The sequence below is a fragment of the Spea bombifrons genome, chromosome 6 (genome assembly GCF_027358695.1).
Source record: "Spea bombifrons isolate aSpeBom1 chromosome 6, aSpeBom1.2.pri, whole genome shotgun sequence".
Taxonomy (NCBI): Eukaryota; Metazoa; Chordata; class Amphibia; order Anura; family Pelobatidae; genus Spea; species Spea bombifrons.
In genome coordinates this window covers 33497800-33569888 of record NC_071092.1, presented here as the reverse complement: position 1 = coordinate 33569888, position 72089 = coordinate 33497800, and the positions used below count along the sequence as shown (strand labels likewise).

General features: G+C 38.2%; 2 protein-coding genes across 4 annotated transcripts; both read right to left on the bottom strand.

The window, feature by feature from the left end:
• Positions 1-26983: 26983 nt before the first annotated feature.
• Positions 26984-34783, bottom strand: ZNF326 (zinc finger protein 326). Of its 2 annotated transcripts, none has more exons than XM_053469987.1 (10): positions 34639-34783; positions 33700-33778; positions 31586-31991; positions 30561-30750; positions 30004-30112; positions 29349-29496; positions 28995-29091; positions 28350-28480; positions 28098-28193; positions 26984-27704 (listed from the first exon to the last, which is right to left on the bottom strand). In XM_053469987.1, exons 2-10 carry the CDS (start codon positions 33774-33776, stop codon positions 27567-27569), a joined length of 1392 nt encoding a protein of 463 aa, XP_053325962.1. In that variant the 5' UTR covers positions 33777-33778; positions 34639-34783; the 3' UTR covers positions 26984-27566. The 2 variants fall into 2 exon arrangements, with proteins under 2 accessions (XP_053325962.1, XP_053325963.1); XM_053469988.1 differs by having other exon boundaries at positions 30010-30112.
• Positions 34784-41043: 6260 nt separating this feature from the next.
• LRRC8D (leucine rich repeat containing 8 VRAC subunit D) lies at positions 41044-63228 on the bottom strand. 2 transcript variants are annotated; one of them, XM_053469982.1, is made up of 2 exons: positions 63081-63228; positions 41044-43856 (listed from the first exon to the last, which is right to left on the bottom strand). In XM_053469982.1, the coding sequence occupies exon 2, from the start codon at positions 43852-43854 to the stop codon at positions 41290-41292; it is 2565 nt and encodes an 854-aa protein (XP_053325957.1). In that variant the 5' UTR covers positions 43855-43856; positions 63081-63228; the 3' UTR covers positions 41044-41289. The 2 variants fall into 2 exon arrangements, with proteins under 2 accessions (XP_053325957.1, XP_053325958.1); XM_053469983.1 differs by lacking the exon at positions 63081-63228 and adding an exon at positions 56315-56952.
• Positions 63229-72089: the final 8861 nt, after the last annotated feature.

Genomic DNA, 72089 nt, shown 5'->3' with positions numbered 1-72089 from the left:
AGTAGTCTAGCAATATATACAACAGATTTAGATGTTACAATGAGTCCATGAGTGGTACTGTGTGATTTTGCAATTCTCAAAAGAAACCCCAAAAACGAATTTCAGTTAGATATTTTCATCTTGAATATGACTTTTCTTTGAATAGTTTGCTTTTTCTATATTCATGTTCACGGTAGCTGTCGTTTCTACTTAGGTTTAAGAAGAGATTGATGGATGACATATCTTCCAATAATTTCTGTTTTTATTTTATCCTCTGGTTCTAACAACCACCAACATAAAATGTCTTAATTTCTCGAAGGGCCTGCGGTTTTGTGTACACTTTTTATGAAAGGAGGAAATGTTCAGTTGGTTTTGTTATGTTGCCAAGATCACAATTGCAAATAAGGAAACAATGAAGGGTACTGAGGAGATCAGGAGCATGTGGGGCCTCGGGGCAACTGTTTGCCAAGAGCCCCACAGCAAAAGCTGAGGGACAATAATATTACATATTCCCAAAAAGCTGCATGACGTTTATTAACAGCTTACTGAATATCCAAATATAATCAAGATCATAGTCAATGTTTGAATATGACATGAAAGGAGGAATCCTCTTTCCTTTTGCTGGTATGCTGATATACATAGACTAGAGTGGTTCCCAGCTCAGTCCCCAAGGCACACTAACAGGGCAGGATTTAGAAATGATAAGGAACATTAGTGTGCCTTACGGACAGGGTTGGGAACTACCGACACAGACACATAAAAGCACACACACACACATACAGTGGAGGCAAAAACTCTCCGGTAAAGGAGTGACCCCATGCACCAAGTAAGCTACCAGAAAACCCTGCGCTTCAAGCACTGTGTTCCTTCTGTGTAGTGTAGATGAGTATTTAAAGGACACAGCAGCATTTGAGGGTCCATGCTACCAAAGGCCCTGGGCCTTTTTCCCTTTTAATCTACCCTGACCAAAAATATATAGATACTTTTAGTTGTCCATTCAGTCATAGAAAGACACTCCTTGTTAAGCATACAATGTGTGCAAATAGCAAAGTGAAGAAGCATGTCAAAGGAAGGCAGATTGTCAAAATACATGTAACTCTGTGCAGCAGGAAAAAATCACACATTTTAGATCCTCAGAGTTCCATGTGTATGTAGATGTAATATCTGTAATTTAATATTTGTGTTAAATATGGATCTTTAACTCCTGGGCCTTTAACTGCTGATGACAGAACGTGGACTGGAGAGGCTCCAGGAGCTGCCTTCATTGGTTGATGGCGGAGGAGCCCTTAGGAGGCGACCAATAGAGTTGCTCTTACGAAACCTTTAGCTCCTGGCGCGATCCTACGGATTCCAGTTGCCGTTAACCCCTGCAATGCTAAGTAGACAAGGTAGGCAGGGACTTGTACAGGGGACAGGGACCAGGGGGATAGTAACGAAGACGAACACAAAGATTCTTTGTGTCGTGCTTCTTCGTGTACGTTTACCCACCACCATATTAGTTTATTCGGTATTCGGTTTAAACTACAAAACGCAACATTTGTGTTCGTTTTTATGTTCTCCTAAATACGAATGCACAAGTCACACAAAGGTTTCTGGTGACAGCCTTTTTATCTTTCTATAGACAATGCAGACTTTTTAAAGAAAGAACTCCTAGATTTCCTATGTAGAGTAGAATGATGTATGTTATTCCTTACAAAGAATGCTTGCTGGATGAAAATGCCGTTTTGGTGGTGTAGTCTAACTAAAATGGTGTTATTATTTGACCAACAGACATAAACACCACAGTGTATGCAACAGCAGGTTGAAGTTCAAATTCAGAAGGTGCAATCAGAAGGTGTTTACCATTTGGTTTCCATGGCAATTGCTCCTCAACTAGAATGTGTGTGAATCACAGCTGGGGAAAGGCTGCTGGCACAATTTCATTAGCTAGTAAAATGTTATAATGTATATTGTTATTATTTATATTTATATAAATTTAGTATAATACCACTATTTCATTGAATCTTAATATACACTCTTTGGATTTAAGGATAATATGGCGCATTATGGAAGTCCTGTGATGTAAAGAATGTTATTCTGGAGAACGTCCAAAACAAACAGCAAAATGGGAAGGGGGAATCTTCGTATTCCACGAATATTCATGTACATTGTTAGAGTTCGTTTTTTTCTTCGTTTTTTGTAGAAGGGGTTAATACGGGATTAACGTGGTACGCACTACGCAGCAGCTTTGGCGCCAGGATGTCCGTACAAGCAGCACCTGCAGGGGCCTCCTCTGCCATCAACCGATGAAGTGCACCTGCTGGCGACCAATAGAGTCGCTCGTACAGACTTTTAAAATCCTGGTGCCGCAACTTGGCCAGGAGAGAGCACTGGAGTCGTTTGTACGCACCTTTAACTCTTGGAGTGGGGAGACCATGGCCAAGTTGCGCCATCAGGAGTTAAAGGGCCGTGCGAGTGAGTCTATCGGTCGCCTGCAGGTGACCATTAGAGTCGTTCCCACGGCCCTTTAACTCCTGACGGTGAACCTACAGATTTCTGCTCCCATTAACCCCTGCGATGCTGCATAGATAAGGTAGGCTAGATGGGTAAGGGACCAGGGAGATTAGTAAACGAACACGAAGATTCTTTGTGTTGTGTGTCTTCGTCTTCGTGTATGTTTTGCTGCCGCCATGTTCGTATATGTTTAGTATTCGGGCTGAACAACGAAAACGCACCGTTCATTTTCATGTCCGCCCGTATACGAATGCACAAGTCTAATGGAAATAATGTATTAAAGAACAGTGAGTCAGTGTATATGGCATTGGCAATCATGACTATTAGTATTCATAAGGTACAGATTATCACTAGTACCCACATGCATGATTTCTTCTCCATTTGTTATTAGAGCAGAACAAAAAAAAAAAGAATTTAAAGTAACCAGGAAATTTGAAAGCAAAAGCAGCACTGGCACAATCGTCACAAATCAAAAATATTAAACTTTAATTGCAAAGGGAAAAGTGTGAATTACAGTATCATGAGTTGAGTACTCCCAGTTTACCTTTTTTAAAGTTCCAAGGATCCCCCTCTTTTGGATTCACTTTGATGCTAAAATGTTTGCAATGCAAATTAGGGGTGTCTGTGACAGTAGAAGTTAAGCAACCTAGTGTCATATACCAGTTAAACTCCTAATAAGTTCCCTTTTTTAATTCTGGTCACATCTGATTTGGTAATATGAGGCCCTTTGAACAGCTTTAGTATTATTTGGGTCTCTTTTGATCAAAACATGCGTCTGATTTGTTCAGTCAAAAGTGTCGCTTTTGTGCTATATATGTTTGTTTGTTTCCGTCTTCCCCTTTGCTTTCTTACAAGATCCTTAACAATTAAATGCACATCATATTTTTTCTTTCTTAAATGGTAACAACAATAGAGAGAATTGGGATAAAAAGACCCAGGCTCTTTTGAAGACAGCTTTTTAATGATGACCTTTGGCATGCTCAACCACATGGGAGTAACTGTGAAAGAGGCTGATGAAAATTAGTCTATTCTTATTTCAAACAGAATTTTGCTGGAGTCCTGATCAGAGAATCAGCATGGAGTCCATAGAGACAACACATACTACTTGATTCAGTCTGCAGCTCTCCTCTCCTGGTAATTGTTCCATGAACACGCAGTGACGAGTGTAGAATATGAGGGGTCTCGCTGGATGTACTTAGGCTGTTATTCTCTGTTTAAAGATTTAAACCATCAGGGTATGGTACGGCTGTTTGATGTGCAATGAACATGGATCTCGGGTGCAGAGGAAGGGGAAAGGACTTCACCGGAAGGCATAGATCTTTCAGAGTCACAGTAAGACAGGGACAGGTGGAGGGGAAAAAAAAGATATTCTCAGATTCAGTGTCGACTTTAAGGGGAAAGCAGATTAAAGCCAGGGTGACAAAGAGGACAGGTCTTGCTGTGAGGCAGAACTTGTACTTTGGGGCAAAGAAAAGCTTTAACATTTATTTAAATACACAGCTTTTATTAAATCATCAGCATGGGATGCATTTTCATATATTGTTAATGTTGATTATTATATGGCACTAAGTTTAAACTCAGCCTATGGCTCATTTCTCAGATGAATACTTTTGAATAATTAAACAAATATTTTTAAAATCAGATAGTTGTCATTTTCTATATATGCCTTACAATGCAATATGCATATCCAATGTAACTTGTGTGCAAGTTAATTTTGTTGTATAAGCCTATGATTTTTGCTCCATCTTTATTTTTTACATTGTGATACAACATAAAGAAATATCCATCAAAGGTTCCTCTTTTATTAACAGTTTACCTCATACACAAAATCTAGTTATTATATATAGTAGTCAATCATAATCAGTGGCTATTCTAAATCCTTATCTATGGTCACTTCCCCACATTGTGAAAGGACAGGGCTAGCCACACATAGGGCGCAAATAACTGCATGTAGGGGCAATGCTAGTCTCAGGCAACTTCTGGTGGCTGGGGGGTGGCACGGAAGTGGGCATGAATGTTTTTCACTTTTGAATAACCTTTCTGGCTGTAGAATGATGGACTTTAAAATTGTTTAGAAATCACCTTATACTTTCCCAGAAGTAACAGTTGCTTCTCTAAGATCATTGCTGGTCTATTTTCTCCTTGGCATTGTGTTAACACACACCTGAATGCTTCAGATCAGCAAACTGCTAAAACTTCAACTCTTATAGAGGTGGCCACACTTGCTGATGATAAATTAATCGAGAAAATTTGATTAGCAGCAACTGTCTGATACTTGGCATCTTAATTCCTATGGAAGCAGTAATGGTATACTTACTTTACTGTTTTTTACACATGGCTTCTTCATATTGGCTTTATTTTTGTTGAATAAATCATGGCACAGTGAAATATGTCATGTGTTGTTTATCTGATTTACCTTCTTTTTAGACCTGCTAAAGAAAACCATGTAAAACCATTGTATTTAATGAGGGTGTACTTTCTTTTTCACATGACTGTATATTACATAATGCTTCACCCAGAGAGATCCCGAGTATGTATATACTGTATCCATGCTATAATATGTATTGTACATACAACTGGGGGTAAGGCCAGGAAGAGAGTCAATTGGAATGGGGTAATAGTGTAGTCTCACCCCCATCATGGAGGGTGCCTCAAAAAATCTTCCACCCAGACATCTGTGACCCTAGGCCCACCCCTGCTTCCTGTACAATCTGCATGATTATTACTACCCACTAAGTTACCGCTCCTATATTATTAATTTGTTGATTATCATTGATTGGTTCAGGCTGCCTTGATATCGGGTGTTACTTTTGTATTGAATTATATAATAAACTGAGGATATCTAATTATTGTAATTAATATAACAATATACCACAATACATAAGTATAAAAAAGGGGACTGAAATAAACCAAAAATGTTCAAGCTCAAGCTGAATGAAATATAACAACCAAAGATAGTTTTGTTCAATGATTGTTATTTTGGGAAGTTTGTGTTGTTGTTTTTTTACTGGTTTACATCACGTATATACCAAACATACGTGAGTAGAAGCAGCCTCACATGAATTGTAAGTTGTTTTCCACATTACCTGTTTGTTCACCTGCATCTTCGTATGTCCTCGGACACTGTCTCCACCAGTATCCCAGACATAAAACTCAAACTGCAAATATATGTAATTAAAATGAACTTCAAAGGTTTTCTTTTGGACAGGGTTTTCCTCTGAGTCTTCTATTTTTAGTCATGCTGTTATGGCAATGACCTCTCATGGGAATGTCCATATTCTACACATATATCTTCCAAATTTTTTCTCTTCCCTTAAGTGAAAAGGACATATAGTAACCAGGTGCAATGCAATGAGAAATGAGGAAGAAATGCAATAAATGGAGACCCAGGAGACTAGAGGTATCACAGCTGTGGGGAGGCCACCAAGATCCATACACTGGCAAACTTAGTATACACTAACACAACCTGATGGCAGAAGACAATGTAGTTTGCATTCTATGATAATCTATTTGAGCACTGACATGTGTCCAAATGTACATCTTTTTGATGAATGTCAAGAGACACTTATAAAATAATCATTAAAATAACCCTTTATTATTTAAAGATACGGTAAGATTGACAGGAAGACATGCAGAAGATCCCACCACGAGGAGCCATTGTAGAAAGCATCATAAAAAATTGATACATTTGCCATATAACTTAGAATTTAAAAGAAATACAGATATCTTACGACCCTGCTCTCAATCACCCTATTGCGATTCCCTTAATCTTGTTTGTTTGTTTTTCAACCGGTATGTACTTGTTTTAGTGTTACTGTTATTAATGTTTTATGTTATTTCTGTATATTTATATTTGAAAATGTATTAAAATAAATATTCTAAAAAAAGAATTATACATTTGCATGTAATTCTTTTGTTTTTTATTTGAATCACATTTTGAATGTTTTCATAACCAATAAACACTGTCCTGTCTTTTTCATTGTTTGATTTTGAAATAACGTACATATGAACCGTGTTACATATCGTTTGCACTAATGTTAATATACACTATACTTATGACACTGTATATGTACCGTATTTGCTCGATTATAAAACAAGGTTTTTTCCAGAGCAAATGCTCTGGATCTGAGACTAAGATCCAGATCCCCGCAGTGCTGCAGGGGACCTGGATCCTCCTGTCTTATGCCCCCTCCCCCTCAACTTACCGGTGCTTCTGAGTCCCTGGTGTGTGGCCGGAGCAGCGTGTAGACGTTAGCCTCATGTCTAACTTTTATCACCTTTACGTTTGTTAACAACTGGAAATAAAAGACATGATTTTGGAGGCAAAGTTAATGAGTAATTATTTTATTGGGATTGATGAAGATGCTTTGATGTCCATCAAGAGAATTGTCTACTCAGCATAAACGTTGTAATAATTCCTTCCTCCTAAATCAGCAAGGAGACTGTTCCAAAAGAGCCTTTTATGGGTAGATTTTCATGTTTTTTTCCCCAGTCTCAGGGTCTCGGAGTAAAAGGGCAGAGTCTTAGGATTTTTAATGCCACCCTCATGGGCTCTGCTAGACCTTCTGGCATTTTGTCCAAGCACCTAGCGTTACCTGAGAACAACAAGGAATCTGTTATACTGATTTTGGCCATCTAAAGCAAAACAGATAATAAATATGCCATTTTAGAGGGGGTCGCTAACATTAGATTTTTGCAAAACTTGCACACTGGGGGGGGATATAGCATCTTAGTGAATAGATTCGTCAAATTTCAAAGAATGTAGTCATTGACATGATTAGTGTTTTATGAGAAATAAAACCCTGGTGTTGTAACTATTGAATTTAACACTGTTTGCTAAAACATGTTATATTTACAGTTTTATATCAGAGACACCAAAGATGAGAGTGCATCCATCAGGCGTTGTTAGAAATGATTAGGAATTAGAGAATGCGGTTGATTGTAGATACTTGGAAACATACACCAACCTTGTTATAATATATACAGCAGGCCTACATAATGGGGCCATTGGTTTTAATAAAAGATCACAAACTAAACAGCTAGCTGAATAACCACTGTAATTTAATAATTATTTCGTGTCTTTTTGCAAAGTCTAAAAAAAAAGACGTTTTCAGTCCTGACCCAACAAGATCTGAATATGAAATAAAGGATTTAGTCTTGATCTCCACATGATGTGAAAATAAATGCTCCGGTAAATGTTAACTTAATGCTTTGAATAACTCAGTAAAAGATGGGTTTAGGCTGTAATAGGTTTAAATGTCAATTTATTTAATAATCATTGTGTGTTGTACAAATATGATTTGCAGAGAAGGATTTGTTTAGCACGTTTTTTAAATAAATCAATGCATTCTTTGAATTCATAAGTAATTCTTTGTCCAGAAGCAATTTTCTGAAAGGATAAAACTAAAATGCAAACTGCAACAGTGTATCTTGTTCCCATATTATTTTATGACCTGTGTGTTAAATATACCAACCGGGAACCAAAGTATATTATTTCACACAGCCTAGGTTTCATTGTCTTCTCATATTCTGTCAGTCTTCTTATAGAGACATAATTGCTTATCACATTAAAGTTAAATGTTCCTTGGTTGGGATTGATAAAATATTATCTCTTCTTAAGGTCTAGAACTACATATAAATAGATAATTATCTTTTTTATTCACAATGAATTAGAGTATTAGTTACTCTTCCTCTGCTATACAATTATACATTGTTTGTACAGGGTCTTGGCAGGATGGTCTACCTTGGGCTGCCACCGATCTTGAAAAAAAAATATATTTTCTAAAAAAGTCAAGGCTAGCGCCCCTCAGCCTTTGAATATATGACTACTACAAAGTCCCAAAGTCCAGATTCTAACTTCTCTTCGTACAGAATGAGCCCATATCTCCTAGGTAGTCCTACTACACTTCCATATCAGTCTTCCAAAAAATCACATGTCTGGAGTGTCACACAGGTACACATTGTTTTCTATATCTCCCCAGACCTTATCAATCCTTACAAACCATATTTCTTCTGTGGTCTCCATCATCTTTCCGGTTTTGTTAAGCCATTCCCTGCGAAACTCAACGCTGAAATATCAGTAGGTTTTGTCTGCCCATCCTAAATGTTCTATCTTACTAATCAGTGGCACTGGTGGGATGAAGATGGAGCTGGGTAGCCTTTAGAGCCTGTGTATTCTTCATATTTGTAACCACAATCACCATTGCTTCATTTAGCATATCCTACTTGAATATATACCTATACACAAGTACCACTTCTCGGAATGCCTCCTTTTTGTGTAGTTTTGAACAATTTACTTTTATACTTGTATACTTGTATACAATTATAACATAATGTATTCAGATAGGGCGAGTATGAATTAAAGGAAATATACTTACAAAAGTCATGGGCTGAATGCCTATTCTTCAGTATGATAATCCCTGATAATGACCGAATTGGTGAATACACAATACATTGTTTTTGACCAAACGTGTACCTCCTTTATTTTTCTCCATTAGAGTTTTACCCATGCGATCACCTTGAAACAGACATGAGTGCCCCTTTCACAAATAATTATTCTTCAACACACTGGCCAGGAATTAATTTTAATTTCCCCTAGGTTTAAAGAGGCCAAGTAATTGAAAATGTATCCTTTTTAAATATTAAAACAGGATTAGTGGCCAGACATTTTTTCCTGTGGTATAGTCTTCCCAAAGGGTATTCTAATGTGTTTTTTTTTTGCCAGGATCTTTTTCTAATATTGCAATAAGCAGCATTGTACCTTGCAATAAACTTTTGTAGAGCCTTCATTGCAAAGGGTATCAATATAATCCTGAATATATCTAATAAAGCAATAAACATATTGAAATATACTCTTCTGTATTCGTATTACCTTTCTGTTATTCCATTATATATATATATATATATATATATATATATATATATATATATATATATATATATATATATATAATGTTTTGTATATGAGCTTTGTCAGGTTGAATTTCTTAAAATACTCTGATCCACAAAATATAAAATTTTATTAAAATTAATAGATAAATTAATGTGTCCTTAAAACATTAAATAATCTATTTCATAAGGAGTTATTTGAAAATATATAGTTCTTTAATATAATTAACACATGTATGTGTATATAATTTATACAAATAAAAATATGTTCCCACTATCCCTTGAGCTATAACACATATAGGAAAATCTTTGCGCGTTGCTTTAATAAACGCTTGTCAATTTTCCCTGAAGGTGATATACTGATGGATCAGGAAAATTAACATGAACAATGTATTTTCTACAGAACGATGGTGGCTAGAGGACATGTTATGAAGGAGAGATTGGGGTAACATTATAAAATACAGAAGAGCTGGAAATCTCAAGAAGAGCTTTGGTTATAGGCTCTCTAACTATGGGGCAATTGAGTTTTCACTTTAATTGAGACATGGACCCCAGGTTAATGTTTTCTTTTTTTTACAGAAAAAAAATGAATTAGTAGGCGTCATGCGATAATTATTCCTTATCATTTGTCTTGTATGTAGTGTAACTAAATGGAAGTTCTTCTCTTGGTGTAAGATCCTCTACCCTCAGTAAATTTCCAGAGGGATGGATTTGGGATAATCCTCCTAATACTGAGAGATGAAATCATTTCTTTAAGAGTGTGGCTATTTGCATAGATATTGATATTCATGGGGCTGCAAAAGACACAGTCAAAGTGGACTTCATGTGAAAGAATAAATTCATAATGAATTTAAACGTACTGCCAATTGGATATCTAGTGTGCTCATGAAAAGGAGAGTGATCTATATGCAAGCAATGATTTGAAAGGAATCCTATAATTGAACATGTTAGAATTATTTTAACATTTGCAAAATGTTGATGCTGTGTAGTAGATCTTGTATTTATTTCAGCAGTCACACTGCTTTTCAAAGATTTTTCTGAACGTCTTGATTTGTTTTATTTTACCAGCCTGCTTCCACTAATTCTTATCCTGCATTCTGCCGGAAAACGTTCAGTAGATATGGCAGAAATATAGTATAGAGTGTTGACAAGATGCTTGCAGTTGGCTTTCCATTATCCTCACAGATGTGTAAGTTGATATGGAATACCCCTATACAATAGTTATTTTTTTATTTTTGAGCATCTGCATAATCAATTATTCATTTGCATTTAATTATGTGTGCATTACAATGCAATCAGATAACAATGTTGGCGATTTAATGTGTAGAACAATAATAGGAGACAAAAACAGCTATTTTAACCATAAAAGAATGGTTCCATTTGGAAAAAGTACAGTATGTATCCTTTACATCGATAGTAATAAACTGTGTTAAGATACAACCTGAAATGTATTTTATGTCATTTGCACTTCTTAGAAACTGTCATTGTCTAATAGTAATTTCCCATTCCACAAGGTAGAAACATGATCTATGTTACCATAACATGTCTATGGAATGTAAGTGCATCATATTTTAAAAGCAATATATGTCTTGTGCATAACTTATTATGCCCTTTTAGACCCAATCACTCCAATATATATGTGTCATTTTGGATGGGACTATGAATGTATCTTGGCTATGACTATAGCTTCAAAATGCACACTGGAACTTTGTATACTATGACCTAACTTTCTTGAGAGACCTTACAATATGTTGTGATCTATAACACTACACTGTCCTATTCCTGACTTATCCAGAACAAATAAGTTATAATTGATAATTCTCATTAACTGGTAGGTTGAATAAAGGTCAACCTTTAAGTAAATAAGGTAAACCTTACCAAGGGGAGAGGTGTCAAAGAAGCAAATCAGGTAGCTATTTTCACATATCTAAAGACTGTAGAAGTTATTGGAAGAGATGGGAAACCATCCCAAGGACTGAATCAATCCTAGTAAAGCTTGGACTGAGGTCTCGGACAATCTATAATATGTGAGCTTCATTTCACCACTCCGGCATGCATTCTCTTTCAAGTTGAATGGAACAAGTAGGAGAGTTTATTTTACTCCTTTTCTCTGTGGTAGACCAACAGAAATAGATAAAACCCAACCACGAAGAACAATGATACATGGGGGAATTACCAAATAATGCACAATACGTACATTTGTACGTTGAGATAAAGAATACATTTTTCACCTATTCATTTCATATATCATTGGAACCACAGATATCTGTGCTAATTAACAATAAACTGAATTATCCTTTGACTGACTTGTTACATTTTTTTTTGTTGAAAAAAAATCCATGCTCCTATCTCTGTCAGAAAGTGACAAAATAGTTCCTAGTAACATATGTGATATATAAATACTATCTATAAGATGCTCTTTCTTCTCATTTAGTAGACATTCATCTCCACGTGTAGCTCCCAGGCACATTAATCAACACCAGTTTTCTATAATGGTATGCCCTCTGAGGTCAGGCGCCTGTGCTTTTTTGGCTGTTATATTAATGGTTAGTAAATCATCATTGACAATGAGATCTGTTTATTACTTTTTTTCCATCGTCTATTACAGATATATACTTTATTATTGTTTTTTTTACATGATTCCATTTGTCTGTGATGATTTATGAAGAATTATGATTTGACTTTAGCTTGGTGACAATGAAGGATAAGGAACCCAATTAAAAAAAAAACTAGTAAATGTTTTTAATTTTTTTATTCTTCCGCACAAATATCTAAAGTAGAAATATTTTGAGTTTTCTTTTTTTTTTTTTCAATACTGGCAATTTTTTATTAATACATTTTATCTAAATGTTCAGTCTGCAAGGCCTGCTAATCATTAAGGAAACTAGGCATAAGACGTAAAAAGGATTCAAGACCATTGATCTTACGTGAATAAATATTTTAAGCGCTCTTCTGTTGTTATGTTATATATCATCTATTTTCTAAGATAAGAAAAATATATGACCAGATCACTAAGTGTCATTAACTAATAATTAATTATGTACTGCTTTTGAAATTGAGCAACCATTCTCAGTAGTGACAAGGAAAGTCCACCCAAATTATTTTCCCTTTTTTTTATCATATAGCATACATCATTAAAAGTGTTCACACACTCAGTAAAAACAGGCCAGTGCCCCATGACATATATCATAGTGTCACCTACTAGTAGTTACATAGGATAAGAATGTATTCATAACAGCAATTAAGGGTCTTATTAAACTTTTGGTGTCCGTTATCTGGCAGCTCTGTAGTTATTTGTGGCTACTTTGTGGATTGTTCTGGAGACCTTAACAATAGGAATCATTAAATATTATTGTTTCTTCAAAAAAATGACTTCTGCCAACGACAGTGAGATTGTGACACAACCTTTTAATGGGACTCAAGCTAAGTATCAAAAATGTCATGAACGGTGGATAAAACTGAAGCCAGTTCTCTTACACTAATTACCCACTGTAGCTACGACGCTTGCTGACAGCAGTATTGATTGTATGTTATCTCAGGCTTCCCGTTGAGCTATTTCAGGCCTTGTATAATAAACATACCTTACAAGATGTAAGTTTCACTTTTCAGCCAATCATACATGCATACTAACAGGATGAAAATGATAGATTTTTAGCTTAAACATTGATTCCTGTCTACAACATTTTTTTAAATGCCTTGATCATGGCTACATTAAGGCACATTTCTGGAGGGTCATACACCATATTGACTATACAACCCAAATTTCCGTATCAGTTGTATTTCTTTATGTACAACATCATGCCCCAATATATTGGAATACGTTATAATATGTTATGCTATAGCCAAGCAGGCAAACTCCCGCCTTACCAAACATGAGTGGAAGAGTTTGAGTTGGAATCCAGCTGGCACAAACTTCTCCCCTTTCTATGTTTTTGGCTCACACCAGCATCTCTACACTCTTTCCTTATGTTGCGGTGGATTCGGGCAGGCACACAGCTCAACTGGGTGAACCTGAGGTCTGGCTTGGGTTTAGCTCACGCATATCATGCAATACTATATTATACATTAACAAATACACAAAAACTCAAATAATTAGATGCAGTAAAAGCAGTGTACAATAACAATTCCAGACATGGCATATATGGTTAGCACATTCGTGGAAACAGCCAGGGGAAAACAGGTAGCGGAGGCTGAGGTGGGTTGGTGGATCCGTGGTTGAGAGGAATGGGGCTAGGCCTCAGCCTCTACACTGTCCATAAGAGTGTGAATAAGACTGCGGCAGTCATGGAGTGTGACCCACATGTTTACATAGGCAGTAACCTTCATATGAAAAGTATCCTTAAACTAAAGCAGTCCTTGAAGAGAACTCTTCGCGGCCTGTTGAGAAATCGGCCAGGACAGACGGCAGTACACAAATGTCACCATTAGGAACCCACCAACTGTAATGTGGTCACAATTACGTGTTCTTCGTTACTTTCACCATACTGTTTCACTCTTTCTCTGCCCCGGTATATATGTGCATTTATTTGGATTTCATATATTCTACACCACCATAATCAATCAAAGAGGTATTTTTCATTGTGTGTGATATAAATACGGTACACACAGCATAACACTTCAAATATGTTTTATTATGCCTTTTTTTTGTAACCGAACAGTGCTTTGTGTGCTGACATTTTAACAAGTTTCGCGAAAAACCCTTAAATTCATAGTTACAGAGAAAATGGCCCCCACACTTGTTTATATCAGCATTTAAGAAGTCTCCGAAATCTATTATTTATTTGCAAACAACTTAATGACTGCTCTGGCAGCTGTTTGTAGAAAGTCTGTGATCTAATTTTAACACGATGACACTTCCTGTTCCTCAGGGGCAATTTGGGGAATCCTTTTTTTTTTCTTCTTGACTATTAGTCTTATTGATAAAAGAGGAGCGAATTGTTACTTAGCATGGATGACTTACGTATAATCAGTTTGCCTCTGAATTTTAAGCTCTACGTTCCTGCCATCTCTCTTTTTGTGCTGTCTTATAATTAGGGACGCATACTGACGGATTTAAACAGATCATTCGAAGATCAAAAGTGTCATTTAACGACTGCATTACATTTTCATGCTTTAAGGGCTTTCATAATGTTATCTTAAAATGTACACAGCGGCTTGAAATATAATTTGCAACGTTTCATACTGTGCACAGTAAACAGGGGGGGGGGGGAATCCACTTTATTGTTCCGTAAACTGACAATAAAAAAAATACAAATGAAAAGGATACATTTTAAGCATTGTAAAAGAAGGTACGGTGGAACAAAAAAAAACGGCAATCGCTGCAAACAAAACTGGTATACTTGTTATTTCATTACTCTTGTTTAAAAAGTAAGCTGTAAAAACTGGAAGACAAAATCCCTAAAGCCTTGCTTGACTAAATTTCCTTACTCTTCTTTGAACAAGCTACACAGATTTTGTTGACTAATTGAGATCAATCCCAGCTGTAAATCGCCAAGCAACTTTACAGCTTTAATTAAGCTACCAAAGGGAGCTGTTTATCAATTAACACTTGTTACTAATTATTAGTAATTATATGGACTCGGTGTATATGTCAGCACGGAAAAATAAAACGGATGTATATCAGGTCCTTCTTAATGGTACTATTTGAAATATTCATAAGTTACTTGTAATGAAGAAATAACAAGGAATCATTTGCATAGAAGTGCATATGACAGGGGCGTCCAACGTGCGGCCCTCCAGCTGCTGCAGGACTACATCTCCCATACTCCTCAGCCAGCCCCTTAGCTGAAAGAGCATTATGGGAGATGTAGTCCTGCAGCAGCTGGAGGGCCGCAAGTTGGACGCCCCTGGCATATGATGTATTTGTACAGTCGTAAGTGTCGTAAGGCCAAATTGATTTTTTTCACTATACATTATAAAAAGGCCAACCACGGTGAGCTTAGCGAGGGCTAAGTTGTCTCTGCGTAACGTATAGATACTGTGGGAGAGTTCTTAAAACAGATCTTAGATTTAGTTATGCTATATACAGGGGCAGCTAAGCCTTCTTCCAGGAGAAGCTTACCAGAACTCGCCCTTGATATCAGGGAGTTGAAATGTTTTACTTTCTTGTACACTCCATCTCTGTGAATAGACCCTTCTGTTGAGTTAGAATTATATTTTCAGTTATAATCCTTGGCCTGTGGTTTGGTGGTATCTGAATCCAATTACACATGTGGACAATTATAGCTGAGTTGGTGGAGCTCTTAGTGAAATAGCATATATTATAGTATATAATATACAGTAATCGCATATAATTGGTTGGCAGTTGTGACCCCTATGCAGTGTTTAAGGGAAAGCTTGAATCATAACAATGCATATAATTATTTCTATGTTTAAAAGAGCAGTCTATGTATGCGTTATGAAGGACCAGTACTGATGATTCACCCAAGGTGATCTGAGATGTCCCTCTATAATGGGTACCTAAATGACTCCTTTTACCAGCTGAGTCATTCACCATGTCTAGCACATAATTAAGCCAGATAAATATTTCAACTCACCTGCAAAAGCATGGTTTAGTGAATAACATATTGTGTCATAGAGTAGCCAACAAGTAGCTCTCTAGCTGCTGTGGATCTACAACTCATGATACTCGATCAGCGTCCTAACAGAAGAGATAAAACCTGTCAAGGATCGCATCAGTTCCAATTCCACAACAGGTGGCTTTGCTGAGACCCTCGACAATATAAAGGATTGCTTACACTATCTGAGATAAATGACAGGCTCTTATAGCGTTAATCGGCTCTATTTCAATATATAGTAAAAATGAAATAAACTTGGCCCTTAATTAGCTCTAACCCTCAAACGTATGCCACTATCACACTTTTAACACAAAAGCAATTTTGTTCATGATAGTTAGACCAGGTGAAAGTGTATAATGTATTCAAGTGTTAACGCTACCTATTGCTTTGTGCGGTACATTCTGTGATAATTTTAATTGGCTTAATTGAGATGCACACGTCTGATTAATGTTTAATTCTTTTCTCTTTTTTTTTTTTTTTTCCTCCATCAAGTCAAGCAGTTCGACATTTCTTCAATTATGTTAGATCTTTCCAGACTTCAAAGGCATGCTATATTAGACAGCTACTGTAGATACTGGGGGAACTGATTATAGAATAAAGACTGCTCATTATATTCTAAGAGCACAAAATTGGTTTGTGTAGCCTTTGAAAGTTAGAATTAAGAGCTGTTGAGCTAAACTTGAGCTATAGTAATTAACCCAATTTATAATAGTTTCCCCTTACCTAATTTGCATGAGATTGTTAATTTAGAGAGATCTGCTTCAGCAAAGTCAGTAACAGGTCTATTAGAAAATGCATTTTGTGGCTGTGAAGCTATTGCGGAAATGTACCCCTGGCGTTAGTAATTATAGTAGAATTTTGTAACAAGTGGAAGAATAAGCTTAAAAAGCCAAACATTTTAAGTAATTACCGTAATGAGGGAAAATTGCATCCCAATAACAGAATCGTGATCTCTGGTTCAGATTGTAATGCTTAAACAGAATATTGAAGTGCTTATTTTGTGAAGGACAGTCTAGTCTAGTAACTCAGAATGAGGAGAGTTAGATGTAATTTACGAGAAATATTGCTTTAGTTACGTACTTAACGCTGTTAGTGGTAGCCTGAAGGGTAACATATTGTGTTGCAAGTTGTTGTACATTCACCTAGAATGCAAATTGGTATGAGTGTAGAACAAAACATGGAAGTAATACCATTTTTGGGGGGATGGAAGAAAGATGCACAGATTAAGACTTCTTACATACATACTCACCAAAAGAGGATTAATATTGTCGACATGAGAAAGTTAACAGTAGAATCTTTGCGAGGGACAATTAAGGGGTTAATAGTTCAAGAGTCTATGTCAGGTTGTCTCTGTAATTTCTCTAATTCCCCAGGCCTGCGGATTCCATAAACTGCCCATCCATGTTTGCAACCAGTGTTAAGGCTCATTAGTAGCCACACTCTGCTGCTTTATAGCAATACAGTATTACCACAGTAATTAATTAGCACAAGGAGATGTCATGATGTTAATTGCCGCAGCAGCCATTTAAACAGGGGTGCACATACACTATCCAAAGATATAATTTAATAAGGCCTTAATAAGTAAAGTAATAATAATAATTTTGATCAAATATATCCCTTATAAATTGTAAAATTTAAGTCACCTGTCTGTTAGAGATGGATTAACAAACTCTTAATGCATTGTATGTGGAATTTATTTAATTGAAGGCGTTGCACCTTCTGTTGTCATAGTGGAATACTAGCCGGGAGTCCAACTGCTAACAACTGCTAGAACATACAAGGTGGGCACCAGGGAGTAAGGTGTCCAGGGAGAGAATATACATTATTAATAGAACATGTTTAGTATCCCTACAAATTTTCGTTAAAACTAAACCTTTATTAAAGGATAATGAAAAATAAAAAAGAGAAGCCAATTAAAGAAACCATAAAAATTGTGTTGTATTATATTACAACAGAAACTCTTGATAAATGTCTCTAAGATATCCCTGTTTATACCTTATGTGTATCCCCAACTGAGGTCTTGTCAGAACATAGGAGATCACCGCGGGAATTCCACTGGAGCTTAATCCCCCCAAAAAAATCCCTGCCTATCCAATTCTAACGAAATTTCTAATAAAAATCAAAAATAAGTAGGGGATGGATTGGAGACTGAAACGCGCCCAGAGGACTTGGAAATCTAGGAATATTGATGAGTATGGATCCAGCAGTAGAAAGACAGATCATGTGAGAGCTGGCATCCAAGTAGCAGGCCATACAAAGAACAATTCCATGAAGAACTTATTGGGGAGGAAAATCTAGGGTAGACAGGCAAGCCAAGCATTAGGAAGAAATGAGCAATCAAGACAATGTGAGCTTTTCAAGAAGTCGTTCTTGTAGGGTAGACTAGACTGAATGTAGGTGAAAGAAAAATAATTTAAACTTAGGGGGGTGTAAGGCAGAACTGAGGCAGCATTGAGGGAACCTAGAAAACTTGACAAACACCCAGAGGAAAGCAGCAGCAGCTGTCCAATGTTCAGTTCCTGATGGACTCACCAACGTCAATACGCAATCTCATTGTGACTGGCGCAGAGTGCTAATCGCATGGGCTGCTGGGTAAAAAAAACCTTTAAGGGCCAGAAACTGCAAGATGATAATGAGATTTATCTTCAGCATTTCCTCTAAGTGGGCAGCTACTGGAACCCCGTTAGGGTTGCCTTATCTACTGTTTTTCTAATGTGCTGCCTTGCAGTATGTGGGATACTTAACTTGTTTCCTTCTGTGAGTTTGTACCTTTCACTTCCTGCAGAGGGCAGCACCTTCCATGGTAAATGTATTTATGCCCTGGAAAAAGCGAGGCCAATAGGCAACCCTAGACCATGCAAGCTAAACAAAAGAACCCACAAATGATACATTTAAGTTTAACGTCACCCTAGGCCAGCCTAGGCTTTTAGTCTTAGTAATATTACCCACCAGCACATTCTGTTCCTTTGTTCAGGTAAATATGTGATTATGTAACTATTTCTTTCTCATATCCAACGCGATACAAAATTATCAAAGAAAAAAAAGCTGAAATCCACCTATACATTTAAGAATAGTTTTATTAATGCTGCCCAGTTCTGTTTATGTACCGCACAGCATACTGTATATATGTGCATAGCAGTCCATCACTTGTGACAGTAAACAGCTGTGGCCCGTATCCAGCCTCGATCATAAAGTGCTTTGATTTTCTTTTATAAAGTACTGTTGTCTTTCAAAAGTAGCAGGCAGTATTCTCCACATCCCATTCTTTTATTCATCTCAGATAGCACTTGTTAGAAGAGATTAGAACATGTTAAAGATTAATTCTTAAAGCATCTTCAAGCTTTCTTTTCCAACAAAGGGAACATCAATTATGGGCTCAATTATAAACTTTGCCCCTTTCCTGAATACTTTCTGGCCTTTATAAATCTTATATTTCTTCCCTCTTGAGTGTTTGTTCAAAGAAGAGATGTTTCTGCCTCCAGGGGTTGTTAAACTGATTGCAATACCACATATTTAGAGCACTTCACTGGGAATTAGGCTGTTTCGTTGCTGTCAGATTTAGAATATAGCTGTCAGATAGCATTAGAAGTAAAATACACTTTATAAGAAATAATGACCAAACGTCAATGTGCTTACCACCACTGGCATAATAGACGCAGGGCCACAAATGAAATGTGCAATAGTTTTCACGTTAAAATAACAATTTAAAAAAAAAATACATAGGACAATCAAAAGAAAACCCAAACTATGTCTTTATTTTAATGGATTCTGAAATCGTTGTCATACTTCCATTGGATTATTTTATGGGTATATCTTAGTGGACTGGTAGATCTAACTCAGGGATAATTCCCAAGCCATGTGTAAAATGTTGCTCCCAGAACCAAAATGTCATTACATTGATTCTAGTCTTCAAAGAATTTTAAATTTGAAGAGAATGGTTGCTGGGTCGAATCACTGTTTGCGACATTGCAAAATATATATAAGATTTCTCTGTATCTGTTAGACATATGGAGCCATTTTATAAATTCTCAATTCGACAGCTACTTTGTCTGTGGCCGAAATTGTGCATCAAACTAAAAGAGAGATTTAAAGGGTCCAGGATGGAATTAATACATAACTGTTTCTAGGTAAATTTTTTTTTTTTACGCTCCTTCTTACATGTTAAAAATCTAGATTATATTTCTAGCACATACATCCAGTATATATTCGGTACGAGAACCCGAAAAAAAATGTCCACCCATTTCAGCCATGCTGTTTCCACTTGCCATGTATTCCTTTAAATTATAAAAAAAAAAAATATTATTTTTATTATTATTTTGTTTGGTGGCACCATGATCCCCACCGCAAGGGATCGGGATTGTGTGGCATAAATTCTCCCATGCATTTTTCACATTTTTAGACCAAATAATAGGAATAACGATTATCTGTTTCATCTGTTACCTCTTTCACCCTCAATAAGTAGCCCGGCTTGTCCTAGGTGTAATACAACTGAGTAACTGGCTGACAGCTTTTGTATTATTATTCAGATATGAAGGCGTACAAACTCATTTTGAACCTGTTATTTATAAAGAATAGGCAGAACTTATTCAGCAGCCGTCCCAGTTAGAAAGCACTTTGCACCATTGTATCTCATGTGGATGTACACACAGAGCTTGTTGGCTTAAGAATTCTCCCTGGTAAGATCTGTTGTGATATTTGAGAATTAACACCATCGTTGAACGCTGCAGTTATCCTGTGATTTCCTGTGCTATAATCAAATATGTGTTATCTACAGAAGCAATGTTACATCTGCTATTTAAACATGAATAGGAATGGAAAATTAATAGGGAGCTGAACATTTTTTTTCTAGCCGAAAACCCTTTGCTAGTATAATGACTTATAATATTTCATCGGCTTTATTCTGATATCTCATTTGTCTAAAGGGATGGAGAAGGAAATCGCTCAACACACTGTATTAGCGGAATGAAGAAAAATAATGCTCCCTTGTGTAATGTATGATATACTTTCTAACCGTACACCATGCTAGCGGCTATACTACACAGGCATAAAATACAAAAAATGCACAAATGTGTACAGTAATTACATTCCAGATATCCCAATGCACGAGGGCCTCCGAAAATATTTAAAAAAGTCTTTGGGTTATTCACTAAAGGGAAAAGTTTAAAGGAGAGTTATGTTTCAGCACCTTGTCTTCTGTATACATTATGAAGGTCCATTCCTAATAAGCTTCTGCTGCAGGAAAAGCTTGGCTGGCTCTGTGTAATGCATTGATAAATCAGTGAAAGTTTCCCAAAGTCTCCTGACGTGTTGAATGATGCATTATTCAGAGTCACTCCAGCTCTTTTGGCTTTAGGAACCTACAACTGTTGGCCCTTCATGATTAATATTGAAGGAATGGAGCTGAAACCTCAACTTTCCTGCAAGCTCTCCTGATAGCTACTTTGAATAGACACCTTTGTTGGTGGGTATAACTGGAACATGGCTGATCATGTTGAATGAACCAGAAATCAGTACATACACTATGGACAGACCATGTAGAGGCGCCATCATGTCACAACGCTGTCTTCTTCATCCACCTTTAATAACAGAGTTGTATGTGGAAAAAATAGTGTGGCAACAAACAAGACCATTCCTTTTCTTGCTATGGTGATTGAATCTCTTTGAACCCCTATGGATATCAAACATACAGTTCTGCACTTCCTCCTGTACTTCCTTTTAACCCCTTCACGACAAAGCCTGTACATGTACGGACTCACAGTGCATTGTCATTAATGGGTTTAAGGACAACCTATTGTCCTTAAGGGGTTAAAACAAGCAATCAGTGCCCTATAGGCTCTCTCAAACCTTGTTCTCTGCTTCTCTACTGCTGAAATAATTTTATTCTATTTAGTTTATTTAAATTTATTTCTATATTGTATATTTCTGAGCATGGTCACCATGTTCTGCCCAAATCCAAGGTATACATGACTACAACTTTGCAGACCATAGAGACATAATGGGTGACAGTTCCCATGGAACCTGGAATGTAACCGCACAGAATAGTCATTTACCCAAAGTATATGACAGCTCTTACACACTAATATGCTCCTTATCTTTACAAATTTTATGTTATATTTCCTATATAGGCAAACACACACATATTAAAGCCACATTGAAGTATCCATTAATATTATATATTCCTTGTAATGAAAACTTAGCCACAAAACATTTATCTACATTTAGGAAGAAAGTTATTCATAACATTGCACAATAAAACATTTTATTTTAGAACATAATGAATGTGCTTGTTTAATGCACAGTGTATATGTGACTAGGGTGAATTGATAGGTTTTATTGCTTGAATGGCAAATTAGATAATGCAAGTCCAATAGTCTATATAGATTAAAAATAGGTTGTTGCTGCCCTCTGGTGGTAAACTGAAATTACTGCGTTTCTTTGCAGAGTATTATTATTAGTAATAGTAAAATTTATATTATTAACATTATTAATATTATTAACATTTTATTTGACGGGGCATATAAATTGATTTTGGACTCAACAATGCAAACACCATATCCCAGTCCTCAGCATAGAGTGTAGCCGGGGTGCTGCCTGAGGTCTGACTAAAATACATCTCGGGTCACCATCAAGCATCCTCAATGTATACTCCTTCCGGGTGGGTTTAATACTGATTATAGAAGCGCCATGTCTGGGTTATCAGTAGTAGGTCCTCCTACTACTTGTTGTGCCCTGCCCTCCCATTGTACAGCGCTACGGAACTTGATGTCGCTATATACAACAATAAATAATAATAATGAATTAAGTTTATTAAAAGGCAAGGGCAGTCATTCAAAGTAACAACTTCTTAACATTTATTATAACATCAACACATTGCACCATATACCAAACCTGGTATATGGTAGCCCAGGGTAGGCTACTCAAAGCTGCCCCCCATCTGGGCATGTGGTTTTGGTAAGGGGACAAGGCTAGTCCTAATTAGTCTTTAGTGGAGAAGGAGTGGGAGCGACCAAACAGCACTGGCCTGCCCACAAATTGAATAAACTGTCAGGGGTTTGCGGCTTCAGGTGGTACCTTTCCTAGGCCTAAGCCAGCGTCAGTGCCTCCAGCAGCCCCCTGTGTTCCATGTCCTTTAGCCTGTCATGTAGCAGAGGGGCTACTGTCAACCCTAAGGTTAGTTGAGCTAGGCCAGAATATGCCACTGGGTGGTCATCTTTCTTGCACATCCTTATTCTGTAGAACATCATAATATGAGGTCATATCAAATCTTAGCCCTCAACATTTCTGCTGGGTTCCTATTGAAGTCTATGCTGGCTAAGACCCCTATAGCATAAATGGGCAGTTTATGAGATCTCCTGAAATGCCCTAATGAGCTGTGACCCACCGGATGCCTAATTTCTCAATATGGATATCTGGCTCTGGTAAAGCCGTTTCCCATGACCACCCTAGGCCAAAGAATACCCCTGCACATAGTGATCTCAAAAATAAGAGACAATTACAATAAAAATATGAAAATATTATTTTATCCCTACATTTATAAGAGTCTATGCATTTTTGGAGTTCTGCTTCAGCAAGATAAACATATACTTTTAATACTCTGTATTCACAGAACGTGGCGTTAGGGACAATGTCACTAGTGTCCAGTACAGCTCCACCAATGCAAAATGGACATTAATGTACATTTAAAGTATTCTAATATGCATTCCTTAATCTGTAGGAACAAAGTGATAAAGTATTTATTTATGGTAATTACTTACCATAAAGGGAAGCTGCAGGTCCAGAGTTTTTTGTGCTTATCGCGGCACACTAGCAAGAAAGTGCTCCCGTTTAAATAGATGAGCACTTTCTTTGTATGCGCTGATAGGGGGTATTCAGCTGAAACCCTCCATGCATTTGCAAGGGGGAGAAGACGGTAATTTAAAGGGGACACTCTGCTTCTAATTTGCATGCTATGGATGGAATGTCGCTTTAAGAAATTTCATACGTTCCACTTTGAGAAAATACTTATATTTTTTAATAACCTGCAGGTCTATGACTGAACCATATGTTCCATGTTAGGGGATGTTTGATATTGTAGATCAGGGACCTTGTTGTCATATCCCAGATGTTTCAAGCAGCCAGGAAAGAAAGAGAAATTTACGACAATTGCAAATGTTCTCAAGCTCATAGCCAGCCTTGGTACAACTGGGACTGTGTTGACTCTAAATCTGCACATCTAATGTGCAAGGAAAATGCAGAGACTAACGCCAGGGGAACAGTGCACAAGCAATAGGACATCGTGGAGATATCTCTGAAGAATAAATCTAACAGTTATTAAAGAAAAGTACCCTATTATTATAAGCATTGAACTTCACATCACAAGGAAAGATGTAAGAGGTTTTCGGGAAGACATCTGTCATTTAACAGCACCGGTAACCTTACAGCTGACAAAGAATTCAAATCCCCAGTGGAGGAATTAATTAACCCGTGGACATTGACAAATCTCCACACACTGCTCCAAAAGGTATTTTTAAAATGTACCTGAAGTGGATTTCTTTTTATTTATATACAAAATTAAACATTTTTAGTAACAGAATTTCACTTAAGGCCTAGGAATGAAATAGTTTGTTTTTTTCTCTCCAAAATTGTGTTTTCTGTTTTCCATGCACAACAAACAGCCAATGCCTCTGTCATAGTACTAAAGAGTAGTAAAGGCAAGCCGGCCACTGGAAGGACAATGTTGTGCCAGACATCCTCATCATTTAATTGAGTCTGTGGGTGCTTCTGAAATGAGTGGAGGACACTGGAGGGGTGGAAACATTTAGTGGCTATTCCATCCGGGTCGCCCAGTAAAAATGCAAACTAACGTATGTTTAGAAGACAACAAACCATGCCCAATACGCATACCTGGGAACTTGCGGGATGCGTCCAGGACTGCCCGCTGATGTTGGTGGTTGTTCCTGTTGACATTACAGGAAACACCCCCATTTAAAGGGGTAATGGGCGGGGACTAGGGCATGTCTGCATCCCCTTCCTGCGACCCGGCAGATTCGGGTGCCGACTGGGGGAACTGGTGCTTCTCTCTGAGTCTCCGGATGAAACTGGAGAGTTTTCTGGTATGCAAATATGTACTAACTACTTTGATTTACAACACAATAACAGAAAGAGTATGCATAAAAAAGGAACACAGAAAGGATGTAGCAAGCTTGTTCAAGCAGGGCCCTCCTCATCTTTCTGTAAGTCTAATTGTTGTGTTATATACTACTCGTCGTGTCCTGTTTACCCATTGTACAGCGTTGAGGATTAGGGTGATGCCATATAAAACAATAATAATAATGTCCATGGACCCCTGTTACTCTAGACAGTAGTTATAGTGGTTTTATCTGGAATTACAAATAAAATAATAAAACCTCAGGCAGATGTACAGTCTTTAAATTGAACCAATTGCCCACATTGCCAGCCCTTCCCTGTTGGAGTTGGCTTGGCTGTCACTCCTCTCTGATGGACAGATGTTTGGCTTGAGACCACATTTGATTGCCCAGTCACACATATCAGGTTAATGTAAATGTGCATATACTTCAGTCTATTAACTTTAATCAGGACAGGTACACTGCAGACAGGCAAAACAAAATGTACAGCACTCCACCTGCCCATGAAGTAATCTGAGGTCTGCACATGACTATGAGTTGTTGTAAGTGTAGTCAAAGGAGTATTAAACTGAAGATCATCAGATTTCAACATTTTGACTACTGGATATCAGTATTATATGTTGATTTATACAGCATCATCGTCAGAAGCATGCTAGAATGTTGGCCTGCTTGCTTGGTTGATGCTTGGTTAAAGATGCTGTTCCACACTGGGTGCACAGCTGTTTTTTAAAGCTAGAGGGCGTTGGATAAATGGAACAGCAATGTAATGCTAATGAAGTCCATCTATCCATAGACTTTCATTAGACTGAGTGTCTAGCTGGGTGATTAATAAAGAGACATTCTACTGTTTATCGCATTCAATATGATACAGTTGGGGTGCCTGTTTAGAAGACTGGGCTAAGATAACAGAGATAGCCTACATACAAATGGCTAATGTGCAGCTGCCTGAAAATATATTATGCATAAAATGGAAACCGAAAAAGAAAAAAAATATATATATATTTTAATCTGATTCTAGTAATAAAATAAATGGTGGCATGGATGTGTTAATGTATAAGTGTACGTGAGCATAGATGTGTATGTACAAGCGTATGTGAGCGTGTGTATGAGAGCATGGATGTGTATGCTGTTTGAGCACAATATTGGACCATAACAGCTGTTTGTAGTGGCAAAGATGGCACAGATAAGCTGTTTAGGAGCACTGGCAAGCTGGAGGCAAAGACTGCACAGGCAAGCTGTTTGGGGCAAAAATGGCATTAGCTGCTTGAGGGCAAAGGTGCCCTAAATCACACATACAACCTCCCCTACCCTCCTTACCTGCGCTGCAGCTCTCTTGGTGCTGCTCGCAGACTTCAGCAGGGGGCGCTGCTTCCCTCAATCAGTGCAAGCAGGAATGGAGCTGGGTCATGTGATGCGACTTGCAATCCCGGTTGCTCTTGCTGCGGATCTCATGCGGGCTGCACCTCGAGATCCGGCGGGCCGCATTTGGCCCGCATGTTGGATGCCCCTGCTCTACAAGTTAATTTAAGTTCCAAACCATGGCAAATAACCCATATTACATCCAATAAATATCACCCAAGATGGCAGAAGGCAAGGTTTCATTGGCTTTGTGATGCTTGACTGATGTAAGTTATTAAAAATACAAATTTACCATGATTCAATTACACAGAACTCAATGGATGAATTCAGACCCTAAAAGGTATTTGTGTGCAGATGTAGATCAGTATCTGTAACGGTTACATGTAATCTTGTTTATGCAAACCACATATAGAATTGATAATATGCCAGTTTGATACTGCTAAGCTTTGGGACAAGTGCTGGCAGTCAAAGTAAAGAAACTGTACACAATGGCTGGTCAGTTTCTTATGCCTTAATCATAATTAGTTTTGAACTTATGAACAGAACATTTACTGTAAATCTAAAGCATAAAATGGACACAGCTTATAAAAAAGGGTTTGTTTTTTTTAATGTGATTAAGCTTTCAGAGGAATGAACATAATCGATCTGCTCAGGTTTATTTGTGCAACATACAGGCTTCACCCAAGGAGCAAAACCAAATCTCAGGAAGTTATGCCGGATGGAAATCTGGAATTCATGGTTGAAATTTATTAAGGTTATCCGAGACACTAAGATCTAAATTGGAAACAATGCAAAATGTAGAAAAGCTTACACTGTCACATTACTTTGTGTCACAGGCCATTCTACAAGAGAAACATTAAGTCTGCTTTACATTACACAAATTCCAAGACTTCACAGAATGTTAAGATTAAAAAATAGAACCTAGCATTGCTAACAGTAAAAATAAAACTGAAGTTTTAACATCAAGGTTAACCCTTACCAATAACAAAAGAATTACATCTTAAAATTGCATGAAAAACTTAAACTTACTGTATATGCAAATATAATCAAATATTTCTTATCAAATACAAAACCGAGAAACAAGGTCAAATGCCCACAACACCAGACTTAAATTAGATGGCACTTTAAGGATATTTCTGTTGAGAAATGTTACAATGCCAGATATTTAAATTTCTCCTGCAGAAGGAAGTGTGTCAGCAGCCAGTGGGTCGGACGTAAAGTCTTCTGTTTCAGCTTCAGCGGCAGTAGCAGTAATAGGTTCCGCTGCCGATTCCTCTGATTGAGCTTCAAAAGGATTTTCACCCTATCGCAAAAGAAAAAAAAAAATAAGATTACAAATTAACTATTTTTAGGGCGTGTGTTTGAACAATTCAGAAACTATCAATTTTACAGCAGGGGAGAGCCCTCCATTTCAATCTGCAAAGCAGCAAGATGTTCTATAGAGAACTACATCTGAACCATAAAGCCCATGACTTAACTGGACAACTAATTGCTAAAAGACAAACCAGTCACTGGGAAATAGTATAGTCTCTCACTGAAACATTACCAATTTCACTGATCCCCATGAATTGATCTCTTTTGAACCTCATTGTACACAACTCAAGACACTCCCCATTTAGATGATTACATGTTATGTTTATAGTCTGAGGAATCTGGAGAAACAAATGGAAAAAAGTTGAAAGCACTAAAATCTTACCTTCAAGTAAAGCTCGTATCTTGCCTTTACAAGTGGATTGTTCAAGATGCTTGTTGCAGTTAGAATACTTTCCCTTTTTATCTGATCCTTGTAGGCCTACAGAAGTAAGAGGTGAGCATGTGAGTCCTTTTTAAGCATGATTTCAACATAGGGAGAGATCTTAGAAAAAGTATCCGAAGCATTAAATTCTGCCGATAACTTAAACCCATCATAAATTCTGCACAGCTAAGATGCACCACAACCAATACTTACCAATTTACTCTTTGAATGGTCAGCAGACTTGAGGTGCAGCTGGACAGAGCTATGCAATGCAGGGACGTACACACTGCAGGCACTACAATGCACAGTCTCTACTTTCATCATATGATCATCTGGTGTAACACCTAGAAGGGAAGTATGAAGACAAATCTTAAACTATATGCAGTGTCAAAGTTCCCAAGTGCAATTCAGTTTCCATTGCTTGCATAGTCTAGACCAAGTCACAAATTTACAATCCTAAATCCATAAAGGGGGCTTATACTCTGTATACACTGACAAGCCTCTAACATTTCAGGATTTACTTAGTTCTTACAGCAATACACGCGGTGAACATTGTTATTTAAAACATATAGTTAACTCTAAATCCAGTTACTGGAAATCTAGAATCCTGGCAAGCTACTACCCAGCCTTCTAGTGAAGCAAGAACGGTACTTTAATCCACTTGACATATAAACCAGTTCAAAACTCATACATGCAAGGGAGCTGCCTCTGAAAACAATACTCAACCTGCTTAGTTGACCAATAAAAATAGGCAACATCAGCTTAGTCCCCACCAGTAAAAGTTGGAGTTTGGCAACACTTGTTAAGTATTTCCATCCCGATAAAATAGTTTTATAAGATTGGTGTTCCCACACATACCTTCCATAATATCTTTCTCTACTGCCTTTGCGGCTTCATTCTGCAAAGCCTGGGATTTCCGTGCTGCAGTTTTCTTATATTTGTTAACAATGCATTCCTACCAAAAAAAAAAATCCATGTTACACCAGTTTATGCTTTCACAGTAAAAATATTTTACGTATATATAAATTGTTCCACAAAAAAATAATCACCTTTTCAATTAAGAATCTATACAGTATTACATACATATACAGAAAACTAACTACTAAAATGCCACTTTTTATAAGCTTAGATAAATATATCTTATGGAAACTTGTGTGTCCAGGATATAAAATATAAGTGAAAAACTGCTTGGATAAGGGACTCCCAACTTACATGTAAAAAGTCCATTACAGGCTTATCAAATTTGGTCTGTTTCTGAATGTGATCCAACATCTCTTTGTGAGAAGGACTCTCCAAGTGTTCTTCAATACCTTTTTCATCAAATGACCGGAACTTACAAAATGAACATGTGAATGCCATCCTGCAAGACATGAGCAAAAAAAGTGGAGAAAGTTAGTTGAGACATAAGGCTGCGATGAAAACTGTTTTAGAATGCTATCTAACTAATTTCTGAATATGCCAGAAGGATTGAAAGACATTTTTAAGAATCAGCTTTAGGTACTAAAGTCAAACTGAAAATTAACATTAACTACACATGAAAATTGATGCCCATGTTTTAACTTCCTGAAAGCCAATAATTATATCTAAAAAAGGCAGTGGAGTTCATGAAAATGCGCAAGTATGCAATAGAAATGGGCATTAGAACTGTGTCTGCATGATTGTCCTCCCTACTTGACTAGGTTTATACCATGATTAGATAATGGGCAGCCTAGATGGTGCGGAATGGTTCTTAACTGCTGCCAAATTATGTGTTTCTATGTTTCTCTGAAACAAGCTGACATTTATATCAGCTTATAAGCTTTTAAAATGATGGGGCAAATTAAGCTTACAAACCTATCCGCCCTATCTACTAGTATAAAAAGGATACCTGTACCCATCTCCATATTTTTCGCTGTTCTTTTCCCTTCTGCGTCTTTGTTTCTCTCTCCGTGCTTCTGTTCTTCGCTTCTCTTCCTCCTCTTCATTAACAGGTTCAGCTAAACCACAAAAAAGAAAATAAACTCCATATAACATCTCCAAATGCCTGAAGGCATCTTAACTGTTTAGTAGCAGTATTGCAACAATCCTTGTGGAATAGAGTCCAAACCAGTTTACTATCCAGGGACTAAAGCAGTGTATGCTTCTACATTAGAGAATAGCATCCAACACACTTGACATAATGCTAAAGAAAATCCTAAAGTGCCTAAGTGACCAAAAAGGATTAGTCACTGAAGAGTTTTAGAACACCTTAAGTAGAAGTGGACGAGTTAGTAAATTTCTCATATCGGCGGTGTTGTACATTTTTCAGTTACAGAAATTTCGATAGGTAAGGAAGTCCAACAGCTGACAATAGGGAAAAAAACCTACATAGGTTGTTTTTTTGAATGCTCTCCGTTTTGTTTAATATGCCACTAAAGCAACATAAAGGCTGTATATATACAATACCTGGCTGAGTACTTTTAACATTTTGGATCTGTCCAGGTTTTGCCAACTTTGGTTTCTTGCCAAAAGCACCAGGGGCCTTGAAGGGTTGTACCATCTTCCGCTTAATTCCTCTCGCCATTCCAGCACTTGGCTGGTTCTTATAGTCTACAACTAAGCCAGGTCTGCGCATCATACCATAGTCTGCCATTTGCTGAAATTATTGTAAATGAAACAAACATTAAGGATTAATTGCTGTGGTAGCGTTACACCAAGAAACAGTTTAATAAGACCCTTTGACAGTGCAATTACCCCCTTACGAACTTAAAAAGGAAGACTACAAAAAAAAAGAAAAAACTTGAGGGTCAGCAATATAAAAACCAACTAAAACCCCAGAAAAGTTGTTTCAAAACATGCCCACTGAAAGAAAAAAAAAAGCAGCGAAAACAAAGAAAACCCCACAAGTTTCATATACATTATTGAATCGTGTTAAAGGTGCAATGCATTTGAAGACACCAATTTAAAAAAATTAAACAAGAAATGCAGTAAATCAGAAAACAAAAGGACAAGTCCAGAAGCCAAAACAAAAAATGTAAAATCAGCCATTAGCCCAACTTAACGCTTTATCTTAACTATGAAATAATACATTCAGACGTGTACATGAACACCTCCAAAATGCAAATATTTAGAGCTTCTCAATGTATTGTAAAATGTGTACATTTATACATTGCACCTTCAACCTACTCAGAACTTCAAAAAGGTCTTCTTGTAACCTTTTGCAATTAAAATTTAACTCTCAGGTTTGGTCAAGGAAAATTAAAGATCCTTGCATCCGTATGTAAAGAGTTTTATTTTTTCTTTCACAAAGAAAGAATTTAACATAAGGCAAGAGGCCCCACTTCAACCTTCAAAGCCTAAGTGCTTTAGAAGTCAACTTCAAAGTGGGGCTTTGAGTTAGCCTTAAGTGCAATAGAATATGGACATTACGCCATTTTAAAGTTCTGGTCTTTAAATAATTCAAAAAGAATCTGCAAAGATTCTGTACTTACTCCTCTGCCACGGCCTCTGCCTGTTGATGGTCCTCCAAAAGCATCATTGCTTCTGCCGCCAAACGCACTGTCGTGATATGCAGGCATTCCTCTCCCCCGAGAGCCTACTGACGCAGGCTTCATATAGGGTGAAGAAAAACTGCCGTAGGAAGAGTAAGTTTCTCTTCCTCTGTCCTCCATAAACCCAGTCCTCACTTTTGAGCGTGTGAAAGATGAATCCCAGCTAGACCCGCCCTGGTTTCTACCGTCAAAAGAGTCAACGCTATTCCGGTAGGGGTTTTCATATCGACCATCATAACTATCTCCGAAGTGGCTTTGTTCGGGATCACTATAACCATAGCCAGATCTGTACAGATCTCGCCCACCCATAGAAGACCTGGAGTCATAAGACTCATAAGGTCCAAACCTGGAAGAATCGATGTGAGGAGAAAAATAATGTAAGCTCACCAGTGTTATACAAAGCAGAAAATACAGCATTAGTTGACATTTATCATCAACTTTAAAAGAAATGGTCAAGAAAGCATGGCAAGTGCAGTTTCTAATCTATAAAACGAATCTGCAGGATTTATTTTCTAGGAAATGAAAGCAGCGTTTCACGGCTAATTCACTTGACCAGCATTACAAATGATTTAAGAATTGACAATAAAAATTCACTTACAATTTAAATGGAATGCTGGTAAAGATATAAACTTTATAGACAAAGGTATAATTAAATATTTCTGACTGCAATAAGCCATAGCTGTGAAGCTGGCAAACGCACTTCATTAACTTAAATTATCCTAAACATTAAAAAGAAATCTATACATGAATAGATTTTACGATCTAAATCCTTTTGTTACATTTTCTACACAGAAGAGTTTCTGACATCCTAAAAGCATAATCAGATATTTTAATTTTTCTACCAGACGAGCTACCAAAGGCTTGTTTGGGGGAAGAGCAAGTGGGGTATTTAAACCAAAATACATATTTATTCACAATAAAGAACTAAATATCTGGTTCAGGTCAAAATTCAAGAAGGGAAGTCAAGAAGCAAATTTGAAGATTGTACCCCAAACATGCCTTGCTCCTAGAACCTTCTACATGTAAGATAATGAAACAAACCTTTTTGTTAACATGCAGCATTGCTTTCCTCCCAACTCAAATTACGGGCACAACTCATGCGAGTTGATGAGTATTAGATGTATTCAAATTTGCAACAGACTAAGCGAAATTCTACTATACCCACGTACATAGAAGTGCTCACCGTAAGTAGAATAAAATATTACTAAAAATGGGGTGCAATGGAAAAAACACGTGAGCATGAGCGTTTTGAATGATTTGTATTTATTGAGTGAAAGACCCAGGCAAAGGACGCTGTGGCTCACGATTTCACTTTTTATTTATTTTCCCATAAATGGGAAACATGCAACAGAATGCAATTCATACAATGACACAAGTCATGTCTGAATCCAGTTTTATACTGCCTGCACTTGCAAAGGTGTGTTTTTTTTGGTTAAACGAATGTGTAAAAATATAGTTTCATAGGCATACGCTCAGAGGCCATTAACTGGAAATTCATCATAATCGAAAGACCAACATTTTCAGTTTAGATTGATGATCCAGTAAGTTTGTTGCAATAAAAGACACTGAGGATTCACGAAACCCTTTGAATTTTTGCAACATTTTTTGCACTGATTAAACACTCCATTACAAATCTGGCAACAAAGCAAGCAAGGTTAGGGTTTGTTACAATGTAAACTACATGGATGTGTGTAAGAGACATTAGGTGAAACATGTATTCACAATCATGTTAACTTTAGAAGAAAAGAAAGTGAAAGAAATAATTAACGCATTTACAAGAGGGAAGTATTCAAAATAGACATTTCGGGCTAATACCGTCTACATTATAACACTAGAGAATAAGTATTGGCTATATTTTACTGTTACATAACAAAAAGCTTGAACTAGTAAGCCAATGGAAGACGGACTTAACAGCATGCCGGCCCAATACTTAAAAGAGGGAAGGCCGTATTAAAGTTATAGTGCCATGTGGGCACATTAGGTAATAATGTGAGACTTTCAAAGACTATAATGATCCAGAATATGTATTTTTTTTTCTTAAAGTCAGACATTACCTGTCACTCTGTTTCTCCATTCCATATGTATCCATAGGTCTTTGGCCATAGGCACCATGCCCATAATCACGCTCCATGACTGCAAGAATAAAGACTTGGGTAAGAGGCACATCAAGGCTCTACGTTTGTCATTATACTGAAAACCCAGGAAATCACATGAAACCAGTGAGCTTGTTACACGAGTATTCCAATAATATACTAAAACAGAAAAACAACTGGTTGCAATAAGGTCAGGGTAGGCTGCAGGCAATTTCAGTGAAAAGATTTACCAAGAAATACAGCTTTCCACATCAGACTTAGATGGCAGACTTGATCTGCATGGCACAGAAAATCAATAAAGGGATATAGAAATATACTAAGTTTAAACCGCCATGATGCAGAGAAATGTAGGAGCCATGAATGAATGCATCCATTGCAGCTAAATTCGAATTAGATAAATCATTAGCAGCCAGGTGCAACGTTGTTTTTATATCGGTTTGCCTATTGTGGACCCATTTACCAATCAGGTATTTTTAAACATCATAGCGAAGCAGGTCGAGGTTAATAATAAAGGGCCATGACGGAAAGCACACACGGTATTAGGCCCTTTCACCGAGCATACAGATTGAAGCCCAACCTAATACAGGTTGCTAACAACATCGTATTACCATCACTGCAACCGTGCAGGAAGCAGACAATGGAAACCCGGCCTGACCTAGCTAGGATCGAACGGCCCACCGCATACGGGAGTCTGTTAAGGACTCCGGGAACCGTTCGGATAATGCAGATTTCTGCAATAGACGCTTTATCGCTAGGATGCGGGGATTACTACGAAGGCCTAAGAATAGGGGGCCAGGGTGTTATCCAACAAAGGACCCGCCGCCATGTTAGGCAATTGCAAAGCGGGCCCTATCGTACCCGTCCCTGTAATAACCACGAGGAAAGCGGCCTAGTTCTTACCGAAGTTGGTTTGCGGTAGGTCTGCCAGTCTGGAGATTAACTGGGTTTGCTGTAAACCCGATGGCGGAACAAGCGAATCGGCGTCAAACGGAACGAAAGGTACAGACAACTGCCTCGCGCAATAGAGATGGCGGCGAAAGGACGTTACGTCATACAATCCATAATGCCGCTACGATTGGCTGAAGGTAAATATTATATCACGTGACTCACTAAGGCACCGCCCAGCTTCTTTTTGTCACTTGCATGAGGAGGTACTTCCGTACCGACGACCGGATGGATGTAACAATAGATGTGGTGCTGGGCGACAATAGCAGCGAGCTTCGTTTTAAAATTAATTAAATCAACACGATCTTCCGTGTAAATAGTTAACATTTTCTTAAATATAATACATACTAAAATGCCTTATTATAAAAAAAAAAACACTTATTATCCTTGTACAGCAAAATACAAAATAATAATCGTTTATTGCGATCTGGCTGGAACATTTGTGTAGCGGGGGTGAGGTTATCCAAAATACGCTGTGTCTCGTATCGGAGAAGAACCCCCCTTTGGGGGATTTTCACAACAAATGAATCAAATCAAGATGAAAGTTTTCATGTTTTACTATTATTTAAAAGGAAGACATTGCCTTAAGCGTAATGAAACCAATTTAAGCTCCTACTGATTGTTTTTTCTTTATCATTCTAATTGATTTTACCCCAGCCATTTTTTTATTTGCTCCACTCCCCCATTGGGCTTGCAGATGTGTTCAGCTGATCACATTTCTAGTTGCCAAAGCGCATACCCGGTGCCATGCTTGTTTTGCGCTAGAGCTCTGGGGATCCAAGTTGCTTCTGTTGATCTCAGTGGAAATGCTTCCCTGCCACAGTGGCAGGAAAGCACTCGTCGAAATCAACGAAAGCAGCTTCTGCGCATAGATCGCTGGAACTCTTGTGCAAACCAGCATCGGGGGGGGGGGGGTGCTGCAACTTCCCCTAAAGGTAAGTATTTGCCCTCCCCACTACAGGTTAAAGAATGAGTATTACAGTATTTGCCCATTTGATGTTATCTGCTTCCCATTTGTAACCATGTTATTTGACTGATACTTAAAGAGATGTCTTTCACATTGTTGTATAACATGCCTGATGAAGGGACCTGAGAGGTCTTGAAAGTTTGCAATCTATATTTATGTAGTTAGCCAATAAAGGTATCATTCAAAGTCCACTTGTCTCCTGTAATTCTACGGCTAACACGGTACCAACTCTCAGTATTTGCCCAGGACTCTCATGTATATTCTTCATTGGTGGGGCTGTATGAAGTAAAATAGCCCATACATTTTTGGATCCATATTATCTCCAAACAATTACTCTGATTGACAAACAAAAAGCACGAGCTACTGTTATTTTTAATAAATTGAGTTACGGTAAATGCTGTAACTGTGACAGAAAAAATTGTCTAAATTTGTATCTGTCAGGTCAGTCGTATTTAAACAGGCCACTGGGTGGCGCTATTAGTGTGTAACATATCCTTACAGAAGTATCAGAAGACTAGCCTTTTATATCACGCTCGTTGCATAAAAAGGAAGATCACAAGCTACGCCGAGTATATATTAATAGTATATTGATCTTCATTAATGGCCTAAACACTATTAACTGCTGCAGTATCACGGAAACTAATGTCGAAAAGACAAGCCGAGGCTACTTTCTGTTACCTGTTGATTTGCTGCAATCTGACTCATTATCACTTTAACACTTAACTTTCCAAACAGAGTGGCTTTTATTGTACCTATTATCATTTCTGTGTATACAGCACACCAGACTGCTTATTACATTTGCACTCTCCTTTAAAGCCCAATCTCACATACACTAATAAACCAGATAGTTTCATCCTTTCTTCTCTCTGCCTGCTCCGGCGATGGGTTTGGATAAAACACTGGGATTTGCTCACTAAAGCAAAAGTTTGCAAAAAAGTTGTGGTTTCAACTTAGGCGTTGAGGAGGTCCAGGCCTCCATAATGAGTTGGCCGCACATAATGCATAGTTCAATAATTTAAGGGGCATCAAAGTGGAAAACACACTGTAGCTCGCTGGGGTTGTTTGATAATGCATATTGAGGACAGTGAGTTAAAGCTGCAGCTCTCCTGCTTCAGTGAATATATCATGTCATTTGAGGACATTTCCACTTCTTCACCCAATGGCATCGTTGTAACATGGATAATAACCCTTTCACAATCCCCGTAGGACTGTATTGACTAAATGACTGGGTTGGCCAGGAAATAATCCAGGGATGACAATTTAAATCTTAGATGTTTTAAAGGTCTATTTCAGCTTTACGATAAGGAAAAGCCTCTGGGGTCCCTTCCTGATATGTCAGCGAGTCCCATGGCAAACCCCTGCTATTCCACAAGGCACAACTTGTCTTTTATCTAGTCCTTGAAATCAATGGGGATTAAATGCATGATAACGTTAAGTTTTTTTTGAAGTGCATAAACCCCCCCTTCATTATTGTGTTTTTGTAAGTTTAATGAATTCAGTCCTTTTGGGGCCAGGAACACATCTGTGCATTTACCTGCAATTATTGGTGACAAACATTCACCCCTCTATCTGCCTTTTCTTTTGTTTACATATTTATATTTTATTGTAAATTGGCCCTCAATCACCAAAGCCATTTGCGGCCTGCATAACTGAGTGGGTACGCCGCACACTGTCCTTTTAGGCAAATGGAAGCTGTGGCCGGTTGCCATTAGAAGAAGTATGAAGGCATTATTGTTAACATTGTGAATTGTCTATTCAGGCATTAGCCGCTACCAATGAGTTGTTATCTGGCACGTCTTTCCATAAGAGGAAACCAATGACAAGCACAATCAAGTAATAATTGGAACCCATTATTCTTTGATTGCACAGAACACAGAGGGTTAGGTTTTTAGCCTTCAAGTGCGAACAACTATTATTAACTGTCTCTGTGCCAGCGAAGAGGAAAAGTCTCGGAGAAATAAAGCACACCATTTAGCTCATCAAGGAAGGAGAGGTGTGAGCTGCCTGTCTCATTGGGTCTTTGTGTCCCACCACTGGTTGTTGACACTAAGCTCATCTTCTCATCCAATTAGAAGATTCTGTTTAAAAACATTTACAAACGCTGGTATGTTGAGCAAACGAACCTAAGCAAATCTGTCATTTTATCCTTCCATCTAGGTGTTTAATTACATAAGAACACAGAAACTTTTTCGCTGTTGGGCACTATTCAGGGTAGCGGCCCAACTGGGGACCATGAGTGAGTTGGGGAGATCCTCTTCTCTCCCCCGATCCACCTGAATCATAAACCAATGAACCATAAAATCAATGAGGTCTGTGTTATTGCCCTCCCCACGCGGCCACCTTGGGCGCTGATAAGCTGAATATTCCTGTAAGATCGGTACACACCCTGACTCCACCCACTTCCAGGGCTGGCCCCACCCCTGCCCATCTCTTGCCACACACCCAAACACAGGTGTCACAGTTTGGACACCCGAAAACTTGGGGGTGTATATCTGTGCCTAAATGTTCACCACATCTGATGACATGACAAAGGGTCAACATACTACATGTGATTGTGCAGTTTCAGAGGTTCATGAGTTCATATGTACCGCTGTCCAGAGTCTTGCACTTTGCCCTCCATCCTGATCATCACTGCCTGTAGGCCATGAACTGTACCTGAATTTATTTTACACGCATTGTCCCTCCAGTACACATTCTTATTCCTGAATGAAAAAAGGAGCACTCTCCAACCTAAACAAAAACAGATTTATTTTCCACTGGCCCAAAATAGATGTTTTTATCATTCTTTTCTTTTCTGCCTCAGGTGTACTTCAGTGTGACGTTTATAGTAAACAAATGCCAGACCTGTAGCTCTGAAATATAAACACCGTTCTTTGTAATGCTGTTTACTCCTGTAAATTTGCATTAACTGGTATAGAGCCTCTCTACATATCTGCCTATCTTTTGTCTGAGCTCCATTCTATACTGTGAACACTCATTCTATACCGTGAAAATGTGATTTCAGGTTGTTATTTTCACCTTAGAAAAGGATTATTACTTAAAACATTCTATGTATTTTTTGGAATTAAGTGACCTGACCCATTTAAAAAGGACAATCAAGTCCCTTTCTTCAAAACCGCAGCCTTCCGTCCCAGAAAATACTTTTGTTTGCTTACATTTAATGAGGCCAATTACTTTCTTCTTGAAATAACAAAATTAAATCAGAAGAGACAGGTTTTGGTATTTCCATTTTAATAACAAAAAAAAAAATCAGCATTGACAAATCAATCAAAATAAAAGCTGCAGCCATTATGCAACTTAAATACACGGACAGTTGTCCCATCTGGTCCCATCTCTAGCTCTCCATCCCCACTCATATTCAGTTTTATATACAATATCTTCACCGTCTAATTCTTCACGTAATAATAATAAAAAAAAACCCTCTGCTACTCTATAACTTCAATCTAAAAGATAATGTGTGATCTGGCTCTAGATTATAATGCTTTTGGAGAAATTAAATCAAGTCTAAAAGCTATTGATCAAAGGAAACCAGTGATATGTAACATCATCCCTTTTTCACCGGTTCACTCGGCAATCAGGTTTCTTTATCGATTACATTATTCTCCATGAAGATCTAAAATAAGACATCCTTACTTCTAATTGCTTAGCTATGGAATATATTACAGCGTAATGTAAGTGTCTATCTCTTGCGGTCTTCAACAGCTCTCACTTTTAAGTTAGATTGGATAAGCCAGCCATTGGTATCGAATAAGCCAAGCTGTGGCTGAGCCGAACCCAACTCTCATCTCATCGAGCCCCCCAAATCCCATGTGCACCTCCATACAGACACAATCAAGGACCAAGACACTGAAATAGAGATGATTAAGTAGGTTCGGTTTGGCACTAATGTACTCCTTATGAGCCAGGCCAAGCCAGATGCTGGGTCACTAAGCTATATTTGAAAGTTTTAAAAAAAAAAGTGACTTTGAACCTTCAAATCTACTACACAACCTAGAAGATCCAAAAACAGATGCCAGGCTGAACTTTGTTAATAATGAGCACTATTAAATGACGTAACAGAACAAATTAATCACAGGGATTTCATTCTGAAATAAAACAAATATTACAAAGATCAGGCATACATGGAGAAACAGGGTGGTGAAAAAAAGGTGCCTTCAACACATTTTGACAAAAGTGTAACTATTAAGCTATACCATGAGTATTCAGTATTTTCGTATAGGAAAGGGAGTAGGAGAGGTCTTTGGTTTGTCATTATTTTAACTGAACAAATCAGTATTATGTATGTCATATGCGTATATTTCTTATGTTTACACTGATTTTAAATTCACAGTAATATATTTAAAGCAGTAAAGTCGTAAAAAAAAGGGATAAAACCAATGATCCTCCGAGTGCTAGGAGAATGAAATCGGTCTTTTTTATTTTTTTTTATTTTCATGGAGGTTTGAAATAGGATGGACACAAATCACTTGGCTGTGGCAGTGTTAATAAATGAACATGAAACATCTGGATAAGTAGAAATGTCAAACTAGTGGACTAACAGCGAGGCAGAACATTAAATGAGAGGTTTTGAGTAATCCCTGCAAAGCATATTGACTGGAATTGTTACAGAAATTGTACATGCTGGTCAAGCTACAAACTGTAGGTCATTTGGAAACAGCAATTAACAATCAACCCCTACCGAACAAACAGATTTGTACAAAAAACGGTAAATCTGCCATCTATAGAATCATATCCGATACATACAACAAACAAATCCTGGACTTGCATTTGGATCCCTTACATTAAGTGACATTACTGCTCTGTATATATATAATAGTTATTATATATATTATAGTTTGCACCCTTTAATGTATAAACTCCCTAGCACATCATCTTATTTTCTCTGAAAGTTTAAATCACATAGCAACAAGTTTTATGGAGCTTTACAGTTACTATGGCAATAACCTATCAGTGCCTGCCTTTTTGTCCCATGACAATTAAGCATTTCCTGAAAGAATATGAATGAGATTAAAAAAAAAAAATAATTCTGGGATAGGTTTGGCCATTCTACCATGCCAGGGATAAAGTTTCTAGTGCTGTGTTTAGCTATTAGAATGTTAAGTACAGCGGAGTGGGTAGAACATCACCTTTTTAAAGAGCATTAGAAAGGTCTCTGAACTCCATATAAAGCAGCTGTCCCTTTAAACAATACATGCTTGTAAAAATGCATCACGCAGGGCAGTCATGCAGTATGCATTTTACTATAACACCACTCAGTTATATCCCAGAAAAAAGCTGTTTTCACAAAAAAAAAAAAATTGGGGGGGGGGAATCTGTGTGTGCAACCTTAACTTTCTAACCACTTTCAAAACTGCTGCGCTCAAACCTTCACTAGATCCAAAAAGGCAACACAATTTTCTTTACTTTTTGTTTGTAGAATGAGGGACATTTTAGTATTTGAGTATTAAAAATGGAAAAGATGGGTGGAGGATAAGAAAGAATACACCCCCCCTCCCCCCGTAAAGACTGATCTCTCCACTGGACAGAGGCAGAAGAAAAAGAAATAGTGCACTTTGAACAGGTTTAGGATACCTTCCCTAATGCATTGCATACCAAAAGTAAAATGGCTGATTTTATTGTATTCCCAACATTTGACCCATCTATATTCCATTGGCAAAGGGGGAGCTGATGTCTTGATTCAATGCCTCTTTTGCTTCAGAAGGTAACGCATCAAACAAGTGATCCTCCACAACAAGTCCGCTTTTTTTAAGAAGGCGACACTGAATGATTTGGGAGGGCAGGCGGTCTAAGCAATTTCCCTTTAACTCCAGATGGGTGAGCTGGAGTAGATGTCCAATCTTCTCTGGCAAGAACGTTATACAGTTTTGCCCCAAGCACAAAGTTCTTAATTTGACGCACTTGAACAAAGTTTTTGGCAACATATCCACTTTATTCCCAGTGACGTACAAGTGCTGAAGGTTTTGGAGCAATCCAATTTCGAGAGGGATCGAGGAGATGCAATTATAGCTGACATCTAGATATCTGAGCTTCTGCAGATTGAAAAGTGGCGCAGGGAGTGCTTCAAGTTTGTTGTTGGATAAGTACAGGGACTCTAGGTTTTTAACCTGGGAGATGGATTGAGGAATGTTCACAATTTTATTGTGCCACAATTTTAAACAAGTCAGTCTTTTTAAGTGTTGGAAACTGATGACTTCTTCTATTGTTCGTATGCTGTTTGCTTTCAGATCCAGCTCTTGTAAATTGGTGAGGCTGAATATGGCATGAGGGATCCTTTCCAATTCACAATTGTACAGCTCCAACTCTGCGATATTCATCATTTTCTTAAGGCTGTTTAGAACAACAAGTCTGGTGCCATCATTATGAATGATTAGTTTTGTTAGATGTGGAGCAACGTCTGTAATGTTGGATGGCATTTTGGTCAGATTGCTCTTCACATAGAGCATTTTTAAGTGCCGTAGTTCTCTTAAAGATTCAAGTCCGATCATTTTATTGTTTTCAGAGTTTAGATTCCCCATCAAGTACAACTCGCGTAGGTTTTTTAACAAGTAGACCCAAGCAGGAATTTCGGCTACATCGGTGAATTTCACGTGAAGGCACTTTAAGTTATCTCTGAGAAAGCTAAATGCCGTCTGTTCGACCTTTGCTGGACAGTGGTAGAGGTGGAGCTCCTGAAGAGCGGTCATCTGAGAAATTTTTGCTGGGAGTTTAGCCTCTGGGATGAGCTCAAGTTTTAAGACTTCTAAATCTGTCAGTTCAAATACAGCGTCCGGAACTCCAGAGAGCATGAAAAGATGAAGTTCTTGTTTATCCTGAGCATTGCGAGAAACATGCTGTCTGAGTTTTTCAAATGTCCATTCGTGATTTAAACTAATTTCCCGCAATTTGTTTTCACTGACCTCTGACAAGAAGACACCAAAACGTTTGGAGTATAGCTGATCGTACTGATCTACCATGTGTAAAAGGAATGCAAAGTCATTTTTGACATCAGGAATATCGCTAAAGCTGCTCTCTTCTCTCACCTTTTCAAAAGAATATTCTTTTAGTGGCCTCCTAAAAAGCCAAAACAGAGTATATAGGCAGACAAGGCCATAAACGCAAATAAGAGCAATGTAGCTGATGAGAAGTTTCTTCAACATAAATGCCATATTGTGAGTACACTCAAATTCCTGGTAGCCTATAAGATGTTCAACGTTAGGGTTGCAGACATGTTTGAAGCTTATTGCTGTTACAAATGTTAAAGTGTAGCCCAGGATGAACATAAACTTTACAGTTTTTATAACAGTTTGGACAACATACAGGTTATAGATCAAGTCGCTATCTTCTACATGGGTGCGGAATTTTCGGACCTTTTCAAAAAGGGCTTTGGCCTGTTCTCCATCCTTCTTGTCAAGAATGGTCATGCCAGGAACCTCCACAACAGGTTTGTCTGCTGAAAACTTTGGCCCGGATTTACTGATCATTGGAGTACTAGGACTACCATCCTCACTGCTATTAGAGAGATGTTTTCGGAGAGATTGTGCACCAGTTAATCTCTGCTTGTTCTCTTCTGAGTCTTCACATGCAGTTTCAGACAGCGCTTTGGTTGTCCAAGGAGACTCAAAGCACTTCCCTAGTATTGACACAAAATGTTCAATTTTTGAGCACGTTTTTGGATACTTAAACCAGAAATTACTGCTAACCATTAAAATAATGGTATGGATAAGGGCAAGATACGGAAAATACTTAGAGTACCATGGAAGTGCCACATGGTAGCACATTTGGTTGACGAAGATATACTGCTGATAATCAAGATTTGTTTTTTTGCCACCTGAATCTTTAATTTCATTTTTTAATCGCCGTCCTGAAGGTTCACTTGGATTCATAGGAGAGCCAGTTGGTCGTATTAAAGGTATCTCAGGAAGCTCTGGTGTAACATAAGGAGATGTTATTTGTTGTATTTCATTTGGCTCAGTGGGAGCCTCGTCATATTTTGGCAGTTGATTGTTTTCACTTGATTGGGTAGTTGAAATTCTTGAACTTATAGCAGATTCTAACACCGGCAGACAAACAACCTGATCTTTGGTCAGCTGCATGGTGCCAGCAAAGATGGCAACCATTAACATGACAACAGCCAAGTAATCCATAAATACGTCCCACCATGGTTTCAGAATACGGTATGTGGGCTGTATGTCATTAAGCGAGGCAACCTCCGAAAGCGTGAACATTCCTAAAAATAGAAAAGAAAAGTTAGCATACTGGAGATAAAATTATAAATATGTCACTCAATATACACTTGAAAAAAAAAACAGGTTTCGCTAAGACCAAAAACAAATTATGCAAAATACACCTATTTTTTTTCCCATCAATTAAATGTTAATTTGACGCATATTTTTCTGTAACTCCTAAAGTTAAAGTGACAATCCAGTGTCCAAGGGAACCCAATGAACAATGAATCCACATAAAAGTAGTTTCATATGTATTAATTAAGCCTAGAAAAAGAAAAAAAAATGTAACTTCTAGCCCCTTATTCACTAAGCCGTCACTGGAGCTGACTGATGGTCCATGAAACGTGTTGAGCCAAACAAAAAGTTAGATGATTGGCAAAGGGGCAATTGCATATGGGGGATTCTGCAGAATGCCCCAATGTATTTACAAGGAGGTTGCCAACATACTTAAAGGTATATTTGATGGCCGGAGTGTCCATTCAAAGAGGAGGTCCAGTCAACCTAAGGCGACGGTGACTCACGCAGTCAGCAAAGTGTTAATCAGTTTTAATGTTAAGCCACAGCCGCTGAAGTGTCAGAGTTTGTCTAGCCGTGCTGTTAAAAGGTACTCATGCTGCACATTTGCAATTTGGGTTTCATATCGGGCGTTAACCCTTCTAGACATACAGGTACCTGGCATATTATTTCTAAGCAGTTGTCCAGCTACTACACATAAATCACAAAACAAATGGATTGTAAGCAAAATGGAAATTTTTGTTTTTATTGACCAATCTATTGTATACATTGTTCAACAGGTTCCAGAGTACAAAACAACTGAATAAACTTCCCCGGTTGTTGCATCCCACCGCTTTACATACATGAATTGTAAATGAATCAATCATACAGGGTAAACAAGTCTATATTGCAACCTACATGTTTAGCATGACAATGAGAATGCGGACTAAGTTCTGTTCAAACAATCACTCTTATAGACAGACTTTTGAGCATCCTTATATAGATACGAGAAGTGACTGGATTATAATGTATTTTACTATATTTCTTTTCTCTTAAATATAATAATGGTGAAATTATTTTGCTTTTTAATTGTTTTCATGGCAATTTTCAAATTAAAATGTAAATAAAATAGTTCTAAATATTTTTTCTAAAACAGTTTTTTTATGAAATCAAAAAATAGAATAGAAGCAATTGATAGTTTCCTCTCCCGCCCTCTCTTTAGCGTGGGCAGATGGCATGCATTCTACTTAATTATGACTGCCGAATGTTTTTGCATTGCTAATGGCTAATATGTTGAAAGATTTGGCCTCTATGTGAACTAAACCCATTGTGCAAAACCCAATAAAAGTGTTTTTGTACTGCCAATGAACAAACAAACAAACCTACATAAGACCTCTTTGTTTGATCCTGAAATATTGGAATTTTTGGGACATAATCAAATACGAATATGTGAATCTAGGGGCCAGCTAAAAAAGCTAGGAGCCAGGATTTTTTTTTTTTATTACAAACTAACAGTTGGTCAGGAGTGATCTGATCATCATCAGCCCACTTACTAAACTCACAGCATTTGACCTGGAAGCACCCTGGACTTTCAGGTCAGTGCTGTTTTTTTTTTGTAATTATTTTTTTTTGATCATTTGTTTTTTTGGGGTTTTTTTTAACTCTTTCAATGCTGATGTTCCATTAGAGCACAGCATTGACTGATATTTAGTCCCCACAAGCTTGTGGGGACAAATGTTAACCCCTGCAATGCCACGAATGTGTCATACACATGACACTCTCATGGAGCGATCAGGCAGCAAGGGGGTGTTGTGTCAACACCCAACCCACTTCCCTGAAGCTGCCTGTGGCAGCTGAAAACGCGATTGCAGGTTTTCCTGCAGTCGCGGTTTCAGCCTACAGAATCACTCTGTGGGAGTGATCACAGGCTCGGGGGCGGCAGACAGCAGCAGCAGCAGCAGCGCCCCTGCGATCAACACGATTGTGGCGACATGGAGACATTTTTTAGGGATTTAACAGGCTGACAAACACTTAGGCGCCAGGGCAAAATGCTCAGTCGCCATGGCGACCTGGGATTTGTCGAGCCCTGCAGAATACAAATTGTTGAATAATATAAATTTTTATGATTGATAAAGGAGACGCATCCTACATGTAATAACATTTAACCAATTGTTAAATGCGGATCAGCCCTTAGATCCTACATTTTCTATTTCAGAAAGCTAAATAAGCCTATATAGTGGCATCAACCCCCCCCAAAAAAAAAAAAAAACATACTATAGAAACCTAATTTCTGTGCGTTCCGTATTATGATATTCCTCCACTTTACAAGTCTGTCTCTGGCAGATCTTGTAAGCAGGGGCAGAGAAGTTCAGGACAAAAAGACAAATTACTATGCCAGTTATGCCATAGATCAAGTCATTATAATTATCATTTACTGATAATTAGGGCCATCACATTCCACAGCGCTGTACAATGGGTAGACAGGACATAAGTAGTATATAACATAAAAATTTGGACTTACAGAACAATAGGCGAGGAGGGCCCTGCTCAAAGGAGCTTACAATCAAGTCATAAAATTAGTCTTTTCACATTATCTCCAAAATTGTTACGATTGACCAAAGAGCACAAGCTATAGTTTTTAATAATAAGTTTTAATAAATTAAAATAATGTTATAAACAATGATGGTGACAGTTCTTCTCTAAGTAGGTGAATCTATACTTCTTCCATTTTCCTAAGGGACACCTTAACACATAAGCAATTGTGTTTGAGGAAATATAAACCAGATTGCTTCAGCGTTTAGTTATTTATTTTAAACAGCAATGTCTACAGTTACATGAGAAATAACTACATTTAATGTGGCTTGATGATTGAGAAAAAGTAAACAAACCAAAATAATTTCCTTCTGTACAGGCTGAAACCGGGAAATTGTTTCTACGTGTAAATGCCCGCGTAAACATAAGGCTTTCTACTTCCAAAAACAATGTTGCAAAAATGTATATATATTATATTTCTTCTACACAGTAGGTACACCTATGAGACATATCCCACATACATTTTAATGTGCTAGAAGGACACACCATCCCTTATATAGTACTCTATACGGTAGTACTTTTAATAATTCTAGCTTAAGGGTTTTTTCTCATTTTTTTGCATTTTTATCATGGTACTTTTACATGTATTCTTATTTAGTGGGGCTGTCAGGGGCAGTAAACTGTCCTTAAAAAAGAAAAAATCTACATGTCTAGGTCTTTCCATCTAAAGTGTCCTATCATATACCTGATTGACCCCCTTAATTCTTACACCTTTATGCAACATATTTTATCAAATGTCTGACCCTTCCCTTACATATTAATAGAAAAATTACTTATTAATTGACGTGCCATAGACAGATGCTGTCATCTTTAAAATCATATTTTAAATTACTGTCTGCCAAATCCAGTTATGTCTTCCTGGTTGGGTAAACTGGTTGGGTAAACCTTATCGACAGATAAAGGAAAATGTGCGAACTTCTCCTATTCTATGGGTTAAATGAGAACTCACAACACTGACATAATATGATGAGCAGGACAATATATAAATGCTTCACTAAATAATAACCCCGGTTTCTAATCGATATTAAATTAGGCTCTCTCCACACACTGTAATATCAAACGTACAATCTACCCCTCAAGAAACAGCATAATCCTCTTGCTCTAATCAGAGCTTACTGTAATTCATTAAAAGGTTAGAATAAAAAAGGAAACATAATGGTTTTTTTTTCTCTTAAGGTCATGCAGCAATTATTCTGGCGTATTGGTCGCTCCAAGAGATAAATAAAAGCTGTAATAAGGCAGTACAGCAAAAAAGAGTTATGATTTAGTATCGGTTGGTTTTGCTGTTGAGTTCTAAAAATCTAAAAGTACCCCCCCCCCAGTTATTTTGATAAATTTTGGTCAACTTGGTGTGTTTTTCCCACTTTCATATTCCTTCTACAATATACCTAAATGGCAGCTGTAAATTACTCAGAGGCTCTATAAAAACACCCATTAACAACATTAAAAGAATACATTAGTAAAAAAAAAAAAAAGTGCCTTTATGTTAAAGGGGGAGATAGGGCTAAAACCGTATTGATAAAGCTGTTGATGTCTACTTATTATTGGTCCCGCTTCTGAGTTTTATTGGTATTCTAGTAATATCCTATTGGGCTCTGCCAATGTGCTGTGCTTTTGTAAATAAGCCCCAATAAATGTTTACATATGGACATAGTGAATAGATATAAAATATAAAATGTCCACATTTTTAAATTGCAGATTTTCATTAAAGTCCCAATTAGTGAATTATACCACCAATGTTCCCATTTTTCCAGTTTGAGGAATCTCATTAGAGTTCACTGAATCACATTTTTCTAATTCCAGCTACACAAAGTACCATGCGGCATAACTAACAATAATTTCTAAGGCGTACAGCTATGCATTGTTCAGCATTATTAAACCACTTTGTGCGCATCACATTATCATACAGCCTAATTACAGCCTTTGTCAATAATTCTAATTTAGATTCTTACTTTAACAGGATTGCTAGCAATTATATATTACACTTCATAGTAACCTGTTTGATATCAGTCGTGTTGGACAAACCTTTGTAGTAGGGCTGCAACTAACGATTATTTTAATAATCGATTAGTTGGCCGATTATTTTTTCGATTAATCGATTAATCGGATAAAAAAAATGAATGTAAATTTTTCATGTATTTAAAATAATTTACTAAACAAATGATGTTAAATACAAACAGCAGAATAAAAAAACTTTGATAATAAATTTCTTGTCTTTATTTCCCAACCAGCCCCCCAATATATGCACATTTGAGCCCAGGCTTGCTACGCTGCCTCCCAGACATGCCATGCTGCCCCCCCACATATGCCACGCTGCCTACCACAGCACTCCACGCTGCCTCCCACATATACCACACCACGCTGCCTCCCACATCTGCCACTCCACGCTGCCTCCCACATATGCCACTCCACGCTGCCTCCCACATCTGCCACGCCACGCTGCCTCGCACATCAGCCACGCCACGCTGCCTCCCACATCTGCCACTCCACCGCCCACATGCCACTGTGCCTGATACCCCTTATACCCCCTGAAACACCACTCCATCCTCCCCAGACATGCCACCCTGCCCTCCCCACATATGCCACGCCATGCTGCCTCCCACATATGCCACGCTGCCTCCCACATCTGCCACTCCACGCTGCCTCCCACATCTGCCACTGTGCCTGATACGCCTTATATCCCCTGATACCCCACTCCATCCTCCCCAGACATGCCACCCTGCCTCCCAGACATGCCACTTCTCTACCCCCAGATATGCCACTCTACCCCCAGATATGCCTTATACACCCTGATACACCACTCCGTCCTCCCCAGACATGCCACACTGCCCTCCCCACATATGCCTTATATACTGTATATGCCTTATACCCCCAGATATGTCACTTCACTGCCCCCAGGATTTAGATTCCCCTAAATTAACCCTAAACTCCCCATTAACCATAACTGCCCCTAAATTAACCCTTAACACCCCCTTAACCACAGCATCCCCTAAATTAACCCTAAAGACCCCATCAACCACAGCATCCCCTAAATTAACCCTAAACACACCATTAACCACAACTGCCTCAAATTAACCCCAAACACCCCATTAACCACAGCTGCTCCTAAATTAACCCTAAACACCCTATTAACAAAACTGCCCCTAAATTAACCCTAAACACCCAATTAACCATAACTGCCCCTAAATTAACCCTAAACACCCCACTAACCATAACTGCCCCTAAATTAACCCCCACCTCCCCTAACTTTCAGTAGCCCAAATATATATACATACACAGTATATATATATATATATATATATATATATATATATATATATATATACACACACATATACTTACAGTTAGATGAGTGTCACAGCCATGTGGTTCTGGCCTGGAGAAGGAAGGGGCGGGGCCAGTTGTCACAGTGATTACAGGGAGGGGGAGTAAGTAGGAGCTGCTGCTGTGAGACGGTGAGTCAGACTAAACGGATTATATAATGAGGGGGATTTTTCAGAGCGTTTGCTCTGAAAAAACCCTCATTTTATAATCGATAATAATCGATTCAACTAATCGATAATGAAATTCGTTGCCAACGAATTTCATTATCGATTATTATCGATTTTATCGATTAGTTGTTGCAGCCCTACTTTGTAGATTTAAGTGCCAGGAAGGGAAGCGTTTTTAGAAATAATTCTGCACCAAAAAATTGGAGGCGTCATCACTGAATACTTGGGTTCTTGGATTTTACCAACCCTAAAAAAAATTGACATCCTATTGTCAGGAAGGGTCTCCTTTTGCAGCTCTACTTATGCTCTTGCCTCTTCTTGTTCTTCTGTCTTCTTTCTTCGTCCGCTTCTCCCTGGTATCAGGTTAGTTACCTTGGAACTTCTGCAGAAGGGCGGAGCCTTTGTGCACACCTTCTCCAATTGGAGGAACGGGGGAGAGGATGTCTCTGTGTTGCGTGCAGTGGCTGCGCCATTTTGCGGAAGTATTTTTTCCATTTTCACTTCTTTTATTGTATTTTACCCCAACTCCTGCACACCCTTCACTTACATAAATGTGAGTGGTAGAGTGAAAGTGTGAGTATGATTGACAAAAAACGGTTTTGAATCCCCCACCCCAATAGGGTTGTCTTATATTCAGGCCTTTTCTTTTATTAAGATCCAACGTCTGGGGGTCATCTTTATTTGGGGGGGGTAATCAAGCAAATACGGTAGTTTTCAGATTAATTGGTTGACTATAAAATATTACAAAACCTGACAGAGGTCAATCTCTAAAAGGTTCCTCTTCTCTTTCATTACCAGTATGTCTTCAAGTGTGTTATTGTTATTGTGAAATTGTACTGTCAATAACAGTTATTTTGGCTACCGGGGATTTAAGTGAATCCAAGAGATTATGTTTCTAGATTTAACCGTACAGACCGACTTGTGCTACAGGATACTCCACGTGACTTTCTGAGGTGCTTCCTCCCAGAAGACTTCATGAAAGCCATCTAAAGCATTAGTGATGCAGCAGTTCTTCAAGCAATGAACTATGCCAAAGAGAAATCAAGCTCCAAGCATTAAGTAGCCAATTACATGGGGAAAGGTGGTTGGTTTCCGATATTCACTGAAGTACAGCATGTTCGGGAGATAACATCTAACCTTTTAAAAAAAGATTAGTCAAAAAACAGACCCAACTGTGAAGTATATCTCTTGGAATGGTAATCCACAATCGGTATTAAATTACATTAAAAATCTAGCTGTTTTTAACCCTTACAATAAGCGCAATCATTTGCTCAACAAAATGCATGTTTAATAAGGCATAAAGAGCCGATACGTTATATGAATGAATTGGATATGTGTATAAGAGAATATAATGACAAATACAGAGAGACAGAATGGTTAGAGAAGATAAGACATCAAGAGGGGGATGGAAGGGCATTGATATATCACCATTCTGAAGCTCCAAGCCCCAATCATCATTTCTTTTTCAAATGTGTATGTGCCGAGTACACAGAATAACTATGACAAATGCAAAATCGAGCCCGAAACCAGGAGCACTTGCACACAGTTCCAAAAAAATATTTTAAGAGACATTTTAGGACTAAAAAGGCACCGGGCCCCAATATATATTCATCCAAGGGGTTTAGGGAGCTCAATGAGGTTATTTATTAAGTCCTCAATTCCGATTTTGCCCACAATCCTCTCTTAACAACCACGACACGCAGCAAGAAGGTTAGAAACTTTTTTTTAAACTGAATCAGTCTAATGTCTCTTACACCCTTACTATTGAAGAATGCATATATAGTTAAATATGCATTCTTCCCAGAAGAAAAAAAACCCAAACATAATTTATAATAAAACCTCACATGGCCCAACTATTCTTGCCACTAATTGGCTGCTTAAAGCGAGCGGGCGGGGGGGGCAGGTGCATTTGCGAAAGAGACGCCACAAACATTTTAAGGGACCATGCTGCTAGCATATGCATTAAAGTACACACGATGGCCAGAGTGTCCCTTTAGTTTCTCCATCTATGGCCTAAAAGTGATTACAGATACCAACATTTCTGTTTGTGTAGATTACAAACTAAATGCATTCTGACATTACAGTAGATTAGTATACTTTACTATGTACTCACACACAGATAGCTAGACACAAGACAGCAAAACTAGACAGCGGATCACACAAAAGGCACCGGAACGTCAAGGTGAACAGTGAGAATACCCACAAAAGTGCAACCGGTCTGCCAAACTGAAGATCCAGGATGACCTACTCAAGAATGTACAGCGGGGAGAAATTAAAGACGTACGTTTCTCATTAAATATTGAAGGGACTTAAACATTAAAATGTAATTACGTGTGCAGTAATCAGAAGCACACGGACCCCAGGAAGACGTCAGAGCCACAATATTTTTATATAGCCCCAAGGCAAATATACTTAATATCCAGCCGTAGCCTATTCCAGTCTGACAAGTAACATTTCAAAATGACTAACATTAAAATGTTTTCTTATATAACACATTTTATTTAATAATGGTTATTGTTATTAGATAAAAAGTAATTCTCCTTGAAGAAGAAAAAAAAAACAGCAGTAGTTATTACCCCTTAATAAATGGTATCATATCATGTATGATATATAGTCCATAAGAGGAGGAGGCCTGGTACTGTATGTAGAGAAACTGGCAGATTCCTTGGGAAATGTACACTATAAAAACTCTGAATGCCAGGAGAGAAAAGAACTAAAGAACATTTTTTCATATGTTTATTAACTACGCCTGTCATTTATGCCAATCCACAGGAAACAACACACAGTCAAACACACTCGCTGTGTCTCCCCTATGCTGCCAGTGATGATTAAATAGACGCTCCATTGTCCCAAGCAGCCCCATCAATAAAGAATGCAAGTACTTCAATATGCACTCTTAATCAACATGAAAAAAAAGCACTTTAGGAGAAGCTGCAGCTTAACACCGCCTTTGTAATCTGCTTCTTTTGCACTATTGCTCACGCAAATCAGTGGTAGGGAAGCGCTTGGCTTTCAGTGCAAGTCAGTTAGAGTGTTTCTTTTTTTACAGATCTGCACAAGGGGATCCCGCTAGACCCGTGAAAAGAAATGTATGCTTTCTTTATTCTAAATATTAATTCTCATTAGGTATGCGTGGAGCTAAATGACAGGAACATGTATTGTAATCGCGCTCTTGCACTGGAGCTGGCTGGTGGCATGTATAGCGTGCATGTAGGATCTCAATACACCTGCAAGGGGACCAAATTAACATTTAAAGGGACATCATGAGCACTGAATACGACAACAGCACATCCTTCTGCTATTATGCCATTTGGAATCTTAAAATGCTTCAAGAACACGCCATGATTAGAACGGCAATCTGACTGATGAGGTAACGAGATGCCAACACACACACAGACCTAATCCTATATGAAAGGACTGATTGTTCACAGATTGCTCAGTTTATACTGGATGAGTATTGCTTAACTCATTAACCTCCAATTGTACTTTATTGTTGTCTAAGCAAACGCTGACCACATTGTTTAAGGCAGTGGGACAATAGATAAAATACCTATGGTTTTAATAACGGCAAATGCAGAAATATTGTGACCCAAGAACCGGTCATCAACTATAATTTGGACCCATTACATTTAATCTTTTGGATGTTTATACTACTTTTTCAAACAAGCTAAAGGTGAAGTATAAGCAGAAAGACCAAAAACTAAAATACTTTTAATAGTGTACTTTTTTCAAATGTGAAACAGGGAGCAGATGCTTCCTGCTTTTTCTGGTACTGAAGCGACATTTGTTCCACACAATAAGGGTACACTTCCTTAAATAGGTTTCACAAATTCATTGCTCTGGTATGTTTTTTTTAGTTAGCAGCCCTAAAGCTATTTATTACAGCTATTATTACCAGTCAGACTTGCAGCCAAGAGATGGCACACAGTAAGTCATCTGAACCTAACAAATGTAAGAGGCTAGTCAACTCCTAGGAATTTAAAGGGACAGTTTAGTATCCCTGATAGCCCTACTAAATAATCCATATTAAAATATGCCACAGCGCTTTTTAGATCTGACTCTTGAAAAGGCACTTTAATGTAAGCATTTTATCATTTTTCAGAAAAAAATTAAAATTTAAAAAAAAAATGTAAAAAAATAAAATAAAAAACTCAGAGATAGAAGTTACAGTCCTTCAGGGTCCCAATTCTTACCATGGAAATGCTTTCCACGCATGCGCACAGGGATCTGAATAGACCACACACACAGCACTGGATCTGATTGGAGAAGAGGATATTGCATGCAAAATATCTTTGGCCGAACATATCTTCTGGACGGAAAATAGCTTGGGGATGGGGGAAGGGGCAAATGTATATATGGGATTCTGCATAATTGTCTATTACAATTAGGTTTGCCACCAATGTCTATTTTTTTTCTAATTTAGAAACACTGTTCTGCAATACTTTGATAGAAAGACATCAGATCTCCCAGTTTCCCGGCTGCCCCCGGCACCCTTCAGTATCGCGAGGCGACTCACACCGAGTTAGACAGTGAGCTCTTGCTGAGTATTTGCATATTAGGCAGCAGTTAAGACAGTGTGATTCAGCTGCATAAATAACTGCTAATCAGACTTGTGAATTTTGATGTTGCCATTTGTCTGGAAATGATTGGACCAATAAACAAAGGAAAATTTGTCTGAATCATTTTTGGTTTATGTGCATGCGTCTACTGCTAATTTTTTTTTAATTTTATTATGTAGGGTTATGTTTCACCTATGCCTTTAATCCTCTCTTTAACGGGGGATTTTTTTCCAAAGTTATTGGGGTTTTATTTACTGTGTGCCTACACCCAGCATATTTGTATCAATTATAATTAGAGTGAGATATAATTTTATAAGTTAAAGATTCTTGAACAATTTCAACAGTTCTTAACTTACTGTGGTGTAATTTCTGATTTCACAACATTTTTAAAAGGACCCCAATATTCCATTATACCCGATGGCGAACCCCAGGAGCCAGGTAGCCACAGCGCTTTTTAGATCTGGCTCTTGAAAAGGCACTTTAATGCATTCGATAGGTGTGTGGTCCCTTTAAATATTTGTGTGGTCTGTTTTGCAAACCCATGGAAGGATCCGGCAGAATCCCTGCATTGGCCCTTTCCACCATGTGTAAAGTTGTGCCATTGTTTTCAATGGACGTACTTCTCTGCCACTTCATGGACACCTAGCAAGAAAATTTGGATGATTTAGGAAGAATGAAGATTTTGCAGCATGGCTGAAAATTCTGTGTTATTAGTTATAATTTTGTTTCAGAATAATGAATATTAAAAATAGTTAAATTTTTCTATAGTAGGGTGACATTAGACTGTCTATTGGCACAGGGTTTATGCTAAATGAGCTCATATGCACACACATACACACGCACGCATATATTAAGCGTTGCTTTTAATTAAAAATTCATCTTTACCCAAGCCAAGATCATTTCCCACCATGGTGCCAAAAGTTCAAAATAAATAATGTAAAGAAAATAAAAAAACAACAAAATCATATGGCTAATTTCTTAGAAAAAAAATTCCTAGTCATTTTATAATTATAGAGAAGCTGAGTCTATAAAAATAAAACTACTGGTAAAGTTTTCAACAACAACAACAACAACAACAACAAGATAAAACAGTTGTGTTCCCGGAAAGTCTTACGTACAGTATGTACTTAGGACTTTCTGGGAACACAAACGTTTTATCTCCTTCTTTTTTTTTTTATTATAAAATGACTTGGTTAAACAAAAACTAGAAAAGTCTTACACAAAATCAACGTCGGTTAGAATCGGTCTTTCCAGCTTGTATTTTCCCAACAATAATTCTCACATAACATTTGATGGGACATTAATACAAAAGGACCAAAACAAATGCAAGAATGTATTATTATTATTATTATTATTATTCTCTACTTTAGCTGAATGCTATGACAAAAACTGAATGGAAAAGGTTTGTCAAATTCATGTATTTTAAGGTAAGCAATGAGACCGTGAAAACCATAAAATGAGATTACCCACAAAACTCATCTTCAAAACATATTTTATATCATACACAAGATGTCCATAAATAAGTCACGTTGGCTTAACAAATAGACTCAAGGTCTGTAGCATGTATGATTTGAAAAGACCATTAGATAAAAAGATATTAATAGCCAAAATTACCTATGTGAATGCCTCTAGCCGGGCATTTAACCCGGAATGCTATACACTGTTGCAGAAAAAGCAGGCTGCAATCTTTAATTAGACAGATCACTACGAGTAACATGAAGCTAAGCGTTAAACTGACAACAAAAACATACAGGCAAAAAAAAAAACATATCATGCACACACACACAGTACAACCGCGGTACTCTGAGAATGGTATTCAGACACCTTCTAGGACCGACAAGCAGAGATCTTTTCAGGTCTTGTGATTTTGTTTTTCACACAGATCTTCCGGATGGCAGCGTGTTGAAAGCAGGCATGTATTAGCGGCAGACATGATGTTCCAAGGCAAGTGACAGGCTGGTTATTCAGCAACAGCGGCAAGAGAAAAAAAAAGAAAGAAAGAAAAAAAAAAAAAAAACGTGTGCTTGCTTATAGGAACCACCCACACAAGCAGATGGGAGCAAACAGGAATGGATTTAACTCATGTCAGCACTTAATGTGACTTCTGTTTTTTACTGGCTGTTTCAGGTTTTTGTTTGCTTTATTAGTCATTGTTAATAACAATAAATAAATCTGATGCCTTCAGCGGACGCAGGCAAAACCTGTTTAACATTATATTTACCCCACACAAACCTTGCTTGTATTCAACTGCATGGCTACATTCAGATCTCTCCAATCTCTGTTACATATTTGGGTAATCAAATCACCTCCGACCACGATCCGTCACGTGGATTGTTACACAGATGTCAATAAACTAAATTGTCGCTAGGTATTTATAACACAGAGAAGATGCATTTAAATAACATACAACACCGACCGTGGTTTGGCATTTTAAACCCATAGCATGGAAACAAGCTTAAATTTACAATTAGCAAGACACTACATGGGGGTTATGAGATATGACTAAAGTCAGGATTTTAAGGTGACGCGATACCTTCTTTAAGCCGGGCGCTTATGATAGTCCCACTATATTAATTTTCTATATCATTTGTTGTTAATGGAGCTGGACGCTACTTTATATGGGAGGTTCAATCATCTATTTTCTTTCTTAATATGGACAATAAGTTTCATATATGAAACAAATCTATGAAGTATGGGGCAAGGCTATTAATGTTCTCCCCTGGAGCAAAGGACAGGCCTTGCTGATCGCCCAGAGATACACTGGCCCATCAACCGGGCCATAAAGGGACCTAACGTGCCTTCAGCTTGTGTGGACTTGATAAAAATTGGATGTTAAAACTATAGAAGGCCGTGGTAGGAGCGCTGGGAGTATATGCATCTCTTCCTAGGTGTGACTAGGTACAGGAACAAGCGGCATATCATCTGTGCTTCTATAAACAAGAGGGGGTAGAGCTCTGTAAGAGGTCTCTGCTGGTAGTCAATCTCATATTAAAATAGAATTATTAATTAAAAAGGGATGACTGGTGTCCTATGTCCTAAGCATCAAAAGAGCTGTCAGCGTTATGGCAGCATAAACCATTTCTATCACCTTTCATTCAGCCGCAGAAGCTAAATAATACTTTTTACTTGCCCTTTAAGACTTTGACCCAGATTTATGATTAACCTTTAACTACTACCGCTACTACTCGTGTCTAACACAAAATAAATCAATAACTAAAACGAAGCATTTGATTGGCGAATACTGCAGGTTACGCTATTACTGGGTAGAGTCCGTAGACGACATCCATGTAAATAATTAACCTGAAACCACAGCTAGAAGCTAGTAAATTATGTCAAAGAGCTGGTACTGCAGAAAAAAAATACAATTATATTTCCAGCAGCGCTATTCACGAGCGGACCCTGTGCACAACGTCCAATTTCCTGTATTTTAACTTGTACAGACAATAGAATATAATTTAGACAGTCACGGAAGGAGGTGTTTAGATTTACAGTTCCAACAATACATCCTCTACTTCTGTATTAATGATGACAATCCAGAACAGCGATTTGCACAGGATTTTTTTTTTCTGTGGCTGCCAATGTGTCAAAATATACATACAAACACATATGTACACAAATTCAACTCCAGACATATGTACACACACACACTCCCTGAATAACACAGCCCAGGCGGGTGGCTTCACTTTACACACAATCTGGACTATAGTTTCCTAGGAAGTAACCATTTAACCATTCAAACCTATGTTGACCCAGTAAGATGTATCAACTAATACAGTTATATCATTTTCTTAAATCTTCTATAGAAATTAACTATTGACATATATGCCTAACAACATTATAATGAAATCATATAAAAAAGAGAATATTGGAACATCTGAAGACTCACAAAACTAATAAATCATTCCCTGTTCTTCGTGAGTTCTTGATGTCTCATGCGTCTCTGTATGATTTTGATTGCCAAGAAAGTCGCAAGCAAGATCATTTTCGTCTATGTGTAAAATTACAAACAACATGTAAGGTTTGCAGATATGTGCAATATGATTTAGTGCATATATTACCCTCTTCTCAGTTCCTACTTGCTGTGTTATGGAGCAAGGTGATTGATGACTGTGATGTTCCTTGAGATCAGACCCAATACAAGACTACGATGTCCTTCAGCTGTGACTCCCCCGCTAACCCGAACAGGGACACCAGCCTGGTGTAATCTTTCTGAAAATAAACACTTGTGGCTATGAAAAGTATTTTTGTTGGTAGGAAACATGTCCTAACTCGCTTTAGACTGGACACACAGGACACAAGTCTATTTAATGTAAGAATCAGTCTGAGAATTTGCTGGCAGTATTACGGATTACTGCTATGTTGATGTTTAAAGGGACACTTCAGACATCATTTGCACTTTAATGTGTTTGACAGCCAAATGGTCCCTTCAAATTGTTTAGAATTTTAACTATAAATTACATAATTTATGAATGTTACGAAGATTACACATCCTTATAAAAAAAATAACAGCATAGTTTTTACTACACAAGGGAACCCAAGTCACTATGAAAAAAGCAAAAAAAAAATTTTTAGGCATGACTGCCCCTTTAAAAACACATCTAGTTACATTTATGAAGATTATTTAACCAAATAGAGGGGACACTAAAATCATGTCAAAGTTCTGAACACTGAATCACTTGATCAAGGAGCAGGTATCACAAATTCATCCCTCCAAGGAAACATACAAACAAAAACAAAACTGCAGTAATAGTTAACGCTCATGGCCAATGTAACACTAATAAAAACATTTACCTGCCAAGAGCAAATTCCAGATAACAAGAAACAAGCGGGTGGATGGTACTTTTAGCACCAACCGACCAATCGTTAAATTCTATATACAGAGTTTAAAAAGATTGATCATTCACCCAAAAAATCTCATATTACTCAGTAAAAGTTTTAGACTTGTCCACCAGTTTAAAATCAGCCTTATATGACCTTTTCAGCTCCGATAATAGCATGTGACAAAAAAGGGGAGGTTGCAAATCTCTATTGCCATAGCAGCATAAAAATCATGTGTATGTATTTAGGCTTATAAAAGGTAACGATATTTTTAATAAAAAATAACCTTTACGGCAATCTCCTCTACCGACCTGGAATGAGCTTTGCTGATTAAAAAACTGTATTAAAAAAAAGTGTAATCAATTGAAGTTATTTCTATTTGCTTGGACACAATTAATCTACATTCAGTTTGAGAACAGAAAATAAAACATGCAGCTTTTAAATCAGCATCATTCAAGGTCCTGTCCCTGAGTTCGCAGATTAATGGATGTAATAAACACATACACGAGACATAGCAAATGCTTCTTTCTTTCTTGCCCCCCAATCACAAACAGTTGGTCTACATTAAAGGGTTAATATTATAAGGCCATACATTGATACAGATATAGAGTTTCCCACTGGTCCACTAACCAGGAATTCTATAAATAAGTTGCAAAATTCAGATCATAACATTATGGACCACTACTTTTTCTAAGGCTACCTTGTATCTTAGGGTAAACTTTATGTTTGGCCATATACACAACATGTACCACGTACAATGCGCCTGGCTCACCTTTCGCAGAGTAGGATTTTACATCACTATGAGGACAATTGACTATAGACTAGTTTGACTGTTGTATCCAACTCATCCCACCCACAAGAGAGATCAGGGTGATTTTCTAAAACAGTGTCAACCCAATGCTGTGTCAACGCTTAGCACCGTTAAGGCTCAGGTTCCTTGATGTCCATCGCATTAGAAGATCTGATGGACGCTGAAGGACACACGTTACTCTTTGGCTGGGTTGAAGGGAAATACACTTGTGTCCTCTAACCGCACTTCTAGGCAGTTTAACCATAAAACATGTCAAATTGAGGTGACCCTGCAACAAATCAGAGCCAGGAAGGTCGGCAGCCAACATGTGTTTGAGAAGCCCAACAGCCTACAAGAGCCTCTTTAAGTAGCGTCATAGTACATATTTACATACCCTAAGAGTCTTCAGACAAAATGCAAATCTCAAGTTCTCAAAAAGACATAATTAATACAAATTCCTGATAGGAGATTCCAGTGAAACCAGCACATACTAGCACCATGAGTTTTACAGATTCTTTCCCCACTCTTCGCCTGATGGATTCCTTAAATCTATGGGGACCCCGGGAAGTGGCTTATAAGTTATTTTGCCCACCAACATAAAAAAAATCTTATTCTGGGCCATCCTGCATTGTTTTTTTTTTTAATGAATGATAGCAAAGTGTTTAGGGTCTACAAGGGCAATAAATCTCGTCGGAAGCGGTTCTTGTTAATAACAGTTTTATTAACGAGTAGAAAGTCGAGTGTCCTACTCTTGCCTGTAAGTCTCTTTTGTCATGTGTCCTGCTCTAGAGATCTCTCCTGCATATGTCCCATGCTTCATTCCTCTATGCATGTTATGTTGTTTCTCATGCTCTTCCTGGTCTCTCCCACTCTCTTGGCATCTCTCTCTCTAGACAGAAACTTCTCACAATTCAGCTTTCAAAAGGACAGGCAAAATAAGAAAGTTCTCTGTTCTTCCAGTAAAGTCTGCAGCTGTGTACAGACATTGTAATCAGACACTGGGACTTCACTGAAGGATGGTAGTGCCACCTAGAACTACGAGACCTCTAGTAGACTTCAATGCACGTCATTTTCTTCAGCTGCGCATATCTCTGTCACTTTAAACGCTCAACTATTCTGAGAATAGGTCTAAAATCTTGCACACAATGAATCTTAAAAATCAATGGTATAAGTAGCATGAGAGAAAGAGAGCACTTGATGTTTTGTCCTCATTCATTGTTCATTCATTTGACTTAATATACAATATTTTGCAGTGTGATAAAGCTAATAAAACATCAGCATAGCTGAACATTAATTATATTATCATTTCATTTACTTACACGGAAAATAATTGTAAAAAATCTGGCTATATTATCAGGCATGTTACTGCACAGCACAGAATTAACATTTTATAAGATAGCACAGGTAACTTATTTCACATGAACACAATTCATAAAGGCCGAAATCGTGCTTTGAGACTGATTTATCATATAACAGTCCTTCCGATATACAGCAATATGGACTATACCAAATCATTATAGAAGATAATAAAAATACATATTACTTCTACAGCCCGCCATAGGATAGGAGTAAGAAATAAAAATGCTCGTCTGCAGAAAAGTTCAATGAACCACCTATTTTTTGGCTCATGAATAAGGCACGCGTGGGTTAAATTGTGCCTAATAACCAATATTAATCCTAAAAAGCAATGATTGGTTTAAGTTTTGTTAATGCTTATAATTTCCAGTGTTATTTCTGGCAGTTTAAATATACAGGTGAGTGCAGCATTATGTACAATTATATATATATTACCATTATATTAATAATACATATCTTAGTGGGATTATAAGCAACGCCAACGCTTTCCCTACCCAGTTGGTGGTGTAAAGAATTAACCAATTACTATCCAAAACGCTATGGGATTTCTCTACCTAAGCAGAGTTTAACCCTTTCCACCGTATATTTAGAAAGATTTGATGGAGAAAACGTTAACCGTCTACATGCCAAAATTCATTCAGATATCTGCATGCAAAACAATGGTTCATTTTCCCAACATGCAGCCAATATATTTTAAGCTTGTTTGAGCAGGGCCCTCCTTACCTGTTGTTTCTGTAAGTCAAATTGCTACGGCCTGTTTATTCATTATACAGCACTGCGGAATATGACGGCGCTATATAAAAACAACAATAATAATAATTTGTGACATGTCCATATTGGCGTTTTCACAAAGGGATGTTCTCAAATTGCGTTCTAATAGCTGCACAATACGATAGAGAGATAGATCACAGAACATAAAGAGTGCTTAACATAAATACATTTAGAGCGAAAAAGAAGTCAGATCTGTCTGCATGTAGGAGGATTATGCGATATAACCGACTCCAATATCGAAAATAACCAAATAACAAAGCCGCCGCTCCCCTGTGCAACTTTACCGGCAACTATTAACCCCTTCCTGGAGCGCATAGAAAATGGAACCCAAATGGCTGTCTTACCTGTAACAAAATCAAATCAGAAGGTTGTATGTCCTGCTAGCGCATTAAAACACACATGCCTGCTTCCTGACAATATTCCACATACATGTCAGCAACATGTCAATGCAACAATGTAACTATTACTGGAAACATGAGTCTCTAATGCTGAGCAGGGGACCTGATCATGTCTATGGAGCAAGCCATGCCAAAGCAAGGGCCTTATCTTAATATAGAACGTAATAGCCATGCTCCCGTTATACCCGGCAGTGACATAGCAGAACGGTGCGTCTGTGTACTGCTTGCACAGGTCTCTCTCGGCTCTGATGAAGGGCCCTTGATTTGTGGCTCTAAGCAGCTGTTGGATCTGCTGGCATGGAAGCCCCACCTGTGAATTATTAAATAAAAGCCCACCCGTATCCCCCGCACACCGCTACCCCTTAACTCGCTGCCCTGTCGTCTCGTAAGGTGATGCTGGGTGATGGAATCCGCCTCCCCCGGGGCGGTCTGTGCTCACAAAGCGGCGACTCCTCACCTGGGCTGAGCCCGCTCCGGCTCCCCCGTCCTCTGTACTATGCAGGTGTCCCCGCTCCGCCTTCATGCAGCACCCCAGGCAGGGCAGCTCAGCCGCGGCATTCCCAGGCAGGAGAGAGACGCAGCGACCCAACGAAGTCAGCCGCCCGTGTGCGCTTCCTGGATATGAGCCCGGCCAGGCTGCAGGCAGCAGGAGAGGAGGGCTCTGGCGATTGCATAAGAGGCTCGTCACTTGTCAGCTGCATCTGTGTGGCGTTTGTAACCCTGCAGCCCTCGGTATCAGGTGTCAGGCCCGGGCGCAGACACAGCACCGTCTGGGTGTGCGGATACCGGGTGATGTCCCTGTCTAGCGGGCTCTGGATGGTGCGAATGGCCCCTTATCTGTTACTTTAACTTTTTCAGTTCTCTAATATAAAAACACATGCCAGCGATTTATGAACTACCCCTTATAACCCTCACCCTTTATGACATTTACTCAACGGGGTGTAAGATAAATATATGATCTATCCAGAACCCGGTCTCAGGAGGGGCACACACATTAACAAAACCGGAACTCACACAACCACACATTCACACTAACACAACCAGACACACACTAACATCTGCACACATACAGACACTAACATACGCATACAGACATTCACACTAACACAACCAGACACACACTAACATTGGCACACATACAGACACTAACATACGCATACAGACATTCACACGAACACAACCAGACACACACTAACATTGGCACACATACAGACACTAACATACGCATACAGACATTCACACTAGCACAACCAGACGCACACTAACATTGGCACACATACAGACACTAACTTAAACGCACAGGCATTCACACTAACACAACCAGATACCCACTAACATATGCACACATACAGACACTAACATAAACGCACAGGCATTCACACTAACACAACAAGACACACACACTAACATTCCAGCACAGACATTCACACTAACACAACCATACACACTAACATGCACGCACATACTAACACACCCAGGCAAACACACTAACATACACTCACAGATATTCACACTAACACACCCAGGCATGCAAACTAATATACGAACACAGTCTCACTAACACACCCAGACATGTACACTTACATACACGCAGACACACACTAACACAGACACGCACTATCACACACTCACACTGACTAACACACACATACATACAGGGTATTTCACTGGGAGCACTTGTTATCATACAACCAGTTGGTCACCTATCCCTCGTTGCTTTTTTTCAGCAAACTTTCCATGTTTCGTAAGATTGTTCGCACACATTACATGTGGCTGCTGTTGGGACTGTTTAGCAGCCCACCAGCACAAAATACCCACCCCCTGCGGAAAAGTATATATTTTTGGAGAGAAGAAAACCCAGGGTATTTCTTGTAACTGCAGACGAACCCACCCCTACATTACCGAAGTATGAAAACACAAATAATAAAAATAAGAAAGCATACCCTACACCCAGATTTTTTATGGAAAACAGGTTGATGTCAGCTTTTTGCTTTTGTGGGTCACAACTTATCACCAGCTTGGTTGAGGGTTTTTAATCCACAAAAGCAGGATAAAAAGCAAATGTGGATATTTTTTTCTGATTTGTTTTTTATTTGTGTATTTTTTTTTTCAGTGTGCCAGCCAGCTGGCAACCTGTTGGTATAATTTTCTTTCACTTTTACTTTTTACCTTTCTATTATGTTACTTTTCTGAGGCTCCAGATCGGTCTTCTGGATAACTTTTATTGTATTTTTTACAACATTTTCACTTTATTGAGGCTGCTGATTGGTCCCTGGTTACCTGTGCATGCACACACAGCCCACCCAGACAGAAACTTGAGCCTGTGAAAAGTTCTAATATAAAAACTGTCAGAATCAGCTGGTTAGCGACAAGGGAACACATCTCATGCACAGCATTTAGCAGGGAGATGTGGAAAGGGGTTCTGCGGAATCCCCCCATGCATTTCCAAAATAGACCACATGAAAGGGATCAGACAACTATCATGCTTTAAAGTGCATATGATGGCTGGAGTGTCCCTTTACTGTAATTGAATCTGATGGTTACACTAATGTTCATCATCACAAGCAGCGCAACGGCAAATCCCCCCTTGGCTCTTTAACTATGTCTGTTTGTGGTGGGCTCCACAATCTCACATTCACATATTGCTTTTCTCTTCCTCTCAACAAAAAAGATATCCTTTCTAGACATGTTAGCTGCTCAACCTTACCCGCCTTTCCACCCCTGTGGTTTTCTTTGAATTAAATAAGACAAGAATTAAGGTGAATCAACAGTAGAAATGCAGCAAGCACATGAAATACGTTTCCATTTTCTGACCAAATCAGATAACGTTATTGAGTCTTTTCAAACTCATCAACAGCACAACAGGGGGTACTCAAAGTTTAATTCAGGGAAAGTAATACATTGAGGAGTTTTTTTTCCAGCAAAATTGGAGTTAAGTAATCTTTTTTGCCTTCACCAAACTGTTAAAAACTGATAAAGCGGATGAGTTACTCAGCAATGTAATAAAAGCCCCCCCCCCCTTTTCTATTCTACACTTCTATAAACTTAATTGGTGAATGCTGGTATAGCCTAAATCCGGGAAAAGACCTAAGAAACAATTCATTTCTTTCATTAATATTTCTGGCAGTTTATTCATTTTATGTAATACCAAAGTTCCTACTAAAACAGCATCTTAACCATGTTTTAATAGATTTACTGTAGATGTCTGCGTACCGGTATAGTCGTAAATTTAAGTGACCGGTTGTCAGGTCTGGACTGGGGAAAATTAAAATCTTGGTCGATATATGACATGCTGGATACCTGTAGCCGCATGCTACACTCTTAAACTTTGGTGAGTAGCAAGCCATATTATTCACACACTCAACGAGTACAAGAATGAAAATGGGCTGACAACAGATGAATGTCACCTGATATTATCATATTTGTATCCAAATGCATTGATGGATCCATCAGAGTTGCCCGTATGCCTTTGGATTGTTTCCCAAACTCCCAGCTCCTTGGTTGGCAGGAGATGTGTTTGGCGGAACGCATCTATACGTATAAATGAGACACTGCCCACCAGTCCTAGCAAACATTAGAATCCCAGAGGATCCAACAAGAAAATGGATGCAAGCAGGTAATTCTCAGTCCATCACTGATAATAGCATTATGTAAACAGAAACATGGACTTTATTTTATTCAATTTACTTTAAATACAAGCTGAAAAAAAAACACCAGATACATGGGAGCTTTAACCATCTGGATATCTTCTAACGCAAAGACCTCAGCAGTTTGCCGTTTTGATTCATTGTTAAACGCTTTCCTTGACAGAAACACCATCACTTCGCTTACAATTAAAAAGGGGAGTTCTTAGTGTCAGGCGACAAGCACCACATCCTGCCAACAGAAGGAAGAGGGTGGGGGTGTTTGTTGGACTGCTGAGCTTTCTGTTTTTTTATATTTTCTAAGCTTTTCATCAATGCATTAAGTTATTAAGATGTTATATTTTTTATTGTTTTTTAAACATTTTGTTATGCAGCACGAGTCCCTGTTTCATTAGTATGTTTATGACTTTTATGAAATTGTTATTAACAGATTATGTCCATTATAACATAGAGATCGTTAGTTTCTATTCATCAACTCATTAAGTTTTATGACTTTTCCCTTCCCGCAAGGCTTTGCCCTGCACATTGCTTAGCTGAATCGATTTGTTGACATCAAAATATCATCCCACGTTAACTATACATTTTACTAGGCTAACCAAGCATTTCTAGCAGTAGAAGCTCAGTGGGATTGTTCCTTCATAATGCAAAGCTGAAATGTCAACTCACCTGCACACCCAACTGGAACTTACAGAAGTACTATAAGCATCAGTAGAAGTGGGCAAGCCAGCCAGTTGCATAGCGTGAGCCAAACCAGGGCCGAAGGTACAAGCCAAGCTGGACCTACCCACCACATACTGAACGGACTGTAGGACGTTCATAATGATACATGTGGGAACCAAAGTACTGAAGGCCACAGTTCCATCTCCATCCATCTTGATGGGCTATACTTGATGTCCTTGATATAGAGCACAGAATTCTACTAACCTTGTTGCTGTGCTTTGGATGGGACAATTTTTAATCCCAGTCCATTTAATGACTAAACTGGCAACTTCTGATCAAGCTGAGATGAAGACTAATAGGTGTACCAATAGTGTGTACCAAGCTCATCTCCAGGACCCACATGCACCACAGATTCTAAGCTATAAAACTCAATAGCTAGATAGTGGGGTATTTTGGTTGGCAGCTGCCCCTCAAAATTTACCATGCTGCCATCCCCTTTGCTGAGTGCAGGATAAAACTTGAGGAACTCAAGCACCTCAAGGCCATTTTGAGGCATGCTGTTATATCATTCCAAAATTAATTCTCTCTTTAAAACCACAGGCCTATGTTACATGCTTGATGCATGTTATTGTTCAAAGACCATATTATTACATTTGCTTCAGGCATCAATATTGTCTTTTGTACTGAGAAATATTAATATTATCTGGTTAAGGCCCCCTAAGTATTAAACGATTACTTATCTAAGCTAAAATCTGTATTCCCAAAGCAGAAACTCTACGTGAACTCAATAAAATCCCAGATTGTGTTCCAAAACTGACATAAATTGTAGTCTGTGAACTTGGCACTGTTCTCGGACCCATAGTTTCAGCATAATCCTTGTGCTATCTGGTAACAGGCAGATCAGCTTAATATTTTTGTGCTCAAATTCCAAAGACAAATTAATAGACATTCTTAGCTACAAAACACCCAGCAGATTATGGAGTGGGTTTTGAGTGTGAACAATCATTGGTTCTTTCCTTTTCGCATTGGAAATATTTGTCACACTACTAAGACTGCAATAAAATGTAGGACTCGTAAAACAGCCAAGGACCATTGCAGTGTCATAAATCAGGAATGCATTATTACCCCTGCTTGGCCACACACAGACAGCTTACTTAGTCATATCTGTGACCTTAGTGCACCTGCTGTGAGTATAATGAGGGGTGGGAGAGGAGCAGGGTGGTGTTATTGTCAAATTCCAACCCTAAGGAGGCATTTAGAGTTCGCAGTCCAGTAGGTATCCATAAAGAAGGAATTAGTAAAACATAAACATACTGTATCTGGGAACTTGGGACTTTGGGACTGTGAATATTAACCTTTTATAGGCCATCACAGTTATTCCATTAAAGCAGTTAACTACTGGTGTTAACTACTGATTTTCTTAAGGACTTCAGAACTTCAATATGCAATCTACAGGTTTAGGCATTAATGGCTGTGTGTTAGGTTATTTTTAAGGGAACAGCAAACTCACACAGGCTGTACACTCACTACTTTACGTTGTAGCAGAGAGTCATTTCTTCAGTGTGTGTCACATGAAAAGATATAACAAAATATTTACAAAAATGTGAGGGGTGTATTCACTTTTGTGAGATACTGTATATATATATATATATATATATATATATATAAAGAGATAAACACAACAGCTTACAAACACACATATACCTACACTGCTCTTACACACACCCGACCATACACACTGCCCTTACACACACCTGCCCATTAACATGCATATACACATACATTGCCATTACACACACATATGCACATACATACACACACACCAGCTTACAAACACACACTGGCTACATGTGCATCATTGTCCTGCAAAGCTGGAAACAAAATTACACTTTGAAGTGTCAACATAATAGAAATGTGCTCAAAGTTCTGCTCTTACACACACCTTCCCATACATAGACACACACTCACAAACACACACATATTCTGTATATATATATATATATATATATATATATATATATATATATATATATATATATATATATATATATATACAGAATACACACACATACACACACATACACTCCCCTTACAACCCTTTCTCCCCATCTCTTACCTTTCTCATCTTCTGTCTTCCATTCTCCATCCTATATCCTTTCGTGGGAGCACGAGGTCTGTCATTTCAGACCTCTGCATTAGTGCTCCCTAATCACTATGTGCCGGCTATTGACGACATCATATCCAGCTCTTGGCATCATTTGCCGGCGCATAGCGATAAGGGAGCATGGAAGCCGGCGTCTGAAGTGACAGACCTCATGCTCCCTAATGTTGGGCCGGTTAGAGGGGGATTGTGATCTCCTCAACTAGCCCTGCATGCTGCTGATCGGGTGGCTTTGTGCCCCCTCCCAGCTGCGCCTTAGGCAAGTGCCTCTCTCGCCTCACCCTTACTACGGCCCTTGCCCCCCTTTGCATCCTGCTTGCTGTTAGATAGCGTCCTGGTATCCGTATTTCTGCTGCTCCAGAATCCAGTAACATTTCATAAACTGACTTGTGGCATAGGTGGCATCTTATAACAGTACAATGTTCTACATTACTGAGCTCTTCAGTTACATCTCATGCTACCATCAGTTTCTCCATGGAGATGTCTGCCTATGTCCTTGATTTTATACACCTGTTGGCAAAGTGTGTGGCTGAACCACCTAAATTCCATAATAAGGAGGTGTGTTCACATACTTAGTATGCAGTGTAGATGTACTGTAGTGCTCCCACTAGACAAGCAGTCAAGTATTTGTAGAGTGTTTCCCAAGGAAGCAGTTGGTGTCAGTAAGTATTCTGTTTCATATTTTGGAGTTCTGACCAAGACAGTAATCCCCAAGGAATGCTTTCATCAATCAGTGAAGACACGTAATAATAAAAAAAAAGTTGCCAATGCCATGACTGGTTTGAGCTGGGACTAAAACATTCAGTGTATTGTGTATTATGTTTTACGGGTGCATAATATATTTGAGGAACCCCCCCTCCCCATTCTACAAACACTGCTGTAGCACAGATACTGATTATCTGCTGTAGTGCAGTCATGGCAGTTGCGCAATTGCAACACTTCAAAAATATTCTGTAATTCAAGTTCATGTTTTTTATTTACACATTTACTCTTTAAGTGCCAAGGGTCAGGACGCATTTTTTCCTGTGTCCATATATAATTTTTCACATATTGCTGATCAGCACCTGTTAAAGTGTTGCTCTGCAGTGGGACATGTATAACTGCGTAATTGGTTCTCTTCCATGAGCTTCTACATCCTATTTACTGCAGGGCATAGTTTGCCTGTGCTGGTAAGCTGTATGAGGAAATTAAATGTGATCATTCTAAGGAGACTTGGCCATTTTTATAGTTTTGCTATAGCTATGGTTATTTCACAATTTTATAAACAGCTTACCCTTTACCTTGGGTATTCTATATACTTTATTTTTCTGTTTGGATAAATTAAGCTATTCTTAGATACTTAATTTATGGCCAATCATATAACAGAATATAACAGTGAAAATAAATAAATAATGAAAAACTTGACTTGACTATTTAAAGATAGACTTAATTGAGGCCACTGCATTCTAGCAGGGGTAACAGCCATAACACACTGGGAGCAAAAGCACCAATTGGGAGACATATTTATGATCACAGCAGTGTAGAATAGGAAGAAGTCAGTTCCAGATTGTGTGGCTCTGAGAATTTGTCCCTTCATCCTGAGACCCTGAGATCAAGGCAAAAACCCTTAGACATGTGGGCAAATCCCGAAAGTTTACAAATAGCCAATGTTTTCATGCGTTTTGCTTTTTTTTTTGCAAGCTGTAGGAACAATAAGTACACGTAGCATATTTCTAATCCAAAACAAGATTTGTTTAAAAAATGTTTTTTAAAATAAGCGATATTTACATTTTAACACTGATATCTGTCATGAATCCTTGACTCATCCCCATGTGTACGTATTTTCATAAGTAGACAACCCAGGGTATTCAACTTGGGGTATTTTGGCACTTTTCATGTACTATTTCACCATCAATCTTTGTCAAGGTTTGCTAAGAGGTAACATTTTAGTGTTTTTTTTTCATAGATTGCAATTCAGGTATAAATGTACTAAGAATTTAAAGGGTTATTAAGAAACAACATTTCCTGTGTACAGTAATGCCACCCATGCATATGTGTGTTGGGTTATTTGGGACATGTGCATTTCATTGTTTCAACTTGGAATTTTGACTTCTGGTCATCCTACACCCAGGAATATTGACACCCTGCATTTGGGACATCTTTAAAGCCGGCGATTTATCCCATCACACCATATATTTTTGAAAACAAGACACCCCAATGGGACTATGCACTAATTCTACCACCAGCCTCTGTCATAGTTTGTGTTAGTATTTTTTTGTGATTTTCAAACACACATTGTATTACAGGTATGAATTTTTCACCTCCTGGGATATGTCACTGCCAAACAATACCCTGATACGTGTTTAGCCACTTCTCCTGAGTACAGAGATGCCATCCGTGCATAAGCTTGTCGGGTTGTTTATGGGCTAGAAGGCTGATATGATCTATCCTTCATAAAATCGTGCAATAGTGCAATCTGTTTCCTGTATTTGCCCACTGAATTCTTGTGTAAATGTAAATCTGATAATTTTGGCACAGCCTCTCTCAAGGCTACTGTATTATCATGTTTTTATATAATACAAGTAAAAACTTATAATTATGAAATTACCTATTTTTAAGATTTGTTTTCCATATTATGAAGTTTGAACTACTTTTTTCATTTTTTGTCCACCAACTTGTGTAAATAGTTATGTGTAAGGCATTAGAGTGTGTGTGTCTGTGTAAACATAAGTGCATGGTGTTAGAGTACCTGTGTGTGTATGTATGCATGTATGTGTAAGTGTATGTTGTAAGAGAGTGTGCATGTATGTCTAGAGTGGGTGTGTACATGTATGGGTAAGTGTATAGTGTTACAGTGGGTGTGTGTGCATGCATGTGTAAGGTGTTAGAGTGAGTACATACTTATGTATCTGTACATGTATAGCTGCCCCTGACAATCATCATACACCTCACATCATGATTCATTCACAGGCCCCCTACAGTCATTATCTCCGAAACACCAACATTTCCATCCCCTACCATC

Coding starts and splice junctions, on each gene's coding strand:
- ZNF326 (XM_053469987.1), bottom strand. CDS start 33,776: ATGGAGCGTGATTATGGGCATGGTGCCTATGGCCAAAGACCTATGGAT. Junction 29,092..29,348: donor CTGTAATGGACTTTTTACAT/GTAAGTTGGGAG, acceptor TTTTTTTGGTAG/GAATGCATTGTTAACAAATA. Junction 28,481..28,994: donor AGAGAAAGATATTATGGAAG/GTATGTGTGGGA, acceptor CTTCCCTTCTAG/GTGTTACACCAGATGATCAT.
- LRRC8D (XM_053469982.1), bottom strand. CDS start 43,854: ATGTTCACGCTTTCGGAGGTTGCCTCGCTTAATGACATACAGCCCACA.